General features: G+C 40.2%; 1 protein-coding gene across 1 annotated transcript; it reads left to right on the top strand.

Moving 5' to 3' along the window:
- Positions 1-32,344: 32,344 nt before the first annotated feature.
- On the top strand, positions 32,345-59,394 carry LOC124125475. Its single transcript, XM_046488798.2, has 6 exons — positions 32,345-33,219; positions 51,656-51,858; positions 54,029-54,218; positions 54,685-54,924; positions 56,013-56,051; positions 57,456-59,394. The coding sequence occupies exons 1-6, from the start codon at positions 32,895-32,897 to the stop codon at positions 57,722-57,724; spliced, it is 1,266 nt and encodes a 421-aa protein (XP_046344754.2). The 5' UTR covers positions 32,345-32,894; the 3' UTR covers positions 57,725-59,394.
- The last annotated feature ends 12,695 nt before the right edge of the window (positions 59,395-72,089 follow it).

Raw genomic sequence — 72,089 nt, 5'->3', positions numbered from 1 at the left:
GTCAAAGCCTGTTCTTTAGTAGTTTACCACCAAAACAACTTAAGTGCAGCCCCCTTTTTGTTTGCATATTTATGCCAAACTACCATTATCTTTCAAAGACATTTACATCACATTCGTTTCCCATTTGCATAGATCGATGCTCATGATGTCAACCACTGTATTGTCTGGTCCAGACTCCACTATTTACAGACCACCATCATATTGCTGGAATATTGCTAAGTGTGGTGTCAAACAACAAACAAACAAACAAGAACAAAAAATAAGATTCTCCTCATTCTGATTAAGGTGAGGGCATGGGTGGCCCAGTTATCTAAGGCCGCGATTCACTGTGCAGAGTTTCGTCCCTTGGGCATGCCAGAAACCTATGATTGTGGGTTAGAATCCCGGTTTGCCCCGATTATGTTTCTAGGTTTGTCAGCACCATACCCGTGCTCGTGGGTTTCACCGAATTGGTAAACATCTGAGACCTTAATCACTTCGGGCTTTCCTCCCACATTAAGCTGACAAGCCACGATATGACTGGAATACTGTTAAAAGAGGCGTTAAACCCAACTCACTCACTCTGATTAAGGTCTTAAATAATGTGGATAACTGTTGGCGAGTTGACGCAAGGGCACTGTGTGTTTGTCCCTCTGGTCCCAAGCACTATTACAATTCCTGTGTAACACTTTCGAAACATGTCATTAGATAATCGAAATTGGTTTCTGTATTTCAATGTTTGTCTCTTGGCAGTCTCTTTAAAATCAGGGATGGTTGGGTAGACTAGTAGTTAAGTATTCGTTTCCTACCCCAAAGACACAGGTTTGATTGCCCCTATGGGTACAATGTGTGAAGCCTATTTTTGGTGTCCGCTGCCATGATATTACTGGAATATTACTAAAAGTGGCGCAAAACCATACACACTCACTCACTCATTAAAATCAGATCATTGACTCCAATATGGTACCTGTCTGCTTGAAGATCTGACTACTCTGGGCCCTCCACAGGAAGCATTCAGACCAGCATATCCAATTTTTATATCTAGAAAACAAACTGTACAGATCAGGTCTGAATGTAAATAACAAAAGTCATGCCATTCTATTCATGTGGATAATTGATACACCTTGGTGTTTCCAAATGCCATGCAATCTGCACCCAAAAGGGGATACATTAAAGGAATACTTCTGTTTTCTGTGGGTTTTCTTTTTGTACAATTCAAAACTTCCAAATAGAGGTGGTAAAGGAAGGAAGCAAAATCATCTTGAAGAAGCTGACATCTTTTTGGCTCATTTAGTTTGGGTGGTCGAAGGTCGCTCAAGGGCGTCAGATCTTCATGCAGAGAGAGGTATCATGTCTGACTGAAAGGTCTGATTTTGCAGACAAAAGCAAAGAAAATTGATACGGGATATGATTTGAAAAGGTGGCTGTATTCTATGGAAATATATGATAAAGGTTGTTTAACTTTTTCCCCAGTGTGTTTGTAACAGAAGGCTATTCTTTGGTTGCCCACTTGGACTTTTGTGATGACCAACTTTACAGCTCTGTTTCTTACGATCTTTACAAACTATTTTCATCAATGTAATATTAACTGATGAAAGTTTAGGTCCACTCTAAACATATTTCTACAAGTTCCATAAATACGTCTTTTCAACAGAACTCCTACTTCATGGTATATTGTAGTAATGTTTAGATCAAGAGGCTATTGACTATTGAAGTTCATGTATTGTCTGTCTGTCTGTAAATCTGTAAATGTCTAAGACCTGTACCAATTCATACTTTCCTCCCAATTTAAGCTGACCCAGAGATATGACTGAAGTTCTGATCAAAATGGTGTTCAACCAAACTCACTTCCTCCCCTTAAGTTTGTGAGACAAACCATTGAATTAGACTGAAGTTGGGTCATGTGACTTAAATATCTCTTCATTTGCATCACTATTTTACATAACAGGTATTGCAATGGGTCGCCATGCTTGGCATCATGTCCACGTTGACAGGGGCGGCCAGGTAGCCTAGTGGTTAAAGTGTTCGCACGTCACCCTGGAGACCTAGGTTTGATTCCCGACATGGGTACAATGTGTAAAGCCCATTTCTGGTGTCCCCTGCTGTGATATTACTGGAATATTGCTAAAAGCGGCGTAAAACCATACTCACTCACTCACTCACTCACTCACTCACTCACTCACATGGTGACAGATGTTGACATAATGATTTCATCTCGAATGAATGATGATGTTCTGATCTCCTCTTGGAAGAAATAGTGATGTCACTTCCGACTGCTGTGAAATCATGACAGGTGATTATGCCATGTACTGTCTTGGCCAGCAGCAGTAAAGCTGTGAGACTTAATAGACAAATCCTTGAAATTAGTAATCTGTTGTTGAATATACTGGACTAATAAATAGAATATTCATAATTGTATGCCAAATAATGTTTGCCTCATGGAGTGAATTATATTTATCTTTTATCTTTTTTCATTCATGACTGATAGGAGCGGTGGGGTAGCCTTGTGGTTAAATCTTAACGCTAAGATCGCTTTGTAGGACACCCTTGTATGGTCTATAATTGTTTCCTGCACAAAAACTGCTGCATCCATGTGCGAGTGTGTGAAGATTTTTTTGTCACATCAACAAACTTTCGGCTATATAGTGACGATGCATCCCTGAGCCTGAAAATTGGCATCCTTGCTCCCACCAGTGATGACCCCATTCATTCTAAAAAATTGTTTACGAACTTCTTTTTCACATTTTTATGAAATTTGGCGTATGAAGAGTTTAAAGTTGGGAATTATATGTATATGGCTGAAATAATACCCATGCGACATTAATTTTTAACTCACTCACTCACCAAGATATTAAATATTGCAATTAGACCATGACCTTGAATTCTGAAATGAAAATTCATTTTTGGTACTGTAGACATCTCCGCTCCTACTGGAGACTTCTGAGGCTGGAATTTGGCATGCTTGTTTTTTTAAATGGTTACATCATAGTTTGTTTAAACAGAGATTCTCACCCTAATCTTTTCTTATCAAATGTGTCAACAGATATATCAACATGAGTTGTTAAACGTTTGAAAGGATTTTAAAACTGTTTTCAACGTGCGTTGATGTGTGTGATATAAAAAAATACGGGTGGGATTCTGTTGACCATTCCAAATCATTTTGCCAACTTTTTGAGTTTCTAAACAATAATAATCAGTGTCTTGATTTCAGCTAACCAGCTTCAGTGGCAGAGAGGTTAGTGATGTCATTTGATTTTGAGGTCATGGTAACCAATGATGTCACAATGGCCTGAAAAGCAATGTAATGCAATTATATTGTAGGGATATCTCCCCTAGGAGATATGACTTGCCCCACCCATGTGATATCTCCTGTGGAAGACAGTTTTGGATGGGAAAATGTGTTTTTGTCAGTTTTTTTTATTAAAAAGTGAATAAAATTTACATTCATCGATGTTTAAACATTTTTTTCGTCAGGAACAAGGTTCTGAAAGCTGGAAGCCTGTGTGAATGGTAATGGCGAAGTGCAGATTCAGATTTGTTCAAGGTGTCTTGATTGGCTTTCCGCATCAGTGCAGCAGGTGATGAGGCTACATTAGTCTTTTTACTTGTTCTCAGATTGTGATGCACCAAATGTTCTAAAACTCTGATTGTATGTCAGTCTCCATAAGAAAAGAAGGTGAAAGGTAATTTTCTCTGTTCAAATAATATGATTATTTAGTGTTTCATGTTGCATGTCAGGACACAATCAAAGGTCAAGGTCACTAAGTTAGAGATGGAACTTTGATCACATTTACTCAAAACAGATTGATGTTTTTATTTCAAAACTGAGTATACACTGAAACAATGAAAACTCATAATCAGCTGTAACTCAAGATGAGTATTTGTGCTCAAGACCATCTCCAAACACATCGAATGAGAGTCAAACCCATAGACGACATTGTTTTGTTTGATTATGTCTTGTCTAAATACCCAGAACAACTTAATTGGATTTTTGTGGCCATTTTGCCAAATACTGCAAAACATTGAATATGTTTTCAGAGTGTGTCAGTAAATGGAACATTAAGAATGATATGGATGTTTGGAGCCCAGAGCAGAAAGATGTGAGCCAATTTAATATGTTGACTTTGATATTCTAAAATTTATATTTAAAAAAATAAAAAGAATCAGTTTGATATATTTTCTCATTTGTTTGTCTTTGTACTCTATATAAATGTTATGTTATGATATGATTTGAAGAGGCGACTAAGGGGATCGGGTGGTCAGGCTCGCTGACTTGGTTGAAGCATGTAATCGACTAATGTCATTGATTATTCACAGACTGCCGTCATATAGCTAGAATATTGCTGAGTGCAATGTAAAACAACAATCAAACCAAAACATTTATGTTGAGACCAGTGAAGGTCTTCAGCAACCCATGCTTGCGGTAAAGTGTGACTATTCTTGTCGTAAGAGGAGACTAACAGGATCGGGTGGTCCGCACGTGTGTTCAGCCATACTTGTTAGCAGTCATTAACAAAAAAAGAAAAAACACAAGAAAACAAAGGTCTTTACGGCCATTTGTCATGCCACGCCTTTCAAATGTGCAACGTGAACGTGCCATCGGCATGTTGCAGACGGGAACGTCGTAGCTGAAGTCGTAAGGACGATGGGTTGTAGTCGACGGACTGTTTATGATTTACAGACGCGTCTACCGCATCTACGTACCACCGCTGATCGCCCTCGGCCAGATCGACCACGTGTGACGTCACATGCAGAGGATCGTCAGATTGTCTTACGTCACCCCCGTAACCGATTTTTGACGGCTACATCAACCAGAAATGAACTGCTTAGGGGTAGACTGAGTGCGCAAACTGTTCGTAACCGTCTGAGAACTGCTCACCTTCAAGCACGACGGCCATACTGCGGGTCGATGCTGACTCAATTACACAGACGCCAACGTCAGTTGTGGGCACAGCGACACTTACGATGGACTCAGAGGAATTGGAATCAAGTCGTCTTCAATGATGAATCCCGATTTAATCTTCAATTTGCTGATGGAAGGGCGAGGGTGTGGAGGCGCCGTCATGAACGTTACGCCCAGTGTTGTGTACAGGAAGTTGACAGATTTCGAGGCGGAAGTGTCAAGGTGTGGGGTGCTTTCTGTGGCAATGCACGTTCCAGGCTTCTTGTCATCCGTGGCAACCTCAACGCTGCTGCTTACCGCGACCAGGTACTGGCACAAGAACTTCTGCCCTTTATGGCAGCACATGGACCCGGTTTGATCTTCCAACACGACAATGCCAGACCCCACACAGCAATTTTGACAAGGAATTTCCTTCAGAATGCGGCAGTCAACGTCATGGACTGGCCGTCAAGGTCTCCCGACCTCAATCCCATCGAACACGTCTGGGATGCTCTTGGCAGAAGTCTGCGCACTCTCCAGGACCAACCACAGAATGGCGTCATGTTCCCAATCATGTGTTCACAAGCATCACAAGGTCCACGCGGAGGCGTTGTGTGGCAGTTGCCAACGCACATGGTGGCCATACACGATACTGAACTTGTGTGCCATCAGATTCTCGTCCTTGGGACTGTTGATGTTATTACCGAATACCGTAGGTGCTTGGAACAAATTATGGTTACCACCGTTAACTAAAATCCTTCTGTTGTATATCATGTATGGGATTACTTTTAAAAATGTAAAAAAATAAAAATTAAAAAGTTTTTAATTTGACTCAGTATATTATAAACCTTCTGTAGGACCGGCCCTGCTTTGGAAAGGTCAGATGTAAATGTTTTCGTATAAACTTTCTCAAAATATTAACACATTTATAATTAATCCTTGTTTATGCTATCTTTAGAATCGGCCTTCCTTTGGAAAGGTTTTGCTCAAAAGATCAAGGCCTTTTGTAGAATAGGGTTATGTCATCGTCAAAATGTGACATGTTAAGGTTTTGAGAATATGGCAATGGAGAGACTGCTTTTGTTTTCAAGTGTTTTCAAACACCTCTAGTTTACGGGATTCCGTCATTTAGCTGGAATTCTGAGTGCAGTGCAAAACAACAAACAATCAAATAAAAATTTATGTCACACTGGCACTGATGCACGATGGGAGTTTCTTCAGTCTATAATCGTCTGGCACTACGCCAGTAGTGGACTCCCCTGTACCAAAAAGACCAGCACAGCCAAGCTATCCAAACACGCCTGTCACCATCACGGCCAGCGTTACAGTTTGATTGCCAAGTGTTGAAATCTACGGGGGGATCTCGTGACCGAAAAGCTCCTCGGTACCTCCTGCTACTGGTGTGAGCCGACTAAAATGGGGATCAAGTGGTCAGACTCTGTGACGTCTGATGTTTGTGTGTAATTTTATAGCCCGGATACCTCGTCCACGTGGGACTTTTTGTACATGCTGCCGCCATATGGCTTGATTGAATATTGCAGATCGCCTCCTTGGTGTAGTGCAAAGAGCGTTTGCCCGGAGAGCGGAAGATCGGTGTTTCGATCTCCGGTCGTGTCATACCTAAATATTGTGAAAGATTTTACTTTTTGTTTCCCTGGCTGGCATTACGGGGAGAAAACAAGTACCGGTCAGCACGGAGTCAGTATCTCTAATTTTACAGAACACCGTCATATAGCTGGACTATTGCTGAGTGCGGCGTTCAACAACCAACAAATCAAGTGGCTCATGTCTGGTGTCCCCCTTCGTGATATTACTGGAATATTGCTAAAAGCGGCGTTAAACAAAACTCAAAGCAGTCTTTGCCTCCAGGTCAAAATAATTCAGTTCAAAACAGAACGATAATATTTCTGTTATTGCAGTATGTTTTACGTTTATTATTTTGTATATTGAGTTTGTGTTATATACGTGCATATGCAACTGTACTTTAACATTTCCTTTCACCTGTGATATTAAGCTAAAGTAACAGTTGGCACATTGGAATAATCTGCATTACATCATGTCGTCTTACACACCATTTTTATTTATCTAACCGCCCCTCCACGAACACCCACTGTCTGTTCGGGGCAACGCGTCCAGGTGGGGAAAGACACGCGCATGCTTTGTCACGCGGCAAAAAAAATATCATAAGAGATATGCTTTTATTCGATCATTCTGTCGATTATTCTTGCGTCTGACATTTTGAAACTCTTTCCACCCAATCGTGAATTCCCAAACAGCATGCGTGTGTGTGCATATCTAGCATTGCTCCCAAATGTCATCCCCCTCGACGTACAACGCTGAGCGCACGTAGGAGAACCATGCACCCCCAAGGAGACCCTTCCACACGAGCTGATGTCGGATACATTGGGATCGTGTATCCCCTGCCCTCAGCTACGGATATAATTCCGACGAGGACGTGATATAATCTGATCAACCTCTTCCGTGCGGCAGGCGTTTGTGTAAGCCTTCAGTGATAATACACCTTTGTTGTGACTACATCCAGACTCCTTTTTGATGCATGTCACCTGTGATGTCATATTGTCAGGTTTGCATTTTGTTTACTTTAGTTGAAATTTCTTGTTTTTTTCTTAAGGCAGATAACCTTTATTCGTCTCGTGGCCACACCCTGTGGGGATTCTGTGGAAGAATTATGCTCCAGGGCCCACTTGCACAAAGCGACCTTAGCGCTAAGGTGATCTTAACTCCCATACTTTAACATAGGCTTACAATAGTCTTAGCGCTAAGATCCTTTTGTGCAAGTGAGCCAAGGACTACTTTCCACAAAGCGATCGTGGCACTACGTCTGTCGTTCGTCTATGTTTAAGTATGGGAGTTACGATCACCTTTGAGCTACGGTTCCTTTGCGAAACGGAGTCGTCTTGTAGTTTACGGAAAGGGGCGAGTGGTGACGAATGACGATGAATGTTATGTGCGAAAATACGACAAAACAATCAGAATGCGCGTATGATTTCAAGTTCTTCGTCAAAGAATCCCTCAGAAATATATTTTGATTTTACATATGTCTTGCATCTAAAAATATACCCAAGACACAGTTAAATGTGTTCAATCACACTGTATAATTCCGGATGTCCCGATGTGCTTCAAATTGCATCTGAAATATGTATAATATATGGGGAAATATATGTGAAGCATTACGCAACGAGTTGACAATTGTTTAAGGTATGCACGTTTGCGCTAAGACGGAACTCGGTCGGGTAGGGAATGTCGGTGACCTTGCGTAGCATCGTACTTCGTTGTTGTTCAATCTTCCAGTCTCTGGTTTATTATGTCGAGATTCGATGTAGCTGGAATACTGCTGACTTTCGTTAAACAGGATTCGCCCGTACTGATAATTTCCCCATTGTTCGGCTTTTCCTTTCAGAGTAAAAAGAGTGATAATATTACACATCTGAGATTCCCGCCTTGTAAAGATAGAAATGGCGGATGTGGCTTAGTTTGCGGGATTTGGGTGTTTTTCTGGTAAGGGAATGCACCAGACTGTTTGACACTACATTTACGTCACAGTTAGGTAGTCTAGATGATTTGAAAAGAAGAGACGAAAATAAGAACCTTTACTATTATCTCATTTACTTTCTAAGACTTGCGGGACCGCACTGCAGAGTTGTGCCCCCTAGGTGTGACAGGAATCTACGATCTTGGGTTCGAATCCCTGATTCACACTGATTATGTTTCTAGGTTCGTCAGCACCATACCCGTGCTCGTAAGTTTCACCAAAGTGGTAAACGTCCAAGACTGGCATAACCTTTCCCCAACATGACACTCTGATAAACTGAAATATTCTTCAATGCAGCTTTAAACCACACTCTCTCTCACTTACTCACCCACTCACTCACTCACTCACTCACTCACTCACTCACTCACGTTTCTACTTTCATTTTGCATTTGATATGTCAAAAAAAGTTCTTGCAGTGTATGACAGTCAAGATTTCCAAACCCAACAGGATATATTAAATCACAGCAATCCATATTGCTGCATCTTCCCGAGGCAAGAGAGTGAACTGACTTTAAAAGTCCAGTTTCCACCCTTGCCGAACTAGGCTGGAATTACTGGGCTCGATCTTAGCGCCACCAGTGGCTATTACCAGTTATGTCCCTCCTTAGCCTCTCCTATGGACCAATCAGATTCCACCTCACGTATCACTTGCGTTTGCTTCACACAAAATGGCGGCGCCCAGTCAAGATGATCTGATCGATAATCAAGTTCTATATTATGATAAAACGTGTCTTACATCGCGAAATTCATCAAATCACGTGAGCACCTTGATTAAAAACATGAAAAGATTTGGAAAATATCTTCCGACAACGAGTTGCCGGTGCACATGCTTTGCAAATCCTGCAATCGACCGAAATCTGCACGACAGTTTACGAACCGGATTTCGATTTCGGTGCGCGATTTTGATTGGACTATGCATAGACTCGTTAGACCAGCCAAAATGTAACTCCATAATACCAGCCTAGTTCGGCAAGGGTTGAAACTGGACTTTTAAAGTCAGTTAACTCTCTTGCCTCGGGAAGATGTATTGCTGAGGCAGGCCGGGTGACTTTAATATACTTTAATATTCATACATGTGTTTTTCTACAGTAACAATGCTGACATAACAGCTGGCTTTTTAACACAAAAAACCTAATGTCCTAAAACTTTAACTTCAATGTTAGAAATAAAGACAAACATGAAATATTGCCTTTAATGTGCCATTCAAATCATATGGAATTGTATTCGTTTTAATCTTTGAGTGGGGGCGGTCGGGTAGCCTAGTGGTTAAAGCGTTCGCTCGTCACGCCGAAGACCCGGGTTCGATTCCCGACATGGGTACAATGTGTGAAGCCCATTTGTGGTGTCCCCCGCCGTGATATTGCTGGAATAATGCTAAAAACGGCGTAAAACCATACTCACTCACTCACTCACTAATCTTTGAGTGAAACTTTCCATCACAAATAAAATATGATTCCGCAATCATATTCACAATAATTACAGATTCATAGTAAAAATATTATCTATAATAGCCAACACCTGACTTACGAATTTAGCCCACGTATTTTGAATAAACGCCTATGTGTAGTTTTGCGGAGTAAATTATTTGATAACTTTAACTAAACACAGTAATGAAAACCACAAAAACAAATGTGTTTTGAATTAATAAACACATGTTGAGGCGATGCTACACCTCTTTGAATCCTAATTAATAAAATCTTTGGTAACATTAATTGCTTAAATCAATTCAAACAATAGCAAACAATTAAATTAGGACGTGTTTGATTTTCTTGAATTTTTCTGCCACAAATGAAAATACGATTTACATTAGTAAGTTTATCTTAGCCCGTTAACGCTTATTTGGCCGCAGGAGTTACGCATTAACCACGTGTCCAATATCACAATCGGTGAAAACACGTGTTGCTCTTAATTGCGCCACAAGCGAAGCCTTTCGTCGCTCCGTCGATGTTAGGAGTGTCAATGGCAGGGTCGTGACCCGGGCAGAAACTCACAACCCTTCAATGAAATGTCAATACTTTTGACTGGGGATTATTATCAACGATCAAAGCAAACGTGTATATTTTTATTCCGGTTAGTTTCTGTCTTAAGGGTTGAGGAGGCATAGGCGGGAATACATACAAACATCACATGACCCTGAAGCTCTTTTGCAGCGTCTGTAGAATCAGAGCCAGGCGATTGATTCAGGCAATGCGTAATACATGGCAGGTGACGTCATTTTGAGTGGTGAAGCCCGATTTTGCCGACCTCGTAACTATCTTGAAAAAAAAATCAGTAGTTCAAAATGACCCTTCAACATGCTTAGGCCCCCGTGGGGTTTCCGGGTTAGAATAGGTCCCAAGCAGCCTATGCTTAGCGTGAGCGGCGACCAAATGGATTGGTGGTCACTGAGTGAGTGAGTGAGTATGGTTTTACACCGCTTTTAGCAATATTCCAGCAATATCACGACGGGGGACGCCAGAAATGGGCTTCGCACATTGTACCCATGTCGGGAATCGAACCCGTGTCTTCGGCGTGACGAGTGAACGCTTTAACCACTAGTCTACCCGACCGCCCCGGATCGGTGGTCAGGTTCGGGGACTTTGTTGTTTGAGATTTATTGTACCTGACGGCGTGGATCGTAGCTCACAACATCGATCAATGGATTGTCTGAAGCGTTAAGCTATCAACAAAACCAAAAAACACTTAGGCCTGTATATTCATCGAACGTCCGGGGGCACGGGTGGCCCAGTCGTCTCCGGCGCCGCAATTCGCTGTGCAGAGTTGCGTCCCTTGCGCACGCCAGAAACCTATGATTGTGGGTTCGAATCCCGGTTCGCCCCGATTATGTTTCTAGGTTTGTCAGCACCATAACAGTGCTCGTGGGTTTCACCGAAGTGGTAAACGTCTGAGACCTGCATCACTTCGGGCTTTCCTCCCACATTAAGCTGACACGCCGTGATATAACTGGAATACTGTCAAAAGCGGCGTTAAACCCAACTAACTCACTCACTTATAGAGATATTGCCAATGCGAAATTAAATTTTCTCTGCCCACAAGAAGGCCTGAATTCTCGGACTAGCTGAAAGTATCAGGGAGGCATGTATCTGGAGACAGCAGCGACAGCCGGGGGTGGGTCATGCGATATGTCTGATGGGGTCCCACGTCCTGGCCACGCGGAGGTAATGGGGGGACACATGTTGGCTGGAAGAAGACCAGGACAATTGAGATATTTAAACGTGTTGTACAATATTTGTTTATAAGCTGGAAATCCGTTTCATGTTTAAGAAACTTTGAAGAACTTTTCAAGTGTTGTATCAGTTTTATGAACGAGCAGTAAGATAATATCCACCGGGTATTATATACAATAATATTATAACATTCAGCGCCAGTAAATAAACATGCATTGAGATGTGTTTATTGTGATATAACATCCCGAATTTGTATCCATCGGAGTAATTTCAACCGAACGATTTTGTTTAAAGTGTAAACCGCCGGCCCCAAAAAAGTATACACTTAAACTTTGTATTTGACCAAATAATTACAAACGTTATCAAAGCGTTACTTGGCTGAAAACAGTCGCCGAAACGCTGGAAACTTAAGGTAAAAAACACAATTATGATACCCGTGCCATGATACATCACCTTCGACACCCGTGAATACCCGGTTATATAACCATTTCATTTACATATTGAGGTGGCCAGATGTCATAAAAATGACTTGTGGTTCAACTTCCATGAGACCCTTGAAGACCGAGGGTAGAATATGTCTTCACCAACCCATGCTTGCCGTTAAAGGCGAAAAGCGGGATTGAGTGGTCAGGCTCGCTGACATGGTTGATGCATCATTGATCGCAATTGCGTGGTTCGATGCTCACGATATCAATCACTGGATTGTCTGGTCCTGACTCAATTATTTACAAACGCCGTCATACTGCCGAGTGCCACGTTAAACAACTAGCAAACAAAAAAATTATCACCATCGAATACTAAACCATTTCCTGTTTCATTTTTATCTACCATCATCGACTTTGATGAGATTGGTTTGTTTATATCATCCCATTTATACCAGTGTAAGAGGGAAACGTTTAATTTGAATATACAGGTGTAAGAGGGAAACGTTTTATTTGAATATACAGGTGTAAGAGGGAAACGTTTTATTTAAATATACCAGTGTAAGAGGGAAACTTTTTGTTTAAATATACAGGTGTAAGAGGGAATCGTTTTATTTGAATATACCAGTGTAAGAGGGAAACGTTTTATTTAAATATACAGGTGTAAGAGGGAATCGTTTTATTTGAATATACCAGTGTAAGAGGGAAACGTTTTATTTGAATATGCAGGTGTAAGAGGGAAACGTTTTATTTGAATATACAGGTGTAAGAGGGAAACGTTTTATTTGAATATACAGGCGTAAGAGGGAAACGTTTTATTTGAATATGCAGGTGTAAGAGGGAAACGTTTTGTTTGAATATACAGGTGTAAGAGGGAAACGTTTTATTTAAATATACAGGTGTAAGAGGGAAACGTTTTATTTGAATATACAGGTGTAAGAGGGAAACGTTTTATTTGAACATACAGGTGTAAGAGGGAAACGTTTTATTTGAATATACAGGTGTAAGAGGGAAACGTTTTATTTGAATATACAGATGTAAGAGGGAAACGTTTTATTTGAATATACAGGTGTTAGAGGGAAACGTTTTATTTAAATATACCATTGAAAGAGGGAAACATTTTATTTGAATATGCGGGTGTTAGAGGGAAATGTTTAATTTGAATATACAGATGAAAGAGGGAAACGTTTTATTTGAATATACAGGTGTAAGAGGGAAACGTTTTATTTGAACATACAGGTGTAAGAGGGAAACGTTTTATTTGAATATACAGGTGTAAGAGGGAAACGTTTTATTTGAATATGCAGGTGTAAGAGGGAAACGTTTTGTTTGAATATATCAGTGTAAGGGGGAAAAGTTTTGTTTGAATATACAGATGTAAGAGGGAAACGTTTTATTTGAATATACAGGTGTTAGAGGGAAACGTTTTATTTAAATATACCATTGAAAGAGGGAAACATTTTATTTGAATATGCGGGTGTTAGAGGGAAATGTTTAATTTGAATATACAGATGAAAGAGGGAAACGTTTTATTTGAATATACAGGTGTAAGAGGGAAACGTTTTATTTGAACATACAGGTGTAAGAGGGAAACGTTTTATTTGAATATACAGGTGTAAGAGGGAAACGTTTTATTTGAATATGCAGGTGTAAGAGGGAAACGTTTTGTTTGAATATATCAGTGTAAGGGGGAAAAGTTTTGTTTGAATATGCAGGTGTAAGAGGGAAACGTTTTATTTGAATATACAGGTGTAAGAGGGAAACGTTTTATTTGAATATACAGGTGTAAGAGGGAAACGTTTTATTTGAATATACAGGTGTAAGAGGGAAACGTTTTATTTGAATATACAGGTGTAAGAGGGAAACGTTTCATTTGAATATACAGGTGTAAGAGGGAAACGTTTTATTTTAATATACAGATGAAAGAGGGAAACGTTTTATTTGAATATACAGGTGTAAGAGGGAAATGTTTAATTGGAATATGCAGGTGTAAGAGGGAAACGTTTTATTTGAATATACCAGTGTAAGAGGGAAATGTTTAATTTGAATATGCAGGTGTAAGAGGGAAACGTTTTATTTGAATATACAGGTGTAAGAGGGAAATGTTTAATTTGAATATGCAGGTGTAAGAGGGAAACGTTTTATTTGAATATACAGGTGTAAGAGGGAAATGTTTAATTTGAATATGCAGGTGTAAGAGGGAAACGTTTTGTTTGAATATACAGGTGTAAGAGGGAAATGTTTAATTTGAATATGCAGGTGTAAGAGGGAAACGTTTTGTTTAAATATACAGGTGTAAGAGGGAAACGTTTTATTTGAATATACAGGTGTAAGAGGGTAACGTTTTATTTGAATATACAGGCGTAAGAGGGAAACGTTTTATTTAAATATACAGGTGTAAGAGGGAAACGTTTTATTTGAATATACAGGTGTAAGAGGGAAACGTTTTATTTGAATATGCAGGTGCAAGAGGGAAATGTTTTATTTAAATATACAGGTGTAAGAGGGAAACGTTTTATTTGAATATACAGGTGTAAGAGAGAAACGTTTTATTTGAATATACAGGCGTAAGAGGGAAATGTTTTATTTAAATATACAGGTGTAAGAGGGAAACGTTTTATTTGAATATACAGGTGTAAGAGGGAAACGTTTTATTTGAATATGCAGGTGCAAGAGGGAAACGTTTTACCAGAAAGTTCCTGCTTATAGAAATCACAAGACCAGTTATTTTTACTTATAAAAGTCCTATATGCACAATCACATTAAAATTGGACCTAAGTTCTCGCTACCGCTAAACAAAGATCTGATTTTGTTGTTCGTTGTTTAACGCCGCACTCAGCAATATTCCCGCTGTATGACACTTTCAACAATATAACGACGAAGCTGGTTAATTACTCATTTCAATAGTTACGCCACTTGAAAATATTCTTGGTGTGAGCGTCAAACAAATAATCAACACACATGTATTTAAATCTGTCAATCTAAACAACTTGAACACGAAACGTAAACAACACCGTGATTGAGTTGAGGTGGAAAGATATGTACAGGAAAGCTCTATTTCACCAGAGAAGGGACCGGGAGTTAACTATTTGATCTTCGGATGTTTCTGGCAAAACGGAAGGGGACGGTGCTTTTTAATTCCGAGTCTGTAACTCTATCGGTGCATCCGTTTTTTGTTTACTTGGCACATCTAACAAGCTACTTTCTTGAAATCTTGGATACATTTGAAACAAGCACAGTTTCTTGTTACACAGTGACTCCGTGGTCTAGTGGTAGAGCGTCCCCCCGGAGAGCGGAAGGTCCGGGGTTCGATCCCCGACCGCGTCATACCAAAAGACGTTAAAAGATGGTACTTGTTGTTACCCTGTCTGGCGCTCGGCATTGAGGGGCTAAAACAAGGACTGGTCGGCTCGGAGTCAGTGGGGTTTTCATGTTAAACTGCCGCATGGTATCTCAGTGGGCTAGCACTATAAATCGGCATCAGTCCGGACTAGTAGAAGCAGCCACACACACACATACACACACACACACACACACACACACACACACACACGTGCATGCACGTCGCTATATAAGTGCAATAATCTTGGACGCGACGTTAAACCCAATTTCACCTGTTACACGGTGACACCACTTCAACGCCATACTATCGATATCATCGACACTGTGGTCTACTGTCTCGAACCTCGGATAACTCAACATGTGAAAAATTTTCCCCAGGTTCAAAGATGTACTGTACTGCAGTGTTCTTAATCGGGGGCTTCAAGTTTGGACAGAATCTAATAATATTCTCCACGACGCTCAAAATGGTTTTAGGAGCAATAGATCAACCGTAGACCATGTATCGTCCCTGATATCAATTATGGAAACTAGAAAATCCAAAAAGTTGTCCTCTTATGTTGCCTTCATAGACTTCAAGAAAGCATATGGCTGCATAAATTGTAATATCCTATGGAATAGAATCTCAGAGTGTGGTAGTGATGGCACAATGTTTGAATCTCTATAATATTTGTATAAAGATGTGAAGTGTTGTGTCAGAGTGAATGGTTTTTTAACATCGTGGTTTAATGTCAATAGAGGATTGAAACAAGGTTGTTTATTATCCCCAGTTTTGTTTAATATATCTTTATTAATGATTAGTTATGTACACTGAACAATTTGAATCGTGGTATAAAGGTTAGTGATATGAATATTGCAGCTTTAGGATATGCGGACGACATTGCAACACTGGCTGAAAATGAAGATACTCTTAATCTACTTCTAGATGTACTCCACACTTGGTACTGGTAAAACAAGCTAGAAATAAATCATGAAAAGTCTAAAGTTGTACATTTTAGAAATCCATCTGTTAAACAGACGCAGTCTGTTTTTAATGTTGGTGACAATTGTTTAGAACTTGTGAGTAGTTACAATTTTCTAGGTTTACTGCTAACGGCGCATCTAGATTGTACCGCTATGGCACGTGCAGCAGCTAAGTCAGCAAGTAGGGAGCTGGGCTTGCTTATATCTAAATCTAAAAGTATTGATGGTATGTATTTCAATACATATACAAAGTTGTTTGATACTATGGTATGGTCTGAATTGATCTATGGTGCTTGTATATGGGGCAATTACGAGGTGTCTGCGGTCAATGCTGTACATCATAGGGCCATTAGACTTTTCTTGTTATTGGTAAATGTGCCCCAAATGTAACCGTTAATGGTGATGTAGGTTGGTCACCACCTATTGTTAGACAGCCGATTTGTATTGCTAGTCATTGGTGTCGTTTTCAAATATGCCTTCTAGACTTAATAAGTATGTATTTGTTTGGGCTGATGATAGTGCTGCAAATAATTGCAGAAATTGGAATTTTAGAATACAAAAGAAATTTTGTGAATTTGGTTTATCTCAGGTTTTAAATACAAATTGTCCTGTTAATAAGTCGTTTTTATGTTCGTTTGTAGAAGATGTGTGTATGAATGATTATTTGAGAAATTGGAATGATATGCTTTTACGGGAAAATGGAAAATGGGGTTTTAACCAGTTAAGAACATATCGCTGCTTAAAACAATTTTATTGTACAGAAAATTATGTTTTATCAAATATTCCAAGATGTTTTAGATCCGCATTAGCGAAATTCAGATGTGGTATTGCCCCTTTAAAAATAGAAACTGGTAGATACACTAATGTACCAGTCAATGAAAGAACATGCTTATAGAAAATGTAATAGTTTTTGAAATATGTTAGATGATGATAAGCTTTTTATAAATGGGTAATAATGATGTCTGTTTCTTAAGTGCCAAAATCTGCTTTTTAATTCTTAATGTATTATATGGTTAATGTTTTATACTGTTTTAAAATATACTGTTTATTTATCATTTATATTACCGTCTCTCATAATTCTTCAAGAATGGTTCTGTACATAATTTTACAAATATTGTTTGTAATAATCATGCCTTTTAAATGTTTGTACAGAAGTGAGACGAAAATAAAGTATTGTCTGTCTGTCTGTTATATTGTATTTGCGTGGCCATGGAAACATGTTCTATTTGACAGCTAATAACCGGTATCATTTGCCAGACAAAAACGGGATTGCCTAAAAGTCGGGCCAAGAAAAGTCGGGCCGGGCCGGTCCAGCGGGTAATACTAAAAATGGATTGCAGAATAATAAAACGAAACGCGCATATCTAGGCAGATCTCATATGTCCACAAACGTATAGTTTTGCTCATTTAATTGAGTTTGAATAAAAATGCACCTTCAACAATGTAATTCACATCTATAGATTAGTATTATATCTACCTATACACTACTTTATAATGTCACAGATTGCAGTATTTATAGACAACAAGGGGCTCAAAAGTGAAGCCCTTTTCCCTCTACATTCTCAACATAGTCTCTATCAGAAGTGTTTGGCTTGTTTTGGGTCCGACTTGGCCCGGGCGGTCAAAATCAACTTTAAACACACAGATGTAACTTCAAATGTGATTAAATCTATAGATTAGTGTTATATCTACCTATACACCAATTTATAATGTCCAGGTGTATCGCATTTAAAGAAATCTGCGCCCTTAAAGTGAAGCATTTTTACTGTATTTTCTTAATACTGCAATCTGTGACATTATAAAGGGCGCAGATTTCTTTAAATGCGATACACCTGGACATTATAAATTGGTGTATAGGTAGATATAACACTAATCTATAGATTTAATCACATTTGAAGTTACATCTGTGTGTTTAAAGTTGATTTTGACCGCCCGGGCCAAGTCGGACCCAAAACAAGCCAAACACTTCTGATAGAGACTATGTTGAGAATGTAGAGGGAAAAGGGCTTCACTTTGAGCCCCTTGTTGTCTATAAATACTGCGATCTGTAACATTATAAAGTGGTGTATATGTAGATATAACACTAATCTATAGAGGTAATCACATTTGAAGATAAATCTGTCTGTTTAAAGTTGATTTTGACAGCCCGGGCCAAGTCGGAGCGAACTGTGTGACTGTCGAGAGTAGAGGGAGAAGAGGTCTACTTTAACCAACGTGTCTGCTTTAAATACGATGAACAGTGACGTTATAAAGTGGTATTTACTTAGATATAGTACGTTCCTATAATATAAACGCTATGCCGACAGATGGAAATTCGTATGACGATAGCTAGAAGTATTTGATACGTGTCAAATCCTATTTCGTTTAACGATTGCTCTTTTACATGTTACCTAGATCAGCGACGCTAACACGCAGCTCCACTTTCTAGTTTTTAAGTGATTTACTCCGAATTACTTAATTATGCTGCACGTTTTGGATTGGTGATTGTTCAGTAGTGTCATGTGTGTATGTTGCATCAATAATATGTAGATATGATCGCCGATAATTAAGTAATTAGCCAATAACACTTTGGCCCGTCTTGGCCCGGCCCGGCCCGACTTTTAGGCAATCCCGACAAAAACACTTTTATCTTTACTATTATTTTACTACTAAAATTTTGTATCTTTCACATTTGTGAGATTTCTAGGACATAAATATGGGCAATGAAGTTTTAACGAAAATAGTTTTTAAAAAATATTTTCTTAAGATTCACATTGTAAGTTGTCGAAAAATTAGATCGGTCAGTTTATCGATTTACTGGGGTTTTTTATTTGAAGAAAGTTTATGAATAATTATTATGGAAACAGAAATATGCCGTCTCATTTTTACGGTTATCAAATTTAAAATTTACAATATTCTTTCTCATCCTAAAAGAATTTCCACAGTTTCTCTTCGCCGAGGATTTTGTTTCATCACCTAGCGAAATACCGACAATAAGACAGTTCAAAATCATTTTTAAGGTATCAATTTTTAAGCAGGTACCTTTAATAATAAGGTTGGTATATTGGTGCCTTTGTCCGTGTGGTGATCCCGCGACAGAATAGATTTCCCGTTATATATGAGTTCAAAAGTGCCGACTGGTGAAGATCGGGTCGTCCCACTACATCACTGGACTGGATGCGTGTCATCGTACTTTAATGGCGTGGATCATTGCTGATTCTTTTAACCACTGGTTAGCCTGTCCCCGATTTAAATGAGGCCTTCATTTAGCCGGAATTATGCATTAAATAACCTACAAAACACCCACTCATAACTAACAGCTGTTCTGCGGAAAAAGAAAAAGAAACGCGTTTTCTCCGTGGAGCAAGTATTCAGTTTGGTGTGGCCCAAGGAGATGTTTTAGCTGCAGATGCATGGAGCCGTCACGATGTGATGCCAGTTGTTTACAACTCTTGAAGTTCACCAGGATGGGGATGGGGATCGTGACAGAGAGGGAGACGGTGCTGGTACTGTGGAGCACCTGCACCTGATCTTTCCTGGAACAACACAATTACACAGGAACAGCTGACGGGGAGCACCTGACGTGCTAAAGGTGTGGAATGCTTACAAAACTACGTTTTCTCTCTTCCTTGAGGTTTTAACCGTGGTCTTTGCAAACATTCCTCGGGGCAGATCGTGCATAAGGTTGAAGAGAACGTGTCTAAAACAACGAATTCAGGTTTCTCGGTTGTTTGATGTCATCGACCTAATATATAAAAACGGGAAGAAGCTGTAGTACACTTTCATGGATTTGTTGTGTTAGGCCCCCCAAAATCATAATTATTTGTACAATCTTGAATTTTGTATAATGTATGTTTTAATATCTAATATTAATATGCAAGTCTCCATCCTCCCGAGGCAAGGGAGTTAACTGACTAAAAAGGTCCAGTCTCCACCCTTGCCGAACTAGGCTGGAATTACGTGGCTTGATTGTAGTGCGACTAGTGGCTATAACGAGTTACGTCCCTGATATGTCCCTGTTACTGACCAATCAGATTCTACCTATCATAAGGGCGGTCGGGTAGCCTTGTGGTTCAAGCGTTCGCTCGTCACGCCGAAGACCTGGGTTCGATTCCCGACATGGGTACAATGTGTGAAGCCCATTTCTGGTGTCCCCCGCCGTGATATTGCTGGAATATTGCTAAAGCGGCGTAAGATCATACTCACTCACTCTACCTATCATAGTACATGCATTAGCTTCAACCAAATGGCGGCGCCATGTCAATACGATCTGATCGATAATCACGATCTTTAATGTAATAAAATGGACCTTACCACGCGAAGTGCATAAAAATACTTGAGCACCTTGATTAAAAACATGAAAAGATTTTGAAAATATTTGTCGACGCCCCATTGACGTTAGACATGCTTTGCAAATTCTGCAATCGACCGAAATCTGCACTGCAATCGTTATGTGTTTACGAACCGGGTGTCTATTTCGTTACGCGATTTCGATTGGACTTCGCATGTCTCGTTAGTCCAACCAAAATATGACTCTTAAATTCAAGCCAGTTTCGGCCAGGGTTGAAACTGGACTTTAATAGTCAGCCAACTCCCTTGCCTCGGGAAGACGGCATATCTCTTAATTGTGGACAGAGATGTGAGAAAAAAAGGGTTCTGTACTATGATAATGCACTACTTCTCTGCAGGCTCTGCATACCTTGCAAGGCCACAAGTGACTGGCAGCACATCCTCGACAGCATCAACTATTTTCACTACTGCGAGTCCTATTAATAATGATTCATGATTTCGTGCTGGATATATACTTTATAATACTTTAGATAGCTGCAAAATATTGTCCTTGACTTTAAACACTGTACGTAGACACAAGCTCACAGATACGTGTACACACACACACATGCACACATGCACACAGACACATGTACATGGACACACATGTACACTCACACAGTCATGAAGACATTCATACATACACACATTACATAGACACATTCATACAGACACACATTACATAGACACATTCATACAGACACACATGTACATAGACACATTCATACAGACACACATGTACATAGATACATTAAAACAGACACACATGTATACCCACACATTAATACAGACACACATGTACACTCACACATTAATACAGACACACATTTACAAAGACACATTAAAACAGACACACATGTACAGACACAGTTATACATATAGATAGACACATGCACATAGTAACATGTACACAGCAACATGCAGACATATGAACAGACACATGTAAACAGAGATATGTACACACAAATACATGCACACAGACACACGTATGCAGATACATACACACAGACACATGTATACAGACATACACACAGACACATACCCATGTATGCAGACACATACACACATATACATGCACACAGACACACGTATGCAGATACATACACACAGACACATGTATACAGACATACACACAGACACATACCCATGTATGCAGACACATACACACATATACATGCACACAGACACACGTATACAGATACATACACACAGACACACACACAAATACATGCACACAGACACATACACACGTATACTGATACATACACACAGACGCACACGCAAATACATCCACACAGACACATACACAAGTATACAGATGCATACACACAGACACACACGCAAATACATGCACACAGACACATACACACGTATACAGATACATACACACAGACACATGTATACAGACATACACACAGACACATACCCATGTATGCAGTCACATACACACAAATACATGCACACAGACACACGTATACAGATACATACTGACAGACACACACACAAATACATGCACACAGACACATACACACGTATACAGATACATACACACGGACACACACGCAAATACATGCACACAGACACATACACGTATACAGATACATACACACAGACGCATGTATATAGACACATACACACAAACGAATACACATACACATAGACACACGTCCACAGTTACATGCACACAGACACATGTATATAGACACATATACACAGACACACGTATACAGATACATACACAAAGACATATACAAACAGACATATGTATACAGATGCATGCACACAGACAAATGAACACATACATACAAACATACACATACACACGTATACACATACGAACACTTTAAGACATGTATACAGACACATTAACACATGTGTATAGACACATTAACACATGTATAGAGACACATAAACACATGTATACAGACACATAAACACATGTATACAGACACATTAAGACATGTGTACAGACACTATAGACATGTGTACAGACACATTGACACGTGTATACAGACACATTAACACATGTATACAGACACATTAACACATGTATACAGACACTATAGACATGTGTACAGACACATTGACACGTGTATACAGACACATTAACACATGTATACAGACACATAAACACATGTATACAGACACATTAAGACATGTGTACAGACACTATAGAAATGTGTACAGACACATTGACACGTGTATACAGACACATTAACACATGTATACAGACACTATAGACATGTGTACAGACACATTAAAACATGTGTACAGACACATTAACACATGTATACAGACACATAAGACATGTGTACAGACACTATAGACATGTGTACAGACACATTAACACATGTGTACAGACACTTTCACACATGTATACAGACACATTGACACGTGTATACAGACATATTAACACATGTATACAGACACATAAACACATGTATACAGACACATAAACACATGTATACAGACACATTAAGACATGTGTACAGACACTATAGACATGTGTACATACACTTTCACACATGTATACAGACACATAAACACATGTATACAGACACATTAACACATGTATACAGACACATTAAGACATGTGTACAGACACTATAGACATGTGTACATACACTTTCACACGTGTATACAGACACATAAACACATGTATACAGACACATTAACACATTTATACAGACACATTAAGACATGTGTACAGACACTATAGACATGTGTACATACACTTTCACACGTGTATACAGACACATAAACACATGTATACAGACACATTAACACATGTATACAGACACTATAGACATGTGTACAGACACATAAGACATGTATACAGACACATAAGACATGTGTACAGACACATTAAGACATGTGTACAGACACATTAACACATGTTTACAGACACATTAACACATGTTTACAGACACATTAACACATGTTTACAGACACATTAACACATGTATACAGACACTATAGACATGTATACAGACACATAAGACATGTATACAGACACATTAAGACATGTGTACAGACACATTAAGACATGTGTACAGACACATTAACACATGTTTACAGACACTTTCACACATGTGTACAGACACATTAACACATATATACAGACACATTGACACATGCATACAGACACATAAACACATATATACAGACACTATAGATGTGTGTACAGACACATTAACACATATATACAGACACTTTCACACATGTATACAGACACTATAGACATGTGTACAGACACATTAACACATATATACAGACACTTTCACACATGTATACAGACACTATAGACATGTGTACACACATTTACACGTATATACAGACACTTTCACACATGTATACAGACACATAAACACAAGCATACAGACACATTAACATATGTGTACAGACACATTAAGACATATATACAGACACATAAACACATATATACAGACACATTGACACATGTAAACAGACACATAAACACATGTATACAGACACTATAGACATATGTACAGACACATTTACACATATATACAGACACTTTCACACATGTATACAGACACTATAGACATGTGTACAGACACATTTACACATATATACAGACACTTTCACACATGTGTACATGCACATTAACACATGTATACAGACACATTTATTCATGTATACAGATACATAAACACATATATACAGACACTATAGACATGTGTACAGACACATTTACACATATATACACACACTTTCACACATGTATACATACACTTTCACACATGTATACAGACTCTTTCACACATGTATACAGACACATAAACACATGTATACAGACACATAAACACATGTATACATACACTATAGACATGTGTACAGACACATTAAGACATGTGTACAGACACATGTATAGAGACACTTTCACACATGTATACAGACACATTAACACATGTATACATACACTATAGACATGTGTACAGACACAGAAACACATGTATACAGCCACATAAACACATATATACAGACACATAAACACATGTATACATACCCTATAGACATGTGTACAGACACATAAACACATGTATACAGGCACATAAACACATGTATACAGACACATAAACACATGTATACATACACTATAGACATGTGTACAGACACATAAACATATGTATACATACACATAAACACATGTAAACAGACACATAAACACATGTAAACAGACACATAAACACATGTATACATACACTATAGACATGTGTACAGACACATAAACACATGTATACAGGCACATAAACACATGTATACATACACTATAGACATGTGTACAGACACATTAAGACATATATACAGACACATGTATAGAGACACTTTCACACATGTATACAGACACATTAACACATGTATACATACACTATAGACATGTGTACAGACACAGAAACACATGTATACAGCCACATAAACACATGTATACAGACACAGAAACACATGTATACATACACTATAGACATGTGTACAGACACATAAACACATGTATACAGACACATAAACACATGTAAACAGACACATAAACACATGTATACATACACTATAGACATGTGTACAGACACATAAACACATGTATACAGGCACATAAACACATGTAAACAGACACATAAACACATGTATACATACACTATAGACATGTGTACAGACACAGAAACACATGTATACAGCCACATAAACACATGTATACAGACACATAAACACATGTATACATACACTATAGACATGTGTACAGACACATAAACACATGTATACAGACACATAAACACATGTAAACAGACACATAAACACATGTATACATACACTATAGACATGTGTACAGACACATAAACACATGTATACAGACACATAAACACATGTATACAGACACATAAACACATGTATACATACACTATAGACATGTATACATACACATAAACACATGTAAACAGACACATAAACACATGTAAACAGACACATAAACACATGTCTACATACACTATAGACATGTGTACAGACACATAAACACATGTATACAGGCACATAAACACATGTATACATACACTATAGACATGTGTACAGATACATTAAGACATATATACAGACACATGTATAGAGACACTTTCACACATGTATACAGACACATTAACACATGTATACATACACTATAGACATGTGTACAGACACATAAACACATGTATACAGCCACATAAACACATGTATACAGACACATAAACACATGTATACATACACATAAACACATGTATACAGACACATAAACACATGTATACAGACACATAAACACATGTAAACAGACACATAAACACATGTATACATACACTATAGACATGTGTACAGACACATAAACACATGTATACAGGCACATAAACACATGTAAACAGACACATAAACACATGTATACATACACTATAGACATGTGTACAGACACATTAAGACATGTGTACATACACATAAACACATGTATACATACACTATAGACATGTGTACAGACACATAAACACATGTATACAGGCACATAAACACATGTAAACAGACACATAAACACATGTATACATACACTATAGACATGTGTACAGACACATTAAGACATGTGTACATACACATAAACACATGTATACATACACTATAGACATGTGTACAGACACATTAACACATATATACAGACACATAAATACATGTGTACAGACACATTAACACATATATACAGACACTTTCACACATGTATACAGACACATAAATACATGTGTACAGACACATTAACACATGTAAGGGTCACCGAGTCCCCCAGTTACCTTACAGCGGCGAGCCCGTCTGTGGATCCAGCCTGACCCAGAACCTGCATTCCGCAGCATTGTGTGTGCATGTGTGCTGGGGGTGTTAAAGGCACTTTGACACACAGCATCACTTTCACGTTCAAGACAAGAATCCATCACCTCTGTTGGGTAAATGTCATACTTGGAACCTTTTCATATAAATGGCGCCAGTCTCGTTTAGTTTGAAAATAACTTGTATCAAGAAAACAAATGCAATTATTCTTACCTCTATGAAAACTCAAATCTGTTGTCATTGCAGCCTTCACAACTGAGAGAAAAAACTATGAAAATAATTTATGCACTAAAGCAAAAGTCCCCAAAATTAATCGTCACGTGGTTACCTTTTCTTCACTAAAATCTTCTCACTTATTTCAATAATCTGGCATATTCTCACATTATTCTTTTCAACTTGGTCTCCTTGGCATCAAGTCCAATATCCATTTTTGAATATTATTTACTTCAATTTGCTGTATTTAGTCAATTCTTGAAACAAATATACGTTCATGTATACAAACCATACAAAGGGCAAGTTATATGTACATGTATATGTTACAGTTAATGTATAAAAATTCTGAAATTTTCACTGAGGCAATTTTATTTAACGCCTAAATATTTCAGTTATTATACGAATTTATTAAAACATCTGTCCATTTATTTCATTATGAAATTATAACAAATTCCAAACATGTTGATGGTGAATTTCATCACCCAGTGACTGAAATGATAGCATTAAAAGAAAACAAAAGACAATGTATATATTGGTTGCTTCTAATCCAAGCATAATTTGTCTATTGTGATGTTTTTAAGCCTTTACGATTTTCTTAATAATTTTAGCCAATCTGTCAAATAAATGCACAGATTTTTCAGTCAATTTGTAAAGAGGCTGAAATATTTACGCATTTTCTAAATTGTGACGTAGCTTGGTAAATAGAAAACGTATTATTGAAATATGACCACTACAATTACGGATAAATTATAGTGATTTTAGAACTATGACAATTGCCTAAGTGAATCACATTTTACACATAGACAACAATATACACCCATATGAATATTTGGCATATATGGCTGCATATGAAGAAGGTTTGTGTACGTTATCTCTCTAATACTAATGGTATGGAAGTTTGAAAGTGCATGAAAAATATTTTGTAAGTTTCTGAAAAACATTAACCGAGGTCACAGTGACCTGCCTTCAGAAATAGGAGGCCATTGGGGGTCGTGTGTTCTTCCGGGGCGCCGCCGCCGATGTGACAGTGCGCACCCGACACCGAGCAACATTTCACTCCCTCAAACACAACACTGTGGAATTTGTCGAAACACATTACAAGCCGTATTCCAGTTGAAAAACCTCCTCAAGAATATCAAGAAAATGTCAAGACTATTTAGCGTATGTGTTGTGACATGGGTGTAACAAAGGGGAGAGGAACATCAAACTGGTGTGAGACATGGGTGACTGCTGTCGTCTTGCAACTTACATTATCTCACTTCCGACTAAATAATATAAGTTAAAAAACTACACCTGGACTGACAGTGTCACTTTTAATGTTAAATGGTTGGTTCGTGACCAGGAATTGATTAGTGAGTTGGGACTCATGAGCTTTGAAGAGTATTTGTTCACATCACGGCGTGTCAGCTTCCATCTTCCCGAGGCAAGGGGCTTAACTGACTATAAAAGTCCAGTTTCCCTCCTTGACAAACTAGGCTGGAATTATATTTTGGCTGGACTAAGGAGTCTATGCATAGGCCAATCAAAATCGACATCCGGTTCGTAAACTGCCTTGCAAATTTCGGTCGATTGCTGGATTTGCAAAGCATTCGTACCGTCAACTCTGCGTGTACAGGTATTTTCAAAATCTTTCCATCTTTTTAAACAAGGTGCTGACGCGATTTGATGCACTTTACGAGGTAAAACCCGTTTTAATACGATATAGATCTTGATTATCGGTCAGATCGTCTTGACTGGGCGCCTCCATTTTGTTTGCAGGAAGTGCAAGTGATATGAGAGGTGGAATCTGATTGGTCAATAGAAGGGACATAGAAGGGACATCACTCGTAAAAGCCCCTGGTGAGCTAGGATTGAGCGCAGAAATTCAAGCCTAGTTCGTCAAGGGTGGAAACTGGACGCTTATAGTCAGTTAACTCCCTTGCCTCGGGAAGATGGTCAGCTTCATGTAAGAGGAAAACCCGAAGTGAGACAGGCCTAAGACGCTCACCACTTTGGGAAAGAAAACACGTAGCTGCTCACAAACCACAGGTCATAATCAGGGCGAGTCTGGACATCGATAGGTATATAGGCATGGTTTAAGTGATATATAAATGTATATCATGGTTTAAGTAATACATGGTGAACTGCTGGCAGTTGAAGAGTCATGGTTAACTCATAGTTAGGTTTATATTCATAGTTAACACATGGTTAGGTATATGTATATGGTAACATTATGGATTAAAATATATGCATAGTTTAAACTGACTTTTTACTAACGTGTAGGGTTAGCACATACTGATGGTTGTGTTCATATATGGTATGATATATAAGCAAGGTGAAATGTTGGTTGGATCCATGTTTAAATACCGGTAAGGTATTTATGCAAGGTTAACGTAATGTTCCACTGATGATCAGGAATCTACACGAAAGGTTTGAATGCTTTGTTTGTTGTTTAACGCCGCACTCAGTAATATTCCAGCTATATGACGGTGGTCTGTAAATAATCGAGTGGTCCAGACAATCCAGTGATTGACATCATGAGCATCGATCCACGCAATCGGGATTGATGACATGCATCAACCAAGTCAGCGAGCCTGACCACCCGATCCCGCTAGTCGCCTCTTGCGACAAATATAGTCGCCTTTTGCGGCAAGCATGGGTTGCTGAAGACCTATTCTACCCCGGATCTTCACGGGTCGGTTTGCATGGTTGTCAGGTAGGTTCATATAACTGTTGACATACGAACATACCAACTGGCATTCAGAAAGCACATTTGCCAGCCTTTCACGTTAAGATATCTGGCATGAGGACGAATAGACTTCGTTTACAGTGGTCGCGTTTGATTCAAAATACCAAATGTCTCGTGGGAGATGTCGTTCAATGAAATGCCACTACCTTACATTCAAACACAACAGACATACTTTTTTAAAAAGGGGTTACGGATATTTACTGAAATGTGGTCGTCCCAACTGTAATGGCATCGGAGTGCGTTCAGGAAGAAAAATCAAAGGTCGATTTGATGGTTGCTGAGTGCATATATTTCAAACCGAAAGGATGTCGATGAACACGCCTGGGTCAGAAAGAAAACAAGTTCACGCCGTCCACAATTACTCGGGCGCCGAGTACGCGCGTGTCATTGCCTACTCAGTATGTTGGTGTTTCTCTAGCAACATCAGATGAATTAAACACCACATCAACATTTTCGACTCCTGTTAAATGTCCTGTGAATGATAGATAGCAGGTTTGGTTCCTGCTACCATAACATGTATCCTTGCCTGCATGAGCCTGCGAATGGACCTCCTGGTTATCAAGCGGCTCTTGTTTCCAGTGGTGTTTGGACGCATTATACGTTTACAATTAAAATGCGTTGAACATGTTTGTATTTATTTGAAGTTTGGAAATCACAAACCTATTACATCACTGAGAAGGTTTGGCTGGGTTGCCTGGTCCAGACTCGATTATTTACAGACCGCCGTCATAAAGCTGGAATATTGCTGAGTGGGGTGTTAAACAACAAACAAACCTACATAGGTTGCTCGGGCCATTCCACAGGGATTCAGTAGCTAACATTTGGCAAAATACTTCTTTAACAATTGTGTGTGCGTGTGTGTGTACAGTGTGTGTACAGTGTGTTTTGTGTGTGTGTTTCCCTGTGGTGATGTAAGTGTAGTATTACATGCAGCCGAACTTATTTGAGTAGCAGCAATTATTTGAGACATACGTTTTGTTTCAGTGTCTTTTACTTGCGTGTGTGAGTGAAGTTTGCTTGCGAATTTATATTTTCCACGTGGAACGTGACTGTGAAATCATATTTTCACAAACAATGAAAGATAAATATTATGTTTCATAGTCGGATATGCCGCCTCTAGTTGATCGTGAGCCTCTGCTGCAAACTCTACAGTGATCTTACCTGACGCACACGGGTTGTCTGGCGTTCAACTATCTTGCAATTTTAAGTTGAATATATCTATTTATAGTAAATGAGAGGCTGCAGGGGCGTGGTGTTGTGGGAGTGATTGTTTTATTTGGCCGTTTGGGTTCGATTCCCCAGGGTTAAGTGATTGAGTGAGTGAGTTGGGTTTAACGCCACTTTTAACATTATTGCAGTTATATCACGGCGTGTCAGCTTAATGTGGGAGGAAAGCCAAACTCACGAGCAATGGTGCTGACAAACCTAGAAACATAATCGGAGTGAACCGGGATTCGAACCCACAATCATAGGTTTCTGGCGTGTCCAGTAGACGCAACTCTGCACAGAGAATCGCAGCGCCTTAGACGACTGGGCCACCCGTGCCCCACCAGGTGTTAAGACTATTATAAGACAGGCGTTTTGTGTACCTGCAGAAACATAATCCGTTTAATCAACGTATATGTTGTTGGTGTTTTATGCGTGCGTGCATTAAGTTGAATATATTTGTGGTTATCCTGTTTGTATGAGAGTACAACGTGGCCCACGGGAGTGTTTTCATTTTCGAGTTTGTTTTAATATGGAAAAGGAAGTTTGTTTATTTGGCACATGGTTATATAATTTTGCCAGATTTCAAATAATTTTATGAGTGGAGGTCTGCAACGGGTGACATATACGTGACGTTTTCTGAGACAAGTTTTAAACATCGAAAATGAGGTCGATTATTTGTGTACACAAGAAAATCTATGACGTCGCGAATTTCGAGCCTGCGCAAATGAATCAGACTGGGTTTGGTTAGAGTAACAAACATTGCTTTCGTGAATATATACACATATATAAGCTTGCATCTTTAAGTGCCTAGTATATATAAACATCACTAGGTGCAAAAAAAATGTGCAAATGATAAAATCATCTGCAGTTTATTTTTCAGTACAGTATATTTAGACAAGAACAGCGAAGGCGATATATCATTTTGAAATATATCCGTCGCAGAATTTGTTTATAATTTTTATCGCTGCAAATATGATCTTGCATATATATATTCCAACATGCAAAACCCATGTATAAAGAAATATATATTCCAACATGCAAAACCCATGTTTAAAGTAAAAATATATAACCCAACATGCAAAACCCATGTTTAAAGAAAGAATGTTAAATAGACACGTGTTTAGTTGATGAACTCATAGCGACTTTAATGCTAGCATATAAGGAGAACAACCAGTGATCTTAATTAACATGGAATATCATTCATTATGGCGGGTATCTGCATAAGTTAAAAGACAAGACGTAAAGCAATATTCACTCACTCACGCACTTGATCACTCACTCATGACCCAAGCCAATAACACACAGCCAAATAAACTGAAAAGGAATACCCTTTTTCCTTCTTAATGTAAAGCCTCTTTTCCAATAAATATATATAAACAACGTTTCATACAATTTTAACAAATTTGAGATTCAATTACCCATCTTTAAAAAGCACTAAACAAAAATAAACAAACATAACATCCTTCCCACATAACTGATATCCTTCAACATGGCAACACAACAAACTTAATGGTCTCTTAACTAGAAATAAACGTGTATTTTCACTTTTTTTCAACGAAATATAATCTGTCAACGCTTCTTTAACTCCGAGCGTGGAGCAAAATTTAAAAAAAATTGAAAACAACGAGAACGCCAACCAAAACATCGAAACTGGAGGCATGGAATCTGCAAATTGAAAACAGATTTATCATAAAATTCCTGTTTTGGGTAATGACACATCGTCAGCTAAGAGCTAGAACCGTAGAACAACCCTCAGCTACTGTAGGCTGTCACGTAATTGGTTAGTATATAGAACCCCGGGTTCAAGCTGCGATGTGATAAGAAGTGGGCGACTTCCCCCTTGCTGTTTTTTCTGGCGATAAAGAAGACGATGACATTGCACGATAAGGGATATATTTTTTTTTTAGATCTTCTTTCCTCTCCTTCCAAAGCCTTCTCTTTTACGCTTGGAGAAAGATTACGACGGATGTGAATTAACGGACTCGCGTATCCAACAAGATAAAAAGCGCCAGATATACAAGAAAATAAACCAGCTGAAGATGTCGGTAGTACTTGGTGAATTACTTGAAATACCAGCGGGAAAATAAACCGAAGATCGTCATGCCTTGCTGTTGGATATTTTCATACCGAGAATCCCACCTTGCAGATTGTTGGCAGTACGGCAAAAAGCGAAGCTCGTGGGTTCCATAGTGGAGTCATGGAGCCGACGACGTATTAATGAACTCAAAGATAGGCTGATCGCTGGTCTAAATATATCTGTGATAGCGGCAGATCCATCAGCATGATGTCCCGGTCGTGGGTGGGTGTGCAGGTGTTGTTGCTGCTGCTGTCGCTTCTCGCTGATGGAAGGGGACAGGATTATCCCCACTATAACTTTGATGACTTACCCGATCTGTCCCTTCCCAAGGACTTGGAGGGGCTTGAAGGGTTCGCCGATGTCGGGGGTGGGCCGAGGGGGGAGGGGGGTGATGAATTCAGGCCCGATGGGGTCGTGCAAGGGCTGATGATGGGAGACGTTATTCGGAGGATTGAGAATTTGGAGATATTGTGTCAGGACCATGTGTCCCCCGGGACCCCCCGAGCAACTTCGCCGACGCTGGAGGCAGGTAGGTACATTATGTACTTTACTATGTTCTTTAAATGTTAGGGGCGGTGGGGTAGCCGAGTGCTTAAAGTGTTCGCTCGTCACGCCGAAGACCCGAGTTCAACTCCCAACAAGGGTACAATGTTGACGTCAGGCCATTGTTCTTGCAGGTCTGAACCAGGAATACAATAGCTATTCCTGCATTTTAAACAAGAAATACTCACGCAACTATAGGTCTATATGCAAAGCTAAACAGAAATTAGACACCAATCATAACATGGTTTAAGTCAGAGAAATCACTTGAATGAGTTTATTTTGCATGCTGCATCACCTATCCACTATCGAGTCAGTGACGCAGCTGTGTGAAGAATGCTACTAAAACTAGGATCACCCTTAACAGGCTCCACATGCTACAAATACATGTATGTTATTTGCTGACTATCATCAAAAGATTGTATTATTTCCAGAACTATACAATATAATTGTTGTTTAATTCAAAGCTCTATGTAAATGTGTACCCTTGAACACATGTATGCTTTTTAATGAATTTCAATCTTCTACTCTCCCTTAGAGGAATAGACGCCGGGATATACTGGAATACTGTTCAAAGCGGCCTTAAACCCAAACTCATTCACTCACTCCACATGCTCGGTGTATTTTCAAATTTAGTAAGTGTATTATTTGACGACTGAGAGCAATCTGTATATATCTGTTATGCTTAGACATAGGTATATCGAGTTTTGACGGTTTAACTCTTAAGAATCAATTTATCACATTAATTATATGTTGAAAGATAAAAACGGGTTAATGAAAAGAATCAAAATTATCTGCTTGTCACATGAATATGATGTTCATTGTGAATAGTGCAACATGTCGTGACCAACGTTTTCACTAAACTACCGCGCAAAGGAAAGAGTACACCCATGTGTTATGGTGGTTTAAAATGAAAACAAACAAGTAATGGTTTTTCGTTATTTATGTATTTGATACGGGCATCATAGTTTGCAGTGTTTCGGCGACTGGTTTCAGCCTAGTTTGATAACGTTTGTAATGTTTTTTGTCAAATCCAAGTTTCAGGTGTGTACGTTCTAGCCCGACAGTCTACATAAAAAATATTGACATTTTGTAATACAAAGCAAGAGTGAATAAAATAAAACAAAAATCACAATATTCCAATAGGTTAGCGACAAAACAATTTAAACACGAGGAGCGGTGGTCACATGCTTTAAAAAGCGCCGCAATACGCCCTACAGAATTACCTTCCTCACAATGCATGGATATGCTGGGCGTGGGTTAGAACACAAGAATCGTCCAATTGTTAACTGACCTGGCCGCGCTGTTTCATAAAAGTAGTCATGGTTACAATCTGGGTCAAACTGGGATTTTCTCCGGCATTTAATCAACACGTCGTTTATATCTGAAATAATGTCCAAGCGGCGTTAAACAAAGTCACCCCCAAAAACAGATACGATACTCAAAACCAGGTTCATATTCATCACATCATTAAGTATACACATTCTTATTCTTAAACAATGTAAAATTAACAAGAAAATGTGATTTCAGTTCAATTACTATATAAAATCAATGGCTTAATAGTTAAAAAAGGGATTTCGTTTTGATTTTTAAAGGTTTTATGTTTTTATCAGTGAATTCTTATCGCACTTACGTCAGATACAAGGTGACCTTGGCAAGCTCCAACCAAACACTTCTGCGTTCATGTGATACAGGTTGTTTCAAGACCTTGATGTATATTCCATATCTCCATCTCTGCGTCAAGGGCTGTGCTTTATCTGCCAATTACTTCTGCATGAAGCCGAACATAAGATTAACGATAGACGCCTTAAAAAAAAGTCAAGCTTTTGCGTTTTTTGCGCTGATAAGAACTTTATAAGCAACTAATTTCTGAAAGAATCTCGCCATGTCGATCTGAAATTTGTTTTTCACTGTTTTGTTAACAAAGGTATCCTTCTACGGGTGTGAGACCGTCTCAGCCACTGGTTACAAGAAGGAAATGTTCTGTCTGTTGAGTCGGCGAAACAAGATTGTTGTCCAACGCAAAGCTGTGTGTATATCTACGGATATGTATAAAGTACGTTTATCTACCAACATGAATTATAGCATTTACTTTTTTCAGATAAAGAAAGACTTCTTTTTAAGGAACAAGGATGAATTGTTAAATGGGTAGGAAGTGCCGGAATTATGAAAGTAAATATTTATCGATACATATATGTGACCCAGGATGACGTCAATTGACGAATGAAAGGGTATAACCGAGTTAACAGTTTAAGTCTTTTTATACTTTCGTTTCAAATCCTTGCTTCGAGCACTGGCACCGACCAATCACCACGTACTTCGTAAACAGGGTGGCTTTGTTGACATATTAGATTATATAGAATGTTTAACGCAACCAAGAGTCCACCATCTTCCCGAGGCAAGAGAATTAAAGGGGCACTGATCTAAAGCAATTCCCCGGGACTGGTTGTTACCTTTGTTATTGTTTTTCCCGTGAGTACCCGGATGATATAGCAGAAACCTAGACTAGTTCACGACCTGTGCTGCGCAATTCGTAAGCGCATTTGTCACTTTTATTGATAGTTATAGGGCGTATGGTCACATTGATCAACAAAATGAAATACAGTTTTGGAAATAATAAGGAAATGTAGGTATCTTTGTGGGTAGCATCGGTAGTGGTGACGAAGTTTTGATAAGTCACTTGCTTGGTAATTGTGCGATTTTCGTTTACACTATTATGACTTGCAACACAAAGTAAATATTTCTCCTGAGCATTGTTTATTTTATCGTGTTTATATTTTTACAGTCAAAATGTGCAAAAGTTTCACTTAGGAAATTTATTAAACGCCTAAATATTCAGTTATTTTACAAATTGACTGAAAACTATGTCCATCTGTATTATTATGACAACGAATTCCAAACTTTTTTATGTTTAATATAATCACCAAGAGACTGAAAATGTTACGATATAAAGTACATTTCTATATTGTTTGGCTTCTAATCATACATAATAATCTATTGTGATATTTTAGGCCCTTTTGATCGTCTTAATTTTATTCAATCTGTTAAAGAAATGGACAGATTTTTCAGTCAAAATGACTTAAATATTTACACATTTTATAAATTGCCTGAGAGAATCACAAATTGACTGTAATATATACACGCTTACAAAGGAAAAGACTTGTGAAAACAACGTCTATCGAGCATCGAAGAATTCCCCAACCAAGACGTAGAGGAACAAGAATGAATCTGTCCATAGCTAATGAAGGAAAACAAAATGCAAATATCATAATTACAACCTACCAACTTTCTGTGTATAATTTTAGGCAGCTTCCTTGTTTGAGGAATGTATCCGTGAATATCCACACAAAGGAACAATATCCCACACGTCTGCAGCTGTACAAAGAAACTTATTCGATGTCACGTGTCTCTGTAACAATCAAATATTTTTAAAAATATATATATCGTAATAAATTCATCAACTGAGCATCAAGTGAATGACGACAAATACACAAGTGTAGGGTTATACCAGAAAACGTGGATGACAACAAGGGAGTAGTAATTGTATTATCGACGCAATCCGAAAATGTTTTCACTGCATGCATACGTTTTTTTATAATTAAACTATAACAATCAGGGGTATTTCCAAATGACGACATCCGATGAGCTCCGCCGTTCTTTTTGTCCGTTTGTTTAGGCTGAAGAAATTAATTAACATGCGCCCTTTGTTTAAATCTTTATAGATCACGGTTAACCAATCAGTGTCCAAAAATGAGTAAAACAAATATTGCCTCCAAGTTTATCTAGCTGTCCTTGCAGACTGTAGCCCAGTCTCTTGACACGCTCATTTGCGTTGCGTATCATCCGGGTACTCAGGGGGAAAAACAATAACAAAGGCAACAACCAGTCCCGGTGAATTGCTTTAGATCAGGTCCTTTTAACTGAATATAAAAGTCCAGTTGCCACCCTTGCCGAACTTGGCTGGAATTCCTGGGCTCGATCGTAGCGCCACAAGTGGTTATTACGAGTTATGTCCCTTCTAAGCCTCTCCTATGGACCAATCAGATTCCATAATTTGCATTTGTTTCAAACAAAATGGCGGCGCCCCGTCAAGACGATCTGATCGATAATCTATATTGTGATAAAACGGGTCTCACATCGCGAAGTGCATCAAATCACGCGAGCACCTTGAAAAGGTTTGGAAAATATCTGCTGACAACGATTTGGTGGTGCATATGCTTTGCAAATCCTGCCATCGATCGAAATCTGCACGACAGTTTACGAACCGGATTTCGATTTCGTTGCGCGTTCTGATTGGACTATGCATAGACTCGTTAGTCCAGCAAAAATGTAACTCCATAATACCAGCCTAGTTCGGCAAGGTTGGAAACTGGACTTTATAGTCAGTTAACTCCCTTGCCTCGGGAAGATGTGAGTCCACTTACTGCCTCGTCTTTACCAAATTGAAAAGAAAGTTTATACTCATGTTTGATGGAAGCTAAAACGACATGGTTAGTCGACGGTGATGTATTTGATACTGGTATTATAGTTGAGTTTTGGACCTGTTTGCAGTGTTTCGGTTATTGTAACGTTTTGATAACGTTTGTAATTGTTTGGTCAAATCCAGTTTTCAAGTGTTCACTTTCTTTTGCCCGGCAGTGTATACCAATGTTGTTCTTCGGTTCAGTCTGCTTCATTGTCATGTTTCAGATTTTCGAAACACACTGCCCTGTTGAATCTTTATTCTATTGGTATAAATACTACTACCCAGGATTATTTCGCTACCTCAGCTTCATTTCCGGTTGTGACGTCACCATCATGATTATCTTATCAGTAACTTCCCACAGATTTTCTGGCGCTCATAGGTGCAATTTGATTGGACGATTATGTATGAAATGGTTTAATTCGACTCGGACTCAGAACGAAACTATGGTTTCGATTGGGTCCAGGGTAGTTATCTAAACAGAATGGAATCGTATAGTTGGTTCCGTCAACAGGTATAGGGGTGGTCGGAGAGCCTAGGTGTTAAAACGTTCGCTCGTCACGCCGAAGACCCGGGTTCGATTCCCGACATTCGTAGAATGTGTGAAGCCCATTTCTGGTGTCCCCCGCCGTGATATTGCTGGAATATTGCTAAAAGCGGCGTAAAACCAAACTCACTCACTCAACAGGTAAATTATTGCATTTTCAACACCAATAGAATTGAAGAAGAAAAGGATAATTTACTTTTCCCTATAAAATGAAGTTGAGAAAAAGGGCTTTTCATAGTTCAAGCAGATTCGGTGGTTCAATTTACTGATTGACTGACGGTTATATTAAACCCATATTTGAAAATCCAAAAGGCTGTCCGTAGTTGTGTGAAGTCCTGCCCACGTCGTCAATTCACTTGCGACAAACTGCTACACTCAATACCAGTCACAACATATGTATGGCTATTGTTGTCTTGGTTGCACACACATGGAAGTCTAATTTCTTCTATGGACAGAAAAGCTACGTGTCCCGTGGTTCCACAAACGGGTTATGTTCATAGTACATGTGTTATAATCAGCATAGGGTCTGCATTACGTCCAGGCGATATAGCTGACGATGGCGTTAATAGGCCATAATTCCCCACAGACAAAATAAAATAAACCCCATACTGAAAAAAACCCGTTACGTATGTTCAAAATAATGATATAGTAGAATTAGGTTTACCACATATCATTTAAAAATATGAACTCTCGTAAATTCTATCTTTTAACAATAGCTGAAATCGTGACATTGTTGATATTGTACAGCAGAGATTAACACTAAAAAACACATAAACAATACAACATAAATTGTAACACGATTTGTTTCTAAAGACAAACTGGCAGTCGGAAAGCAAATGCTTGAGCAAACAAAACTGGAATGCTCACATGCCAGATTTACAAACCCAAGAATTGTTGAATTGAATGACAAACAGTGACGATATTAACGAAAAACAGGTGACAATGTCCTCAAGCCCTGCAAGAAAAAACAGCTTAAGTGGACATGTTTCCAGAGCCCCTTACACTGATATGTGTGTTTGAACAAACTATTTCTGTACAGTTCTCTAACCTCGAAGTCGCTGATGACTTAGTATGGAAACGTGTTGATGCCAGCAGGGCGACCACACAGCTAGCTGAGGCCACAAGGAAGGGCTGCGTATTGGATGTTTGTAGCAATGGCGAGATTCCACTTGCTTCCAGTTTACAAACGGATTTGAGTATGATTTATTTTCATAATTCATTTTCTGATTCACCGGCAGAGCCAAGGGTGGGTGTAGCAGGTTTATATAATGTATTTGCTATTCGTCAGCGGAATGACAGATGTGCGGGTTGTGTATTAACACGTGTGGTGAACAAGCCAGACCATATATTCTAGGTGTGCCCGTCTCAGGCTAGCCTTACTGCCAGTCGCCACGACGTTGTTTTATATATATGGACCCTGTTCCACAAGGGGGCACGGGTGGCCCTGTTGTCTAAGGCGCCGCGAGTTGCGTCCCTTGGGCACGCCAGAAACCTATGATTGTGGGTTCGAATCCCGGTTCGCCCCGATTATGTTTCTAGGTTTGTCAGCACCATACCCGTGCTCGTGGGTTTCACCAAAGTGGTAACGTCTGAGACCTGCATCACTTCGGGCTTTCCTCCCACATTAAGCTGACACGCGGTGATATAACTGGAATAATGTTGAAAGCGACGTTAAACCCAACTCACTCAATCAATGTTCCACAAAGTGAGCTTAGTGCTAAGTTGGTCGTAACTCCAATACTTTATCATAGGCTTACGATCAACGTAGCACTAAGAACTAAGATCGCTTTGTGGAACGGGACCCAGGTGAATATATATATATCAACACGAAGTGGTCAGTCGTATGTTGTACAAGACAGAAAATTAATTCTATGTTTTGGCCCAATTGTCCTTGTCGTTGATTTAGTCTGATTTATGTGAGGTATAGATCTCTTGGCATAAGCAAAACGATGACATTAGTGTCAGGCTAATACTTGAATTGCTGCATATGACGTTACACCTGTGAAGATCCCGGTAGAAAAGGTCTCCAGCAACCCATTCTTGCCGCAAAAGGTGACTATGCTTGTCGTAAGATGCGACTAACGGGATCGGGTGGTCAGACTTACTGACTTGGTTGATGCATGTTATCGTATCCAAAATGCGCGGATCGATGCTCATGATGTCAATCACTGGATTGTCTGGTCCAGACTCGATTATTGACAGACCGCCGTCATATAGCTGGAATATTGCGGCGTTAAACAACAAACAAACAAACAAAAGCATATGACGTTATATCAGCAGTCAATCTCATTCAAATCAGATCTTTTACTCTGATAAGGCTTCTCCCGGCATGAACATCTGAGGACAAGTACATAAAAGGCCGCACCAGATGATCGTTCAAATCAGCGAATCAGTGTTTATGCTTCTTATTCTTCGCTATAGTATTAAAATGAAATCTTAGTGCGCTACCGCTATACAGAGATCTGAAGACATCCAATTACAGGACACGTCAGGTTGAATTCCTCGGTTAGATTGAACGAAGCAATCAGACAAGCATATCTGATTTCAGTGTCTTCACTGCTCAATATAATGGAGGAGCTCAGGTGCTAAGAAATTGAAGCCCGATGATATTGAAGTGGATATTAAACACATCCTGTCGTTTCTCGACATGGCATCTACCCCCAAAAGGTTATATTTGTGTTCTGTCGTGGAAAGAAACGCGAATACCGCGAATGGTTAATATATGAAGAATTACTCATATTCAAGTGATATTAGATTGTTCGCTGCGCAAACGAACATACTGTTATGTTGTGTGAACCGACGCTTATGAACGCATCACATGTGACGTCATAGGTCCATGACTCGTGATGGACCATTTGTCTCGTGCAGGATTGGCGTGTAAAGTTTTGAAATCACGTGCAACATCGTAATTTGTATAAAGCCACGCTGTGGTAAGACTTGACTGATTGTTAGCTTTGTCATTAAGTGGTACGCATTGGAAACATCTCTTCTTAATGTACATACTTCTCTATGTTTCGAAGGTTCACGTTTCTTTTGGCAGTGCATATTTACTAAGATCTAACTTCCGAATCGAGAAAGCAGACATCTGATTTGCTGAAGGACCTGCACATCCTTCATTTAGATTGGCTGCTTTCCCCTGACGCGACCTTCTACGAAGGTGTTTTCAGATCGTCACACAGGTATCGAATCGGAGAAAACTATCTGATTTTAATGATTAAATCAGATGAACACCTTGAGCTGTTTCTCACCATCTCTTCACTTACTACATACATTACTGATTAACGGGTTTTTTCATTAACAATAGGGCGGTCGGGTAGCCTAGTGGTTAAAGCGTTCGCTCGTCACGCCGAAGACCCGGGTTCGATTCCCGACATGGGTACAATGTGTGAAGCCCATTTCTGGTGACCCCCGCCGTGATATTGCTGGAATATTGCTAAAAGCGGCGTAAAACCAAACTCACTCGCTCACTCATTAACAATAATAAAACCATAAAAATACAAAAGAAAACAGACACCTATTTGAAATATGCTTGACACGGTAACGTACAGTATGCGGGGAAATACGGTAAGTAGATTCAATCTGCTACACAACAACCAGTTAACTTATGTAGCTATTTCCGCCCCAGCTGTTATGAGATTGCCACCGACTTTGAACACTGGTACGGATCATCTCAGCATTGAGAACAGCGCGGATAATTCCATCTATGAAAACACTGACCTTAGACTGAAAGGAACGTATCAAGGATTGCAATTCATTAGTAATTAGTAATTAGAATCTACGCTTGCCAGAAATGGCTTGACAGGCTCAGTTTACATACTGGTACAAACAACCGTCCGGTCGATACGTTGAACGTTTTCTTTAGAGAAAACAAAAGAAGAAATTAAATCTAAGATATTTAGAATTAGAATGCTGGACTAAGGATGTAGCGACAATTTGATTTGATTTTGTATTTAGTTAACCCTTGTTGTCTGTTTGTTTGTTCTTTTAATGCGGAATATACCAGTCATATCACGACGGCCTGTAAATTTTGTTTGTTTGTTTGTTTGTTAAACGCCCAATCTCATTAAAATCAGATCTTAGTTCTCGCTACCGTTAAACAAATATCCGAGGACATCCCATTAGGGGTCACGTCTGAACGACATTTCATCCGACCAATCAGAGCGTTGCTTACCAGATCATGAAAGTGACAGTCGGAACGTTATTTCTAATCATGCAGCCTCGAAAACATTAAAACGGGGTATTCCAAACGATAGTTACGGGCTTAACGACTGAATCTATACAATCTAGACATTATATTAGCCATTCTAGAACTTTCTTTTGTTCAGGTTTCAAATTTTTAAGCGAGAATTTGTCAAAATATGTTTCGAAGCGTAGTCGCCAATATGAAATTAGTGCCGTAAAGCACGAGAAAGCTGCCTTCTGAATGGCTAATGTCGCCTTCTTGTCAGTAATTCCATTGGTCGGTCAGAGTTTGCGAAAGGTCGGTCTGACGTGACCCGTAATGGGATGTTCTCAGATCTTTGTTTAGCGGCAGCGAGAACTAAGATCAGATTTTAATGAGATTGTTAACGCCACACTCAGCAATGTTCCAGCTATATGATGGCGGTCTGTAAATAATCGAGTCTGGACCAGACAATCCAGTGATTAATCGAGTTTGGGCCAGACAAACTTCTGATTGATATGATAAAGAACGTTTTAGAGCCTGACCACCCGATACATTTGGTCGCTTCTTACGATGCATAGGTTCAGAATAGTGATCATAATGCAATGGATATATAAATTAATACAATAGATAATCGAGGATGGCGATGGAAAACTGGTATTGAGAATCGCTTCTGGAATTCCCACGAGATAAAACAGGCACCCTTTACTTCGAGAAAAACAAACCTTTGAAAACGGACGCCCACGAATGTAGTCTGACGGTGCTCAGTCAATTCAGCCTGTTTCTCATGGGTTGACATTCTGTAAATCGCGGAGGGAAAGCAAAATATTATATTACAGAAACCCCACTGTCGTTTATAAATCAAACCTGTACAACAAGAATCAGGTATCGTTTGTACAAGACTCTTGCCTTGGCAGGATCCGTTGCTTGTTATATCCAACATGGCGGGCAATCTGCAAGGGGACATAACTCTGAAAACAAACAATGTCAACGCAAACATCGACGCCCACTAAAGATTCAAGGCACATGTTACCCCACGTGTGTTGACTAGCCAACCCCAACATCCTAAGATTGATACATCCGCCAAACTCGTCAACCACATGGAATTAAATCACGTTACGTACAGTTGATCGGTTAGTACGAACCAGGCAGGACCTATAGATGTTTTCCTATCCGCGCCGCGCCCAACGTATCTAAACACGCAGGTGGTATGAGAGGAGATACTAGGAGCTAAATAAGTAAAGTAGGCTAAATGAGAACGATTGCAAAATATGTCAGAAACGTAAACATATTTCAGCCTAACCCATCATACGGATCAAACGTATGGGGGTCTATTATTCTGTGTAGATGAAAGCTTATTTGATATACCCTCCTTGGGCAGGCACTGTATACAGACGGTGTTATCATATTTTGGTTCCAGATTGTGTGAGTGCAGGAGTGCTCGAAATGGCAAAATAGGACACAAGGTCAATATTTCCAACGGAAGTTCTGATCATGAAAATGAAATTGTATGCCTTCTTTGTCAGTATCAAGTGGGCACCCATGATCCGCTGGAACTGTTTATAGTGAGTGAGTGAGTATGGTTTTACGCCGCTTTTAGCAATATACCGGCGGGTGACACCAGAAATGGGCTTCACACATTGTACCCATGTCGGGAATCGAACCCGGGTTTTCGGCGTGACGAGCGAACGCTTTAACCACTAGGCTACCCGACCGCCCCGGAACTGTTTATAATCTCCCGACGGCGGCCATCTTGACTTTGTGGTTCTTTGTTTATTCTTGTTGACAAAACGTTTCCCATATATGTGGCCGTAGATGTTCGACAAGGAATAAACAAGGACACGACTCCGAAGATCGAGATATTGTCTCATCACAGGCCCATGTTTACATGTGGGAGGAAAGCCCGAAGTGATGCAGGTCTCAGACGTTTACCGCTTTGGTGAAACCAACGTGTACGGGTATGGTGCTGACAAACCTAGAAATATAATTGGGTCGAACCAGGATTCGAACCCACAATCTTAGGTTTCTGGCTATCCAAAGGGACGTCACTCTGCACAGCGAATTGATGCTGAACATACTTTGATGACAAACCTCCGTGTTCGGCTAAAAATAATTAAAGTAAATTAAATAAATTAAATGTCCATGCTGGACATAATTTGATAACCAATACCCTTGTTCGTAACTAAAACCATTAAGGGCTAAGTGTCAGATATACTTTCATTGACATCAATCGATTCCTGTATCAGAGAAATACTATTAGTCATCTGGCATACTGTAGTCATACGGGGGCATGGGTGGCCCAGTCGTCTAAGGCGCCGCAATTCGCTGTGCAGAGTTGCGTCCCTTGGGCACGCCAGAAAACTATGATTGTGGGTTCGAATCTCGGTTCGCCCCGATTATGTTTCTAGGTATGTCAGCACCATACCCGTGCTCGTGGGTTTCACCGAAGTGGTAAACGTCTAAGACCTGCATCACTTCGGGCTTTCCTCCCACATTAAGCTGACACGCCGTGATATAACTGGAATACTGTTCAAAGCGGTGTTAACCCCAACTCACTCACTCACTGTAGTCACACACTTTTTAAACGTCGGCGGGCTAAGAAACTGGAACCTCTTGAATCGTTGTGCTTCACGCTACCACCTGTGCTACAGTTTACATTCTAAACACATTTTTTACCGTGAAGACTGAAATAACCGACAGTCTGCCGTTGCCAAGTCGGAGCATAACTCCCCCGCACAGCGTCTAATATCTGAGCATATCTACACTGCCAGTGTATTCTAGGAAGCCCTACCCCAATATGGGAAAGTCTCTCCGTGGCGCCGTGTGTGGAGTAGGCTGTATTCAACTGTATTTGCAAAAAAAGGGTAAGAAGTTAAGATCGAAAAATAAATAAATAAAACAACAGCAGCAGCAACAACAACAACAACAACAACAACAACAAAACACCTGCATGCATGTTATAAAGGAGCTATTTTTTGTAGCTTTAAAATCTATAGCATAAATGAACAGTGTGTTTTGATGGAGAACAAGCTTTACCATACAAACAGTGAGTTCCGCATGTGTTCAGTGTTATCCCAAGTTGCAGGTCACGTTGTCTTTCAGTATATTTGATATTTTCTGAAAAGAAAAGAAATTCTCTGCGTGAAGATTGTATCATTGCTTTCTTTTTTTTATTTCCTACTTCTTAAGCAGCACATAACTGGTCATGTCTTTAAAGGTTTACTGTTATGTGTGGACAAGTTAGACTTGCAGAAGACTCTGAGACAAAAATTGTTAGCTTAAATCATAGATTCAAGATTATGTAAATAACAACAAGTTGTCTCTATAAGAGAGTGAAATTTACCCCAACCTAAATTATCATCACCTCTTCTTTCAAAGTGAGTGAGTGAGTGAGTGAGTATGGATTTACGCCGCTTTTAGCAATATTCCAGCAATATCACGGCGGGGGACACCAGAAATGGGCTTCACACATTGTACCCATGTCGGGAATCGAACCCGGGTCTTCGGCGAGACGATCGAACGCTCTAACCACTAGGCTACCCGACCGCCCCCTTCTTTCAAAGCAACGTTTTAGCGTCTGAAAGACGTCGTTCAGATTCGGATACACTAGTCTTCCATGCTGTTTACTGATATTTCCTGTGTTAATGTGAATGTTGGTAGAAGCAAACTAACACTCACCACGTTTATTTGTTTCTGGGTAACAGTAACCTTTCTCAAACATTAACAAACAGATTGTGAGTCGTGATGCAGACCCTCTGAACATACTGAGGCAGCACATGGAGCACAAGTAGTGTATACCTAGCAGCGACTCGCCAAATGTCAGCATTAATAACGATTAGCTGTTGTGCGTGGCTATGTTAACATGGCAGTTGCCTGCTCGTCATGTTCAGGTGATATATATTTGTTCATGCCAGACTAGGCTAGTGTTTTTACTTAGTAATTGTTAGCGTAGTACATGATAGAATATTTAAAGTGTACTTCCTATCGAAACGAATGACTATTTCAATATATATATATATATAATAAAATAATAAAGTCCACGTTAGTCCATCATCTTCTTTATATCAGTTTCAGACATGTACACCGATTGAACATTTACCTCATTTTTGTATATATATATATATATATATATACACCGAACCGCAAAAGAAACGTCACCATGGATAGATATATGAGAAACCTTATTTGTCCAAACACTGTAAACATACTTTGAGACAGATTAAAAAGATGAAACTTGGCAAAACTGATCATCAAGGTTGAAATTAAAGTATCAAATGTTCTTAAAGTGAAACACAACACCAGTCTCTGAGAAAATGGCATCACAAATCAGTATCTCGTGTGTCCGCCATGTGCATTGATGACCGCCGTGCAACGTCCATACATGGAATGGATGAGGCGGTTGATGAAGGCCATAGGCACTTGAGCCCACACTCTGAGGAACGCCTGGCGCAGTTCAGATGCAGTTGTCGGCCTTGGTCGGACGTCATTCAGCCGTCTTTGAATCTCGTCCCACAGGTGCCCAATGCGATTTTAATCGGGACTGAGGACAGGCCACTGCATGGTTCTGATGCCATTCTGCTGGAAGAAATCTCTTGTTTCTCTTGCAGTGTGGGTACGGGCGTTATCTTGCTGAAACGCGTGGTTGCGGCGACGTGCCAAATGAGGTATGGCGTGTGGTGTCAAGACTTGATCAATGTACCGAGCTGCTGTGACACCATTGCCTCTCCCTGGACAGATGTTCTGGAAGACCACAGGGACGACCCTCTGTGCAAGACCAATTCTACCCCACACCATGATGCTCGGATCACCCCACGAGCCTCTCTCAACAACACAAGCATCCGAATAATGTTCCCCACGGCGTCGCCAGACTGCCATCTGCTGTTGAGATACAGTAACGGCTCTCGCCTAAGAAGAAGACTCATCTCCACTGCTGGTGCTGTGTTGCCCACTGAAGACGGTCCCGGCGATGACGTGGTGTCAGAATTGGTCCTCGATGTGGCCTGTGACAGTGGAGGTGTCTGCTCGTCAACCGTCGACGCACGGTGTCGCACAATCTGACGATCCTGACGTCTGGTGGTGACCCTTGGTCTTCCACTACTTGGTCGGTCATCTGTTGTGTTGGTGGTCTGGTATCGTTGCTGGAGCCTGTATATGGTCCTTACGTGGACTTGAATTGCATTGGCTACTTGCCGGGCGGTTTGTCCAGCTTGCAATCGTCCAAGGGCTTGGCATGCGGTAGCAATTCAATAACGAATGAATGTCATCTGATCTGGGTGGATTTTTATAGGGCAAGAAATGGGGGAACGCATGTGCATTTCAATTTGCACGGAACTCACGTGCAACGGGTTACCATGGCTGTTGCCGTGATGCGTTTGGGCGATCGGTTTTATTGTCATCTGCTTCGTTTTTTTATCATCAAATTTCATTTTTCTGGACAAGGTAATGATAAATTTTAGAAACTTTGACAAGAATTACCCAGATATTTAAATGACAACATTTTATGCAATGTCACTTGGGGTGACGTTTCTTTTGCGGTTCAGTATATGTATGTGTGTGTGTGTGTTTGCATTATAATCTTTAACCTGACGAATGTTATGAACACACAATGTCATTTAGAAAGTGGTCAAATGTAACAAATTCAAATTTGGGATAACACTTTCTTATTTAAGTACAATATTGTTAAATATTTGCCTATAATTCATATCGTAACAAAACTAATGATTACATTTGTTTCCATTTTATAATTATAAAGATAAATATTTTATTTATCATTGTCATCATAAGAAATTATCATACACTTTAATCCCATTTATTTATTTATGAATCATATATCTATTTCTTTAATGGTTACTTAGTTTGGAATATTCGTAAATGACACTTATTAAACCATATATACAACACATATATTATATTACATTGAGGCAATACCTATACGTGTACCTCCGTACTTCATTTCGTCACGACAGGTCACTGCACTTTCCCGCAGTCTAGAAACGTAGCTCATTACATATAAATATGCGGAGTGTTAAAATCAATAAGACGAAAGTTGTAATTATTGTGATGGTTTAGTTTTGGTATTGCCGACTTCGAACATCGACAATGGTACGTAAACCGAGGATCAACTGGAACGCGACCTCTCAGTAAATTGTATCATCAGTTTGATTTGTAATTGAAATTACGAAAGTTGGCGATATCATATCAAAATAATGAGTGAGTGAGTGAGTGTGGTTTTACGCCGCTTTCAGCAATATTCCAGCAATATCACGGCGGGGGACACGAGAAAGGGGCTTCGGCGTGATGAGCGAACGCTTTAACCACTAGGCTACCTGACACCCCCCCCCCCCCCCCCCCCCCCCCCTCCAAATAATGAACTGAAGCGGCGGTTAGTCAACACTGAAAGAATACTTCTACCTGGTTTTATTTAAAAAAATATAATTTGACTTAAGACTTATAATTTTGTTTCAAAATACATAATACACAACTGCTGATCGGAATCTTAGACATTTTATCTTTGAAAATCAATAAATTTGCTTTGGGTTGCAACTTAATTTCTTACTCCAGTCTTCATTGAACCAGTTAATTTGTACTTAAGGGTACCCATCCTCAGATTACTTTTTACAAACTGTTGCAGGAAAGAGTGATGTTTAGATGTAAATAATCAAATTTAACACCCGTTCTTTCAATTTTCAATGGCGTAAAACAAACTCCCAGTGAATCAATTCTTCTTTAAACTCTCTACATCAGTGTTCTACATGTACATTTGCACGACACCCATACACTTCTGGACATCGATGACAAACCAACTTAAGACTGTACAGGTTCATGCTACTACTACTACTACTACTACTACTACTACTACTACTACTACTACTACTACTACTACTACTACTACTACAACAACAACAACAATAACAATAATAATAATAATTTAAAAAATAATAAAAACATGTTGAGCAAATTTGAATGAGTGAATGGGTCTGGTTTTACGCCACTGTCAGCAACATTCCAAACTATCACAGCGGGTGACGCGAAAAAGGGATTCACACATTGTACCGTTTGGGAAGTCAAGCCCCAGGCCTTTTGGCGTGACGAGCTTTTTCTGCAACCCCCGAAACAACATCGTTCAGAAAACGCACGTCAAGATATTTCTGAATGTACGATTTAGCGAAAATAGATTAACCCATCAGTGACAATCATGATGTCCAATGGAAATCCCTTTTTTGACTCGTACCATTTGTTCCCGTACTTTTTTAAGGTGAACAATTGACTTGCCCTTGCGTGTGTTTCTGGCGAGTGCCACCGATGGAACAAGATACGCTCACCTTTCCGCGAACACCTGGTATCTTCACTATTAGTCCAGGCAATCTATGTCATTTTAGCACTCAACTTGGAACAAACTGCAACAGAATTTATTTCTCCACAATGCATTTCTACAGGGTCCCCCAAAACAACACACTAAAAGTCCCGAGCAATCCCAGTTTGGGAAATATGTCTAATTTGCAGAATCCAATATGGCCACCAATTATCAATATATCTTCCATATTTCAGATGAGGTTCAATGTTTTAATGAAAAAAAAGTATGTCTTGTATTGCGAAATAGACGTATAATATGTCTAAAAAGATATTTACAACTACTGAACGTTTTCGACTATTGACAAATCTACACACAAAAATCAAGATGGCCGCCAATTTCTAGATGGCCGCTAAGTTTCCAAAATGTTTGTTTACACTGTTGAATCTTTTAACTCTAAAACAGTGTGCTAGGACTAATATGCATTAAACTTGGCACACTAACTCACTGAAGTATAGTTAACACTTTTCGATAGAAGCTCCGTTACCAGAGCCCCCTGGTGGCCTTGTAGAAATGTGTTGTAGTGAAAAAATTCTGTTGCAAAGTGAAACCTTATTTTTGCCTGGACTATATATGATAGTGAATCATAAACACAGACACATGACACAGTCGGAATTGTACAATCGACTCTACTCTCAGCAGACATTTCTTGTGGGGCTGGAAAGGGTTCTTGACGTTTTTATTTATGTAACAGTAATCATAACGAGACAGTGTTCAAGTTCCCCCCGAAGGGTAATGTTATTCTTCTTTAAAAAATCACGAATATTTACAATCACATTTACATTCGCTATACACAACAGGGTTATGTCAGCCTGCTCAAGTGTTCTTCCCTCCCGTGGATCAATTTAACTTCTTGAATATTTATAGTGCAGGTTTCCTTGAGGATACAGAGGCTAACATATGTTCACAAGTTGTTACTGGGGGCTCTCTGCGGCGAGAGGCATATGCTAGTGTGTCTATGTACACATATCACGTTTCAAATGGCAAAGAAGATTATTCTTTAGTTTACATCAAGATAGTACGGAAGCATTTTAGGGCCATTTGGTTTTTTTCTACTAAGTTGAAATTTCATTATCATTGTCATTATCCTTTTGTTTACTGGAACAAATTATCTATGATCTGACGCGCATAGGGGCGGTGGTATAGCCTGGTGGTTAAAGCTCTTGCTTGTCATACCGGGTTCGATTCCCGACATAGGTACAAGGTGTGAAGTCCATTTCTGGTGTCCACCGCCGTGATCTTGATGGAATATTGCTAAAGGTGCTGTAAAACCATACTGACTTTAATTACTGGTTCGTAAAGATCAAACCAGGGGTTCATATCCGACACCAGATGCAAAAAAACACAGTAAAAAGTTATTCGTCAATTCCCATAAATGAAATTGGACGGTTGGTTATTGTTAGTGTCATAGTGCATTGTCCTCGTCCGTCTGTAACACACCATTACATTTTCGACAGCTTCTCGACACCCTGTGGACGACCCCCCCACGCACCCCCCCCCCCCCCCCCCAAAAAAAAGGTGGGGTAAACTACAGGAATACGTAGCTTGAACATCTTTTTTAAATATTGACCTATATATATATTGACCTTTCGGCCTTGTAGGATATATAGGTCAATATATTGTTTTTAAAGTATTCCAGTTGCTAAACTCGTGAGCAGAGGAAAGGTTTACACCCACGAAACAATTTCTAAGCTACGTTCGTTCAAAACACCCAAATGAAGAACTTACTAATTTTACTGTTTGTAATACAAATGTTATGTGAAATGCTTGCCTTGAACGATATATGGAAATTGACTTAAACCGGTTTGAAAGACATCGGGACGTTTTTAGGTTTCTTGTTTATAGCAGTTGGTGACACACTCTTTTCGCCTAATATTCAGTTTGAACATACGATTTTTATCAGACGAGGAGGGGGGCCTGAAGTTGAACGCCCTGCCGAATGACATGACTCTGACCTCCTCCAACCACTACGTGGTGCCCGGCCCGGAGATGGGAGCAGACTTCACTGGTCAGTTCAGCCCAACCCCCCAGCAGCTGCAGAAGACAATGACAATGATCCAGGATTCTGTCCTCGTGATCGCCTCGGAGCAGGACAAGTTGAGAGAGGTCAGTGTTTAGTGGTCTATCGGTCTATCAGTGTTTAGAGGTCTATCGGTCTATCAGTGTTTAGTGGTCTATCGGTCTATCAGTGTTTAGTGGTCTATCGGTCTATCAGTGTTTAGTGGTCTATTGGTCTATCAGTGTTTAGTGGTCTATCGGTCTATCAGTGTTTAGAGGTCTATCGGTCTATAAGTGTTTAGAGGTCTATCGGTCAATCAGTGTTTAGAGGTCTATCGGTCTATCAGTGTTTAGTGGTCTATCGGTCTATCAGTGTTTAGAGGTCAATCGGTCTATCAGTGTTTAGTGGTCTATCGGTCTATCAGTGTTTAGAGGTCAATCGGTCTATCAGTGTTTAGTGGTCTATCGGTCTATCAGTGTTTAGTGGTCTATCGGTCTATCAGTGTTTAGTGGTCTATTGGTCTATCAGTGTTTAGTGGTCTATCGGTCTATCAGTGTTTAGTGGTCTATCGGTCTATCAGTATTAAGAGGTCTATCGGTCTATAAGTGTTTAGAGGTCTATCGGTCAATCAGTGTTTAGAGGTCTATCGGTCTATCAGTGTTTAGTGGTCTATCGGTCTATCAGTGTTTAGAGGTCAATCGGTCTATCAGTGTTTAGTGGTCTATCGGTCTATCAGTGTTTAGAGGTCAATCGGTCTATCAGTGTTTAGTGGTCTATCGGTCTATCAGTGTTTAGTGGTCTATCGGTCTATCAGTGTTTAGTGGTCTATTGATCTATCAGTGTTTAGTGGTCTATCGGTCTATCAGTGTTTAGTGGTCTATCGGTCTATCAGTGTTTAGTGGTCTATTGGTCTATCAGTGTTTAGTGGTCTATCGGTCTATCAGTGTTTAGAGGTCTATCGGTCTATCAGTGTTTAGTGGTCTATCGGTCTATCAGTGTTTAGTGGTCTATCGGTCTATCAGTGTTTAGTGGTCTATCGGTCTATCAGTGTTTAGTGGTCTATTGGTATATCAGTGTTTAGTGGTCTATCGGCGTCATGGTGATGCATAGACTCAAGGTTAAGGTCACGTGTTTGAAAGTTTATGGTAAAGGACAAATAAAGTGAAAATATGGTTGCGATTGTTTGACGAATTTCAATTGTCCTATTCATATTAAGTCAATTCCGAGGGAAAAAATAAAAAAATCAGTTGAAAGTATTTAAATGTCCAAGTAAAAGTGCTGAAATCACACGCTCCGTAATCGGCTTCCAAAACAAACATATTTGGGGGCGTGGCCTAACGGTAAACTCACCAGGATGAAATCACTCTGGAGTGCCCTAAAGTATTAAAATCTAAAGTCGCTATGTTGACTTTACTTACCCTTGAATTTGTGTTTAATTTCCCTTTGAGTGAGTCAGGTTTCTTGCATACCTTGTACATTTGGGATCAGTGCCAATCGTCATCCAAGCAGCACAGTAAAGGTCAGATGAAACTATCTGTAGATGATCTCTTCGTGATCACGGGCTGTGTTAACAGATTATTTACTGATGTATAGCGGAAGAGGTAAGTATAGGACTCTTCTCCACAGACGGAGCACAGATGGCCAAGTCTTCGATTCGCTGTACAGAGTTGCGTCCCTTGGTAGTGCCAGCACCGATTATGGAACCCCTGACTTATCCTCGTTATGCTTCTATATGTAGGTTTGTCGGCACAATACCAGTGTTCGTGGGTTTCGTCAAAGTGATTGACGTCTAAAGCTGGCATCATCACAGGCTACTGTTGCTGTTGATGTCACTACTAATACTTATTATAATCAAAATAATCATCATCCTTCTCCTCGTCATCATCATAACCACCGCCAGCACCACCACCACCACCATCATCATCATCATCATCATCATCATCATCATCATCATCATCGGGGGCGGTCGGGTAGCCTAGTGGTTAAAGCGTTAGCTCGTCATGCCGAAGACCCGGGTTCGATTCCCGACATGGGTACAATGTGTGAAGCCCATATCTGGTGTCCCCCGCCGTGATATTGCTGGAATATTGCCAAAAGCGGCGTAAAACCATACACACTCACTCATCATCATCGTCGTCGTCATTATGATTATGATTATGATGATGATGATGATTATTATTATTATTATTATTATTATTATCATCATCATCATCATCGTCATCGTCGTCATTATTATTATTATTATTATTATTATTATTATTATTATTATTATTGTAGGAGTTCCAGCAGGTTCTGTTGGATCTGCAGGCAGTGAGACAGGAGATGTCTGATGTCAAGGCCGGCCTGAGTCAGTCACGGACGGAGTTGCTGACGGCTGTACGGAGGGCCGACACGGAGATCAAGGGGCAGGACTCCAGGTTGCAGAAGCTCGCCCAGAACGTCTCCAGCATCGACAACTCACTCGGGGGTAAGGTGAAGTCGTAGCACGGCCTCTTCTATAGGGGAGGTATACTTCCACTCAATTTTTCAAATTTACAACCGGGGCGAAATAAGTGCCCATGGCCATACAATGTAACTAAAATATGGGATTTGATGTCCACACAGGTACATGGGTATGGGTTGGTTTGTTATATATATGTGTGTGTGCCATGGTCTCGTGTCTCGTGACACTTGTCGGTCTACGTCTAGACGTTGTAATGCCGTGTAAGCATGTCATTAATTTATTAATTATTCCCCATAAATCAGACAATCCGACACCCCCCCCCCCCCCCCCAAATAATGTTAAAATTTAAACTATATGAAAAAACAGAACTGTCAATGTTTAATCTTGGGTACTTTTTCATTTTATTTATCTTAAGTGACGTTACAAACATACCCATTTTATCCATTGAAATCTATGCTTCATTTAGTCGAATCATGTGATGTCCTTTCAGGCTTCCATAGAAGTTTTTACGAGCTTTCCAGTCTCAACCGGTCTGTGCTGGTTGCCATGAAGGTGCAGAAGCAGACGCGGCAGAAGTTGACGGGGTTGACGGGAGACGTGAAGACGTTGAGGAACAACGTCGGTGACCTCCAGGAAAACTGGAACAAGACGATGAAGGAGACGTCTCGGCGACTGCAGAGGAGCTACACCGTGGGGAAAGATGTGAACAAACTCCAGAAACAGTTCCACTGTAAGTCCCCAGGGCTGCCGCTTCGAAAGTATTTCAGTCACTGTTATATCACAGCGCGTCAGTTTGATGTGGGAGGAAAGACCGAAGTGATGCAGGTCTATGACTGGACCACCCGTGCCCCTAAATGTTGTGTATATTGTTCCCAGTATATAATCCCAATGCCCCTCGCGACACACGCACGCACGCACGCACGCTCGCAAGCACGCACGTAGGCACGCAGGCACGCAATTTGTTGAATAACCACTTTCTATTTGTGTCACATCAAATTTTAGCATGTCCATTAATCCAACTGTCTCGGTTACCCTGGGCAACGTCTCACACAGGACACAGACACGATGTCTAGACAGATTAAAAGTGTGAAACTCTTAAACAATGTGTGGGCAATCGAACCTGATCCTTTGGCCTGACGGGCGAACGCTTTAACCACGTAGCCATCCCAGCGCCCTTAGTCTTTGTCTCTGTTCAGTGTCAAACCCGACCCATTCACACAGTGGGGATCCATATGTGTCACTGTTTGTTTGTTTGTTGTTTAACGCCGCACTCAGCAATATTCCAGCTGTATGACGGCGGTCTGTAAGTAATCGAGTCTCGACCAGACAATCCAGTGATTGACATAATAAGCATCGATCCACGCATTTGCGATACGATGACAAGCATCATCAACAAAATCAGTGAGCCTGACCACCCGATCCACCCGACAAGCATAGTCGCCTTTTACGGCAGGCATGGGTTGCTGAAGACCTATTCTACCCCGGATCTTCACGGGTCCTTTATGTGTGGCTGAACAGTGTTAAATCAGCGACTACGGAGGTCCGGTGATGTGTTCTCTAAATACCACTATTAAGTCCACCAGTATCCCCAGCCTGATCTTCCTGTGTGACTTTTAAGAGAAATGTGCCCTGTCAATAAAAAAAACTCGAATAAAAGCAAGCAATCATCCGTAGCGTGCAGGTAGATCTGTTGAAACTCATGTGGACTTTTATGCGAGAGAAAATAAAACGAGCACTTAAATGTTAGACAAGCACAGGTGTTTATCTGATACACCTGCGCGTATATCTTTAACAGGCAATTCCTTTATTCTGTTTCAGCCATGAAGACGAGGTTCACACGGCTTCATGGAAAAAAGTGTAAGTATACCGTCAGCTCCGGATATAACCAATCATCGGCTATAACGCGTTGCATTGTAGTTTGTTTGGTTTTGTTTGTTGTTTAACGACCCACTCAGCAATATTCCAGCTACATGACGGCGGTCTGTAAATAACTGAGTCTGGACCAGACAATTCAGTGATTGATATCATGAGCATCGATCTACGCAATTGGGTTACGATGACATGCATCAACCAAGTCAGCTAGTCTGACCACCCGATCCCGTTAGTCACCTATTACGACAAGCATAGCCGCCTTTGACGTCAAGCATGGGTTGCTGAAGACGTCTTCTACCCCGGAGTCAGTTGTAGTAGCCAAATTGGCAATGAACATTATATGTCATGTGCATATCACCTTTCGTACAAGGAACTAATTTGGCAATTATTTCTGTCTTTTCCTGAAAAGTGCCCGATGGTGATTCCGGGTTAGAATAGCAACAGGTGCTTCTCAGAGACGACTAAATGAATCAGGTGGTCAGGCTTGCCGACATGGATGATTGTATGCTCATAATATCAATGTTAAAAATTATCAAGTACATTTGCAGGCAATCAATACGTTTTAGTCTTTATTTAGTCGCATTTAGTTTTAGTAATAGTTCTTTGAATGTCAGGATTTTCGAGTATTTAACGAAACAGTTGTTTCATTTCGCCAGGCCGCTACGCTTGCTCTTGAGTAAGTGAGCGAGTGAGTATAGTTTTAAACCGTGTTTAGACCGCCTCAGAGGTCTGGTGGATAGGACGTCTTCCCGGAGATCGGAAGGTCGGTGGTTCGATTCCCGACCGCGTCATACCAAAAAGATGGTAATTGTGGTTACCCTGTCTGGCGCTCGGCATTAGGGGACTGAAACACTGACTGGTCTACTTGGAGTCAGTATACTGTGCCTGAGTGGGGAATTCATGTTAAACTACGGCATGGTATCTCAGTGGACTAGCTCCATAAAAATCATCGGCATTAGTCTGGACAAGTACAAGCAGCCACACGTGCATGCACATCGCTATATAAGTGCAATAATCTTGGACGCGTCGCTAAACCCCATTTCACCTCAGGGCACGGGTGGCCCAGTCATCTGAGGCGCCGCGATTCGCTGTGCAGAGTTGCGTCCCTTGGGAACGCCAGAACCTTATGAGTGTGGGTTCGAATCCCGGTTCGCCCCGATTATGTTTCTAGGTTTGTCAGCACCATACCCGTGCTCGTGGGTTTCACCAAAGTGGTAAACGTCTGAGACCTGCATCACTTCGGGCTTTCCTCCCACATTAAGCTGACACGCCGTGATATAACTGGAATACAGTGAAAAGCGGCGTTAAACCCAACTCCCTCACACACATCACGCCGTCAATTGTCTCACAGGACTTATCAAGCTTGTAATCAAATCCTTCTCCTTCCAGGTGAGTCTGGGCGATGGATGTTCATGAACTACCCATTCTCCTACGGCAAATGGCCTCAGTCACACCCCGTCAAGTTCGCACAGCCGTTTTCCCGACGGCCTGAACTTACACACGGAATGACGCAGCTTGACGTAAACTACCGTTACAATACTCGGGCCAGGGTGCGGGTGGTGGGTCTTGACACCAAGGGCTTCTCCCTGGTGTGTGACGGCTGGTACAACACGAGGCTATACCGGGTCGAGGTGTCCTGGATGGCCTGTGTCGTGTAGTCTGGAGAACGTCGTCATGAACTACGGATGACCTTGAACGAGGCTCAGTGGCCTTGGCATAATCTGAACAAAACAATGGGTGACGAGTGTGCGCGAGTGTAGCCGAGATATATGCAACGCCGGACAATGCCCATTTACCCGTTTTTGCGTGCTACTGTGACTTCATATTTTAGTTCAACTATATTTTCAAGCATTCATCAGTATGCAATGCATCTTACTGATGCACGGTGAACAAGGCTGGATCCTATACCATGTAGATCATTAATCGAAAACATACACGTGTTGGCTCATATGTAAAGCATCACAAACCTGCTGCAATATCCGTATTAGGAACTTACTGTGACATTATATTGAGTGTTGCTGTCTAGTTATTCCTTATGTTTATGATAATAATAATTATTTGTGTTATAGACATATAAATGGATCAATTAATTGTTTTTATGGTATTTCTCAAATGTGGGTCAGTGAGGTAGCCATGTGGTCCAAGCGTTCGCTCGTCACACTCGTCCAATCATGGCTACAATGTGTGGAGCCAATTTCTGATGTCCCCCGCCGTGATATTGCTAGAATATTGTTAGAAGCGACGTAAACCTAATTCAAACAATCTCATGTGCGAAGCTCAAGAAGCGCTCCGAAAATCCCCAAATTTTGAAACATTGTAAAACACCATTTTGTCAAACGCTGCTTCTGTATCTCCTCGGTTTCTTGTGCGAGTGAGTGAGTGAGTATGGTTTTACGCCGCCTTTAGCAATATTCCAGCAATACCACGGCGGGGGACACTAGAAATGGGCTTCACACATTGTACCAATGTCGGGAATCGAACCCGGGTCTTCGGCGTGACGAGCTAACGCTTTAACCACTAGGCTACCCGACCGCCCCTCTTGTACAAGTATCTCCACCTCGTGTTAAGCTAAAAAAAAAATTCTGTTCAATTACATGATAACAATGAATGTTGAATGTTTTTGTTTTATAGTACAGCTTCGTGCAGCTCGGTTGTCTCGAATGTAACAATATTTCCGATCTATCTTCCAAAGAAATGTTAATTTCTATATCATATATATACTGATGTCACGAACAAAACAGTTATTGAAATCTCGAACATGGTGTTGTAAGAATACAGGGGATGGATACAGTCTGGCCCAGGCGTCTCGAACATATAGGGACCGTGTTGTAACTTCGAGATATCCGGACATTCGAGATAGCGAGGAAAGGACAGCCACCCAGGCCAATCAACCGTTTTATAGATCCATAAGAAAACTGTTGTATACATGGGAAATTAAGAACACTGGTAGACATAGTGGCAACTTGTATTGCAGTGTAGCAGCGTTATAACGTGTGGTCGTCTCACGCGGTCTGTCGCCTTTTATACCATGTTCAGCGCTATATTATAACATTGTTTCGGTTAATCCAGGTGTTGACTCGTGTTCGTATCACGTTCTGCACGTGCAGGAGAGGACAGGTGGTTGCGTTTGCATGCTCCGTTTTTTGACTACTTTTCATTCGGGCCACATGATGTGTTGTTTACATTAGTGTTCGATGGCCCTCCAACAGTACATGATTAAGTCAAATGCACCTAGACATAACACTATGCGCCCGCGTCTATTAGAGTCATGCATGTCTTAACCGTAGGCGTTTACACAGTTTCATAAAAATAACAACCCAAAATATCATGATCCCTTTCTTTTCTTGTTCAGTATAGTCCTGCAATCTGAAGACAGGCAAAAAAGTGATTACATCGCGTGACTCTGTACAAAGAGTAAGTGAGGACATGAAACCAGTTGTGTTTGATGTAATTCACCGACTTCAAAAAATTAAAAAGAAAAGGAGAAGAAAAACTGTCTTATTTATTCCACGGACCAGAATTAAGTAAAATGAGTTTTTACTCATGTACTTTTGCCAATGCAGCCTAGACATTTGTCGTTGTACTTTTGCCTATTGCCTAAATTTTCGTTTTTTTCTACTCTCTTTTGAGGAAATAAAAAGAATCGTTGCGCAATAATTCGGAATCAACTAAGTCTACCACCCAATAACATTCTCGGCCAGCACTGGAAGGAATCCGCGCTGAAAGTGGGTTCACGAATTCCTGTGACCATGACCTTGTATAACGCCATCTGGCGACAGTCGCCACCCGTATTTAAAAGCAACATTTCAATTTGAATTGATAATTTCTTATAACCATAACCAAAAAAAATCTGAATGTAGGTCTTCCTCATTTTATACGACCTACATGCGGAGGGATCGGTGTGCTGTTTACATTGAAATCATTTCACATCACTACGCCATTGCTTCCGGTATTATGTTGATACCGGAATAAGCCGACTAGACCCGAATGTCCCTAACGTATCATTACGAACATTCTGTAGGCCAATAAACTCACATACTCACACATACTACACATCCCAAAGATGGCGCGGTAAACACACGCACACCGACTCCGAGTGTGTATGTACTGGAAAAAGGAAATATTCCTGGAATCCTGGTAGCTGTTTCACGTGAACCCGTGTGCCCTGGTACATGAAAGGTGGGGCGGCAGACATGGTTGTTTACAGTTGGTCACTCGAGGATCCCGAACATCGACAAGGGACTTCTGAATGAGTGCCAGTCACTTCCGGTTGGGGGCAGATTCGGGCATTGAGTCTTAATGTTCGGTGTGAGAAAGTGTCAGGTATGCACAGAGCTGACGACTTCAGTATTGCATGGGATTTCTAAAGTACGGTACATGTACAATTAGAGACCTGGTGTTTGTTTGTGACAAAACGATACACTGTCGTAGATTGATAGTATTTTTATATTGTTTGATTGTTTGACAATCACTTGATTGTCTGGATTGTTTACATGCTGACGTCGCATGGCTGGAGTACTTCAGGTACTTCCGTAAAATGTTATTCACTTGCAAAGGCAATTTTAGTAACTACGAGAAGAGTTGCTCCACAAACATTTCGTTGCCAAACAAAAGTCAGGTTTTAACACACTCTCCCAACCACACACACACACCACACCACCCCCAATTACATGCAGCATTTTGTCATGACCTATCCCCTTTCGCTTGCCATCCGGGATAGAGTAGGTCTTCAGCAACCCATGCTTGCCGTGAAAAGCGACCATGCTTGTCGGAAGAGGCGACTAACGGGATCGGGTGGTCAAGGCTCGCTAACTTGGTTGATGCATGTCATCGATCCCAATTGCGTGGATCGATACTCCACACAGGCCGTCGGTATTTGATGTCCACACAGGTACATGGGTATTCATTTGTTTGTTATATATATGTATGTGTGTGCCATGGTCTTGTGTCTTGTGACACTTGTCGGTCTACGTCTAGACGTTGTAATGTCACGTGCAAACATGAGGCCGTGTAAGCAAGTAATTAGGGTGTCATTAACTAATTAATTATTCCTATAAATGAGACAACCCCATCCCCACACACGTAACAGGAACTGGTGGTCAGGTTCGCTGACTTGGTTGATGCATGTCAGCGTATCCCAATAGCGCGGATCGAAGCTTATGATGCCAATCACTGGATTATCTGGTCCAGACTCCATTATTTACAGACTGACGTCATACAGCTGGAATATTGCTGTGTGGGTCGTTAAACAACAAACCAACCAACCAACCAACCTTTCGCTTGTCATTCTTATGCACTCTCTCTCCCCCCACTCCTCTTGTTTAATAAATTACCTTTCCCTTACTGATTTCGTTTTTAATGACGATTGATGTATATGCAAGTTGAACGAGTGTTAATATACTAGTATTTTATATATCACCGATCACCCAAGCGAGATCTCCCGTGAGGGCCAGATTTGGATGATAATTGATATTATAATATCAATATCTAAACCATTATGACGACGTCTTGTTCTTGCGGCTGATCGTGAGCTACGAATCCGCTTTCCATTCTGGGACCACTAATTTTAGTTCGTAATAACCGTAGTTCGTTATAAGCATATAAACAGCATATATACACCAAATGGCCGGGACTAAAACATAAGTTCGTTATATCCGTCAGTTCGTTATAAGCGTGTTCGTTATAAACGTAGTTTACTGTATATACATTTTAACAACTAAAGCTGTCGCAACTATAAGTCATTATGCAATATTATAGAAAAATAATATATTAACCATAACATGGTTTAAGTCAGAGAAGTCACTCGACTTTGTTGATGACCCTTCGGGGCGCATTGATTCTACTTCTGGAATTCATAGACTCTCATGATTTCCCAATTACGGAATTTCTTTTTAAATCTGATTTTAATTACATTGAGAAGAGTTACAGCATTCTATACTTGTCGTAAGAGGCGACTCATTGTATCGGGTGGTCAAGCTCGGCTAATTGAATGAATACGTGTGATTGTTCCCTGAAGGTGTATGTCTATCCCATAATAACTGCCGTTACCTTATCTCTGTGTTCATGATGATGGAACGATGAGATCACGTGATAAAATGTATCACTGAGATACTTCTTTCAACCAAAGTAACAGCAAATACATTATATTGAGTAGGGCTGGGACGAGTCCTAATTTACTACCCCGGTACCCACCACCCTATTACCCGACCCTACCCGGATACCCGCTGTAGATATTTAGAGATAGGTACAAACTTTCCGATTTGGAAAAGTTTGACCGTAGCCCTGGCACAATGTATACAGATACACGTGTAAAGCGATCTGGTCATGCATACACTGAAGTTTACTGCATGAAGTTTTATCTAAATGCAAATATATAAAAGTCAGAAGGAAGGGTGCATAGTCAGATAGAAATTGGAACATTAGTGACTTGTAGTGTAACCATAGAGTTTTATATCATTTTTGTCATTAAACAATATATCACGTGACTAACCACGGGTCCGGGTAGTCCTGGGGGTAGCCGGGTCCTACTCAGTACCCACCCGACCAGAGTACCCGAGTTACGCGTCCAAGCCCTAATATTTAGACAATTCAATAAAGAGGTTTTTCGTATAATGGATAGGTTTCTCGGCAGGATAAAGGCAACGGATAAAAACGATATCCATTGGGGTCATATGCGGATAGAGATGCAAATATAAAAGGTCAAACAAACATGGCGTCGCCCTTGTCATTCGGCAATCGAGTCAGAATTAGCCATCAGGAATCTGGATAAACTACGGAGATAATTGCTATCATTATCAAAAGAACAGTCTTAAAATCAGTGTTTAACTGTGACATCGCTAAGACGTTTTATAAGTTTTGGCATCTTTGGAGGTATAAATTTCGAAACAATTTTGCGAGGGCATTAGGCCTAGCCAAGCGGGATCAGTAGCCATATCTGTGATTGTAGACCTCAGCGGCTTGAAACCTTTTCCACAAATTATGATAGTTGGATTTGGCCGTAATATGTTTGCATCGTTACCTTGTTTCGTTTTGTCGCTGTGTGTACATCTGATTGCACTTCTTAACGTTTTCATAGGACAGGCCGACTGTCAACAACGTCTGAACGTGGCCATTAAAGAATGATATTATATGATAAAGAGGTTCATTCCTAATTCAGGATATTTACCACACCCGCGTGATAATCTCTATTCATCTAATGCTCCGTGCAAAAGGCCTTCTAGTATTCATCAATAAATCCATATATATAAAAAAAGCACAGTAAAGTTCTAACTCTCAGGCACAATATAGTGAAATTAAATAAGTGGAGTAGGATTGAACACAGTTTTTATTGGGAAACTGTGTTCAATCTTACTCCACTTATTTAATTATTACTATATCCACATCGATAATTTATTATCATTACGAAAACTTAAAAAATAACATGAAAATTTAAAAATAGATGACACGATAACAAATTCAAGATTCAGTTTTCAAGAAAAGGCATTTAGAAAAAAATCAATTATCCGCTATTCAAATATTTGTTTATTATATCTTGATAACGTGATTATAATAAGAACACATTTACTCATTCTGTTTGGAAACTTAATGACAAGCAATGTTATGTAACGTTTCCATGGAAACATCAACAGTTTCATCAGACATGGGATTAACATGATCGCACGAACATCAATGGCGTATTCAGTGGGCAAAAGTACTTGACAGATGCGGCCCGATAGATGAGTTAAAGAAACTATCGATGTATTGGCTTGAACACTTAGTGTCATGTGTATATTGCTTATCTTTACAACCGATACATCCATATGGAGTGAGTGAGTTGGGTTTAACGCCGCTTTTAACAGTATTCCAGTTATATCGCGGCGTGTCAGCTTAATGTGGGAGGAAAGCCCGAAGTGATGCAGGTCTCGGACGTTTACCACTTCGGTGAAACCCACGAGCACGGGTATGGTGCTGACAAACCTAGAAACATAATCGGGGCGAACCGGGATTCGAACCCACAATCATAGGTTTCTGGCGTGCCCAAGGGACGCAACTCTGCACAGCGAATCGCGGCGCCTTAGACAACAGGGCCACCTGTGCCCCCACACCCATATGGAAAAGAGTTCAATAATATCAGTGCTAAACGGAAGGGCTAAGAAAGTATATCGATTGTTCTTTGTGTAACTGAAAAATGACATAACTGTTGTTAAATCACCAGTAATTACTGTACCAGTTTGAGAAAGTAATCTGTGGCTGGATAATTTGTGTAAAAGTAAATTGGTCTAATGATGACTTGGGTCAGAATGAATTTGCAACCACAGGACACCTACCATGTTTGAAATGTATATTTGTGCCGGAAAAAAAGAATTATTTTTGATATTCAACCATAAGATGTCTTTGTGCATTATGCGATAAAACCATTTAAAACCCAATCATATGAAATATATACCAAAAGCAGATTCTATTGTACGATTCCGACTATATCGTAAACATGTGTCTATGAATCGCCATCAAATAGTGATATGTCAAATATGTTCCAGCAATATCACAACTGGAGACACAACAAATGGCTATGTTCCAGCAATATCACGCCTGGAGACACCACAAATGGCTATGTTCCAGCAATATCACGCCTGGAGACACCACAAATGGCTATGTTCTTGCAATATCACAACTGGAGACACCACAAATGGCTATGTTCCAGCAATATCACGCCTGGAGACACCAGAAATGGATATGTTCCAGCAATATCACGCCTGGAGACCCCACAAATGGCTATGTTCCAGCAATATCACGCCTGGAGACACCACAAATGGATATGTTCCAGCAATATCCTGCCTGGAGACACCACAAATGGCTATGTTACAGCAATATCACGCCTGGAGACACCACAAATGGCTATGTTCCAGCAATATCACAACTGGAGACACCAAAAATGGCTATGTTACAGCAATATCACGCCTGGAGACACCACAAATGGCTATGTTCCAGCAATATCACGCCTGGAGACACCACAAATGGCTATGTTCCAGCAATATCACGCCTGGAGACACCACAAATGGCTATGTTCCAGCAATATCACGCCTGGAGACACCACAAATGGCTATGTTACAGCAATATCCTGCCTGGAGACACCACAAATGGCTATGTTCCAGCAATATCACAACTGGAGACACCAGAAATGGCTTTGTTCCAGCAATAACACGCCTCGAGACCTCAAATGGCTATGTTCCAGCAATATCATGACTGAAGACACCAGAAATGGCAATGTTCATGCAATATCACGACTGTGGACACCACAAATGGCTATGTTCCAGCAATATCACAACTGGAGACACCACAAATGGCTATGTTACAGCAATATCACAACTGGAGACACCACAAATGGCTATGTTCCAGCAATATCACAACTGGAGACACCACAAATGGCTTTGTTCCAGCAATATCACGCCTGGAGACACCACAAATGGCTATGTTCCAGCAATATCACAACTGGAGACACCACAAATGGCTTTGTTCCAGCAATATCACGCCTCGAGACACCACAAATGGCTTTGTTCCAACAATATCACGCCTCGAGACACCACAAATGGCTATGTTCCAGCAATATCATGACTGGAGACACCAGGAATGGCAATGTTCCAGCAATATCACGCCTCGAGACACCACAAATGGCTATGTTCCAGCAATATCACAACTGGAGACACCACAAATGGCTTTGTTCCAGCAATATCACGCCTCGAGACACCACAAATTGCTATGTTCCAGCAATATCACAACTGGAGACACCAGAAATGGATATGTTCATGCAATATCACGACTGTGGACACCACAAATGGCTATGTTCCAGCAATATCACGCCTGGAGACACCACAAATGGCTATGTTCCAGCAATATCACAACTGGTGACACCACAAATGGCTATGATTCAGCAATATCACGCCTCGAGACACCACAAATGGCTTTGTTCCAGCAATATCACAACTGGTGACACCACAAATGGCTATGTTACAGCAATATCACGCCTGGAGACACCACAAATGGCTATGTTCCAGCAATATCACAACTGGAGACACCACAAATGGCTATGTTCCAGCAATATCACGCCTGGAGACACCACAAATGGCTATGTTCCAGCAATATCACAACTGGTGACACCACAAATGGCTATGTTAAAGCAATATAACGCCTGGAGACACCACAAATGGCTATGTTCCAGCAATATCACGCCTGGAGACACCACAAATGGATATGTTACAGCAATATCACGCTTTGAGACACCACAAATGGCTATGTTACAGCAATATCACACCTGGAGACACCACAAATGGCTATGTTCCAGCAATGTCACGCCTGGAGACACCACAAATGGCTATGTTCCAGCAATATCACGCCTGGAGACACCACAAATGGCTATGTTCCAGCAATATCACGCCTGGAGACACCACAAATGGCTATGTTCCAGCAATATCACACCTGGAGACACCACAAATGGGCTTCACACATTGTACCCATGTGGGGAATCGAACCCGGGCCTTTGGCGTGGTGAGCGAACGTTTTTTACCACCAGGCTTCACCACCGAATCTAGACTTTGTCATCATTTTGAATAATATATGGAGGTGTCCGTTTCAGGACCGTTCAGTACTTTTGAAGTAGGGGCGGTAGGGTAGCCTCGTGGTTAAAACGTTAGCCCGTCACGCCGAAGGCCCGGTTTCGATTCCCGACATGGGTAAAATGTGGAGTCTATTCCTAGTGCCACATGCTGTGATATTCCTGAAATATTGCCACAAGCGGTGGAAAAACCCACTCAGTCATTATCAAATAGTATTGAATGGTATTACAATGGTGCTTTAACTTTGGCATCCACCAGTCCGATTCTATATCTTCACGCAGACAGACAGACGCACGCACACGCACACGCACACACACATATAGACACACATCCACCCTCTCACACATAGACTCACATAGACAGACACACGGGCACACGCATACGCTCACATAGAGTCACGCACACACACACACACACACACGCAGACACACACACACAAACAGACACAGACAGACTCACACATAGACATACTCACACACACGCATATACACAGACGCACACACACACAAACAAACAGACACTCACACACAGACACACACACGCGCATACACACAGACACACACACACTCGCATACACACAGACAAACACACACAAACAGACACAGACAGACTCACACATAGACATACTCACACACACGCATACACACAGACGCACACACACACAAACAAACAGACACTCACACACAGACACACACACACGCGCATACACACAGACACACACACAAACAGACACAGACTCACACAGACACACACTCACACAGACAAACAGACAGACAGATTCACACACAGACACACACAAACACACGCACAAACACAGACACAGACAGACTCACACACACGCATACACACACAAACAGACACTGACACACTCACACGCAGACTCACACCAACAAACAGACACAGACACACTCACACGCAGACACACACAAACACACACCCACAAACAGACACAGACACACTCACACACAAACACACTCACACACACACGCATACACACAGACCCAGACATACACAGACACATAGGTGGTGGTGGAGGAAAGTTCATATCGATGAGTTTTCTATTGGCCCATCTGTCACTGGCACTGTCGCGAGTAAAGGTCGACACCACTTATGCTGAGTCTTTTGTCGCTGCTCACGTCGTACCAGAAGACGGTGGACAGCCTGCATGTCGACGCATCAGAATCGCTCAGTATAAACTCGAACGTTTTACAGATGATACTCGTAGGGCTGATGCATCTTTGTGAACACTCTTCGACGCTGGTCACATCGTAAATTTCATCGTTGTAACCCTTGATACCAACGTCAGGATAGAGTACAAAGTCAGAACCAAGTTTGACGCACGCTGCAAATACAAACACGTTTTGTCCTTTTAATCACAGAAAACAAATGAGAGAGAGAGAAAGGAATAGAGAGAGAGAGAGAGATTAAGAAAGTATTAACAATTAACAGAGACAAAGTCAAATTTGTTGCCATGGAAACGGATATTTAAAATTATGAACACTCTTTTAAGTAGCAAAAGGCACCGTTTGACAACCTGGTCTTTCTGTTTGCATAATGTCATGAAAGAACACTTATTAGTTTTGGAGATGCGGTCCGGACAAACACACCACTATGAACAGAGTCAAAGTCTTGTTGCCATGGAAACAAGAAAAAATATTTAAAAAATAAATTCCTAAATTGCGAAAGGCATCACTGAAGCCTCTGATTAATACATGAAGCAGATTTTGATGAAAATAGGTATTGAATAGGTCTATATTTCTGCTTCAGAAACAACGCCCACGTCCGTTTCTGCTGAGTCTAATTTGTTTCCATGGGAACAGGGAAACGGTGAAAAAATAAAACATTAAATTCCTAAATGGCAAATGGCACCACTACAACTTCTGATTAATACATGTAGCAGGTTTGCATGGAACATGTTGAATAGGTTTTTATTTCTGCTTCAGAAACGACACCTAACTCCATTTCTACGTCTACCTTAATGGAAACAGGGAAAAATCAAATTTTGGAATAAAATCATGAATAGCAATGGGCACCACTTTAGCGCTTGGTTCATACATTTATCAGGTTTGGTTGAAAAGTCTTTCACGGTTTTCAAGTTGTGCCCCCGAAACGTAATTCACGTTTTCAGACTTCGTCTAGATTGTTTCATTGGATATCGAGAAATACACATTTTTTTAACAAATTCGTTAATAGCAAAAGGCACCAGTGCATGATCTGTTTAGTATATCTGTCATTTTTTTGTTGAAAGATTTTGAACGGTTTTCGAGTTGTGCTCCGGAAATGAAATCCACCCCCTTATGAGACAAAGCAGAAATTGTTTCCATGGAAATCGAGAAACAAAAAAAATGACAAAAATCCGTAAAGAGCAAAAGGCGCCACTTCGGGATCTGTTTGATAAATCTGCCAATTCATTTTGAAAAATATTGAATTGTTTGTTAGCTCCGGAAACGAAATGATGACGGACGGACGGATGGACCGACAGACGAGACGTCGACTATATCCCCCATTATATGAGGGTGGTGCTCGTTTCCGGAGCAATGTGTTTTACAGATCAGTGCGTTAAAATTTAACGTCGCATCGGCATAATAGCGACGAGACCAAGTTAATATATTCACAATTGAGTTATGAATGCAAATTTTATATTTAAAAACACATCGCAATTTCGGATGACTTTTGAAGCTAAGATCGAGGGGAACAGCTTTATTACACTTGTTTGTCGAATGTTGGTTTCTACTCTGTTACACTGGGAGCCTGTTTGTCGTGTGTCTTAGAACATGTTTCGTTTTGTTCTGAAAATACTTTTCTTATACATACACTGGTAGTCTGTTTGTCGCTCGTTTGAGAACTGGATTCTTTTGGTTCTAAAATTACATTTCTTAAACTTACACTGGGACCCTGTTTGTCGTGTTCTTGAGAACAGGTTTCAATTGGTTCTAAAATTACTTTTCTTAAACTTACACTGGGACCCTGTTTGTCGTGTTCTTGAGAACAGGTTTCTATTGGTTCTAAAATTACTTTTCTTAAACTTACACTGGGAGCCTGTTTGTCGTGTTCTTGAGAACAGGTTTCTATTGGTTCTAAAATTACTTTTCTTATACTTACACTGGGAGCCTGTTTGTCGTGTTCTTGAGAACAGGTTTCTATTGGTTCTAAAATTACTTTTTTCATACTTACACTGCGAGCCTGTTTGTCGTGATCTTGAGAACAGGTTTTCTATTGGTTCTAAAATTACCTTTCTTAAACTTACACTGGGAGCTTTTTTGTCGTGATCTTGAGAACAGGTTTCTATTGGTTCTAAAATTACTTTTCTTATACTTACACTGCGAGCCTGTTTGTCGTGTTCTTGAGAACAGGTTTCTATTGGTTCTAAAATTACTTTTTTCATACTTACACTGCGAGCCTGTTTGTCGTGTTCTTGAGAACAGGTTTCTATTGGTTCTAAAATTACTTTTCTTAAACTTACACTGGGAGCCTGTTTGTCGTGTTCTTGAGAACAGGTTTCAATTGGTTCTAAAATTACTTTTCTTAAACTTACACTGCGAGCCTGTTTGTCGTGTTCTTGAGAACAGGTTTCTATTGGTTCTAAAATTACTTTTCTTAAACTTACACTGGGAGCCTGTTTGTCGTGTTCTTGAGAACAGGTTTCTATTGGTTCTAAAATTACTTTTTTCATACTTACACTGGGAGCCTGTTCGTCGTGATCTTGAGAACATGTTTCTATTGGTTCTAAAATTACTTTTCTTAAACTTACACTGGGAGCCTGTTTGTCGTGTTCTTGAGAACAGGTTTCTATTGGTTCTAAAATTACTTTTCTTAAACTTACACTGCGAGCCTGTTCGTCGTGATCTTGAGAACAGGTTTCAAATGGTTCTAAAATTACTTTTCTTAAACTTAAACTGGGAGCCTGTTCGTCGTGTTCTTGAGAACAGGTTTCTATTGGTTCTAAAATTACTTTTCTTAAACTTACACTGGGAGCCTGTTTGTCGTGATCTTGAGAACAGGTTTCTATTGGTTCTAAAATTACTTTTCTTAAACTTACACTGGGAGCCTGTTTGTCGTGTTCTTGAGAACAGGTTTCTATTGGTTCTAAAATTACTTTTTTTAAATTTACACTGGGAGCCTGTTTGTCGTGATCTTGAGAACAGGTTTCTATTGGTTCTAAAATTACTTTTCTTAAACTTACACTGGGAGCCTGTTTGTCGTGTTCTTGAGAACAGGTTTCTATTGGTTCTAAAATTACTTTTCTTTACTTACACTGGGAGCCTGTTTGTCGTGTTCTTGAGAACAGGTTTCAATTGGTTCTAAAATTACTTTTCTTAAACTTACACTGCGAGCCTGTTTGTCGTTATCTTGAGAACAGGTTTCTATTGGTTCTAAAATGAATTTTTTCATACTTACACTGGGAGCCTGTTTGTCGTGTTCTTGAGAACATGTTTCTATTGGTTCTAAAATTACTTTTCTTAAACTTACACTGGGAGCCTGTTTATCCTGTTCTTGAGAACATGTTTCTATTGGTTCTAAAATTACTTTTTTAAACTTACACTGGGAGCCTGTTTGTCGTGATCTTGAGAACAGGTTTCTATTGGTTCTAAAATTACTTTTCTTAAACTTACGCTGGGAGCCTTTTTGTCGTGTTCTTGAGAACAGGTTTTTATTGGTTCTAAAATTACTTTTCTTAAACTTACACTGCGAGCCTGTTTGTCGTGTTCTTGAGAACAGGTTTCAATTGGTTCTAAAATTACTTTTCTTAAATTTACACTGGGAGCCTGTTTGTCGTGTTCTTGAGAACAGGTTTCTATTGGTTCTAAAATTACTTTTTTCATACTTACACTGGGAGCCTGTTTGTCGTGATCTTGAGAACATGTTTCTATTGGTTCTAAAATTACTTTTCTTAAACTTACACTGGGAGCCTGTTTGTCGTGTTCTTGAGAACAGGTTTTCTATTGGTTCTAAAATTACCTTTCTTAAACTTACACTGGGAGCTTTTTTGTCGTGATCTTGAGAACAGGTTTCTATTGGTTCTAAAATTACTTTTCTTATACTTACACTGGGAGCCTGTTTGTCGCGTTCTTGAGAACAGGTTTCTATTGGTTCTAAAATTACTTTTTTCATACTTACACTGCGAGCCTGTTTGTCGTGTTCTTGAGAACAGGTTTCTATTGTTTCTAAAATTACTTTTCTTAAACTTACACTGCGAGCCTGTTTGTCGTGTTCTTGAGAACAGGTTTCAATTGGTTCTAAAATTACTTTTCTTAAACTTACACTGCGAGCCTGTTTGTCGTGTTCTTTGAGAACAAGTTTCTATTGGTTCTAAAATTACTTTTCTTAAACTTACACTGGGAGCCTGTTTGTCTTGTTCTTGAGAACATGTTTCTATTGGTTCTAAAATTACTTTTTTCATACTTACACTGCGAGCCTGTTTGTCGTGATCTTG

The sequence above is a fragment of the Haliotis rufescens genome, unplaced genomic scaffold, assembly GCF_023055435.1.
Source record: "Haliotis rufescens isolate VD_foot unplaced genomic scaffold, xgHalRufe1.0.p SCAF_5, whole genome shotgun sequence".
NCBI classification, from domain to species: domain Eukaryota; kingdom Metazoa; phylum Mollusca; class Gastropoda; order Lepetellida; family Haliotidae; genus Haliotis; species Haliotis rufescens.
The sequence above is the reverse complement of the archived record's forward strand: the minus strand, read 5'-3'. Positions and strand labels throughout refer to the sequence as shown.

What these genes read in the sequence shown, in the direction of transcription:
- LOC124125475 (XM_046488798.2), top strand. Translation starts at nt 32,895, where the DNA reads ATGATGTCCCGGTCGTGGGTGGGTGTGCAGGTGTTGTTGCTGCTGCTG. An exon ending in AGCAGGACAAGTTGAGAGAG is followed by an intron (nt 51,859 to 54,028) that starts GTCAGTGTTTAG and finishes TTATTATTGTAG; the next exon opens with GAGTTCCAGCAGGTTCTGTT. An exon ending in CATCGACAACTCACTCGGGG is followed by an intron (nt 54,219 to 54,684) that starts GTAAGGTGAAGT and finishes ATGTCCTTTCAG; the next exon opens with GCTTCCATAGAAGTTTTTAC.